Source organism: Heterodontus francisci, chromosome 39, assembly GCF_036365525.1.
Source record: "Heterodontus francisci isolate sHetFra1 chromosome 39, sHetFra1.hap1, whole genome shotgun sequence".
Lineage (NCBI taxonomy): Eukaryota > Metazoa > Chordata > Chondrichthyes > Heterodontiformes > Heterodontidae > Heterodontus > Heterodontus francisci.
In genome coordinates this window covers 24503886-24575974 of record NC_090409.1, presented here as the reverse complement: position 1 = coordinate 24575974, position 72089 = coordinate 24503886, and positions in this window count along the sequence as shown.

The following is a 72089-nucleotide window of genomic DNA, read 5'->3' as shown; positions in this document are numbered from 1 at the left end:
TGAGCTCATCAAAACCTGGCTCACTGTATCAGAACCAGCGCCACGTCCCTTTCATACTTGCGGTCACTGAACGACATTTGCACCCGGTCTGACAACATTAGCAGGATGTAGAAATATTTTTCTGAGCTTTGCCGATTATTAAATGGATAAGCAAAATGTTTCTAGATTCTATCTGAACAATGTAAAGATGAACTGTCATGTCATTCTTCATTTATCCTTCCTCGTTAGTGTAGGTTACCATCACATGAGATGACTCAGCGATGCTCTCTCAGTAAAACAAATCAGGAAGCTTTCACACCAACCATTTATACATGTAAATTATGGTGGTCAAACAATTTCTTAGGGATTGCAAAGTATCAGTAAATCATGCAAAATCCAGTTTTCTCACCGAAAGCCTTTAATCTTTTTTGCCAAACGCTGATATCTGGAAAGCAAAAAAAACAAGACAATCGTTCAGTACTTATATCAAACGGGGGAACTAGTCTATCTATTATTTCTAGAGCTTCCCCATAATCAAAATTAAACTCACTGGTCATTAATTGTTGTGCTTACCTTTACAGTATTTATTGAACAAGGCTGTGGAATTTTCAATCCTACAGTCCTGGGGCACCACTCCTTTATGAAATCGGGTCCTGGTGACTTATCAACGGACAACCAGCCTTTCTAATGCATTTTGATCATCAAACTTTAGCTTATCTACTGACTTTTTTCACTTGCATCTTATTCCTTGGTAAAGATGATGCAAAGTATTCATTGAATATATAAGCCATGCCCTCTGCTTCTATGTGTAAATCTCCTTTTTGGTGCCTAATCATTTATGATGGCTGCCAGCCTCTTAACATACCATCTCTTTTGTTTCTCTTCCATTTTTGACTTTCCCATCTGAACTTGCCATATTTAGATACCTTCTCACTTGCTTTATCAACACGAGATCTGTCATATGCGATCAATTTCAGTTTAATCTTTATCTTCATCTCTTTCGTTCTCCATATACTTCCGGATTTCTTTGTCCGACCATTCAGCCTCGTTGGAATATACCTCTTCAAATGCATAAAAGGAGTGGTGTCACAACCGATTCCCCTCATTATTGAAGTCTATTTCCATCAACTGGAATAACATAACAGGACATGCTTTACTCAGTTTAGGAGAAGGATTGTACAACGTTATGATGCATTAGTTATATTGTATCAATAATCATGTTACCTTATATGAATTGCAGTGCATTATACAATATTATATGTTTTATATGAAATGAGCTGGCCATTATATCACATCCTCTGTTACTTCACTGAAAAATGTAATCGCATTATTTAAACACGATTTACACTTAACAGTCCACGCTGAGTTTCCTTTATTAATAATAATTTGTCTCTTGGACTCTTACTCTGCTATAGATGATCATATCTAAGACTTTTCCAACCAAAGACGTTAAACTAACTGGCCTGTATTGCTTCGTTTATCCTACACACCTTTTACAATAATGGTGCAATATTTAAAATTCTGCAGTCATGTGGCAGCACCTGTGTATCTAGCCAGGATGGGAAGAGACTACTCAGACCCTTAGCAATTTCTACCCTTACTTCCTTCAGTAAAGGCAGACTATCTGATCCCAAATATCTGCTGACGTATCAACTTTAGGTGCAGCAAGGCTTTCTAATACCTTCGCTTCACCATATTTCTTAGCCAATCCAGTGACTCTTTCAGACAGTACCTCACTGCATCTGCAATCCATGCCATGCTTCAACGTGCCGTCCTCCTCGAAAGCCTCCCCACTATTATTCTGGCTGGCTACAACTGCACATGCCTGGTTCCATTCCAATCTCTCTAAATCTTAGCCAGAGTATCACTTGCAATGTCTTCCTTTCCCGCTCATGCATCGTTATCTCTACTTTGCCTAAGGATCCTCAATGACATCATCTCAAAGCATAGCTTGAAGGCATATATTGAAGGCCGTCGGCTTTCCCTCGCCACAAGTTCACTCGACACCCCCACCATTCTTACATTTTCAGACTGCTTATTCTTCATCACGCGCGAGATAAGAATCCATTACTTCCAATTAAATATTGACAGGACGGAAAACATTTTCTTTCTCGCCTCTCCAAATTCTGTCCCCTAGCTCATGACTCTTTCCCCTGGCAACAAGTTGCTAATATCAGACAGTTCGCATACTTGGTGTAATATCTGACCACGAGACAAGATTCTGATCGTATACTTGTGCCCTCATTCGACCTACCTATTTCCACCTATGTAACATCGTCCACATTTGTCACTGTCTCAGCTCATCTGCTGAGGAAACACTTGTCCATGTCTTTTGGACGAGATTTAACTACTTCAACGCATTACAAGCTGCCTCACACATTCTATCCACGTTAAGCTTGAACTTATCCAAAATCTCTATTGTCTATGTCCTTGCTGGCATTGCCATGCTTACCTAGCACCCCGGACTTGCTGACCTGCATTGACTCGCAGGTAAATAATTTCTTGATAGTAAAAATCTCACTGTTATTTTCAAATCCCTCCATGGATTCGCCCATTCCTGTGTCTTTAATTCCCTCCAGCCCCTCAGTACTCCGAAGTATATGTGCTTATATCACTCTGGCCTTTTGAACACAACTGATATTAATTGCGCTAGCACTGCAACCATCACTTTAACCGTCAAAGTCCGATACTGCATCATCACCTCTCTAAAACTTTCGCCTCTCTTTCTATCTGTCTTACCTTAACACTTTCATGAAAACCTAACTCTGCATTAAGACTGCCGTTTGTGGCTTTCTCTCCAGGTTTGCAATTTATACTCCCGTGAAAGCTTTGTGAAATTTCATTAGGGGAATGGCGCTAAAAAACCCAAAACAAAAATACTTTTCTGTTGTTTTTTTCTTGTGGTGAAGTAATCACTTTCAATTTTCATTAGGCTTGCACCTTCCCACTGGCATTTAATGGACATCAATTCGGAGCTTAAGTTTATCAGAAAGCCATTGAAGTGCATCACGCGCTACGGGACCTGTGTGGACATGGAAGCAGTTTCAACACCCCTGATTGTGAGCTGCGCAGTTTAAACTGGGACGTACAAGTTAGAGTATTTAATTCCAGGTCTAATAATGCACAGATTTTAAAATAAATAGAAGTGAGGGAAATGGGATGCGAGAGAGAGAGAGAGACAATGAGAGCAGAAAAACGGTAAAATAAAACAACTTGTTTATCATTCTTCACCATTCTGCAAAGCAGCTGGTCTTTCACTGTCTTTCACTCAACTTTGCAATATTCGAAAATACTACAAGAGGTGCTGAACAATATAGCAGCAATCTTCTTCTTCTTTGGCCTCCTTATCTCGAGAGACAATGGGTAAGCGCCTGGAGGTGGTCAGTGGTGTGTGGAGCAGCACCTGGAGTGGCGATAAAGGCCAATTCTAGAGTGACAGGCTCTTCCACAGGTGCTGCAGAAAAATATGTTTGTCGGGGCTGTTACACAGTTGGCTCTCCCCTTGCGCCTCTGTCTTTTTTCCTGCCAACTGCTAAGTCTCTTCGACTCTCCACACTTTAGCCCCGCCTTTATGGCTGCCCGTCAGCTCTGGCGAACGCTGGCAACTGACTCCCACGACTTGTGACCAATGTCGTAGGACTTCATGTCTCATTTGCAGACGTCTTTAAAGCGGAGACATGGACGGCCGGTGGGTCTGATACCAGTTTCGAGCTCGCTGTACAAAGTGTCTTTGGGGATCCTACCATCTTCCATGCAGCTCACATGACCAAGCCATCTCAAGTGCGGCTGGCTCAGTAGTGTATATAAGCTGGGGATGTTGGCCGCCTCGAGGACTTCTGTGTTGGAGAAATGGTCCTGCCATCTGATGCCAAGTATTCTCCGGAGGCGGCGAAGATTAAATGAATTGAGACGTCACTCTTGGCTGACATACGTTGTCCAGGCCTCGCTGCCATAGAGCAAGGACACAGGCTTGATACACTCTGACTTTTGTGCTCCGTGTCAGTGCGCCATTTTCCCACACTCTCTTGGCCAGTCTGGACATAGCAGTAGAAGACTTTCCCATGCGCTTGTTGATTGCTGCATCTGGAAGCAGGTTACTGGTGATAGTTGAGCCTAGGTAGGTGGACTCTTGAACCACTTCCAGAGCGTGGTCGCCAATATTGATGGATGGAGCATTTCTGACGTCCTGCCCCATGATGTTCGTTTTCTTGAGGCTGATGGTTAGGCCAAATTCATTGCAGGCAGCCGCAAACCTGTCGATGAGACTCTGCAGGCACTCTTCAGTGTGAGATGTTAAAGCAGCATCTTCAGCAAAGAGGAGTTCGCTGATGAGGAATTTCCATACTTTGGACTTCACTCTTAGACGGGCAAGGTTGAACAACCTGCCCCCTGATCTTGTGTGGAGGAAAATTCCTTCTTCAGAGGACTTGAACACATGTGAAAGCAGCAGGGAGAATAAAATCCCAAAACATGTGGGTGTGAGAACACAGCCCTGTTTCACGCCACTCAGGATAGGAAAAGAGTCTGATGAGGAGCCATCATGTTGAATTATGCCTTTCATATTGTGCTGTACTCTCACCACTCCATGAACTGATATGCCTATGCTGGAACGAGGGAGCAGTACCTCGGGACCTGCGCGATGCCAATATCATCACCCTCTATAAAAGCAAAGGTGACCGCGGCGACTGCAACAACTACCATGGAATCTCCCTGCTCAGCATAGTGGGGAAAGTATTTACTCCAGTCGCTCGAAACAGGCTCCAGAATCTGGCCGAGCGCGTCTACCCTGAGGCACAGTGTGGCTTTCGTGCAGAGAGACCGACCGTTAATATGCTGTTCTCCCTTCGTCAGATACAGGAGAAATGCCGCAAACAACAGATGCGCCTCTACATTGCTTTCATTGATCTCACCAAAGCCTTTGACCTCGTCAGCAGATGTAGTCTCTTCAGACTACTCAAAAAGATTGGATGTCCACCAAAGCTACTAAGTATCATAACAGCAATATTCTCAAGATAATCTAGTGGTCCTTTACGGTTACATAACAACCGTTCTATAACAGCACTTAAATAAACACTTGAGTCAAAAATCTGTTCAGTTGTTCGTTTACTGCTGGATTTGTCCTCCTCAAGTATAAATGCTTGCATAGCATCAGGACTCCATAAGTGTTAAGGACTTGTTCAGGGTATCTCCAGAAGGGTAAATATGCTTTCTCTAGCATTTGTATCAAATTTCTGCTCATCCTATAGTCCTCGATTATTTCATTATTTAATTTGCCTTGCTGGTTTGATTCTTCAGATGCAACAGGCAGTTAAGAAGGCAAATGGTATGTTGGCCTTCATAGCAAGAGGATCAGAGTACAGGAACAAGGATGTCTTGCTGAGACCACATCTAGAGTATTGTGTGCAGTTTGGGTCTCTCTATCTGAGGAGGAATGTTCTTTCCATGGACGGAGTGCAGCAAAGGTTCTCCAGACTGATTCCTGGGATGGCAGGACTGACATATAAAGAGAGGTTGGGTCGATAATGCTTGTATTCCCCAGTGTTTAGATAAATGACAGGGGATCTCATAGAAACCTACAAAATTCTAACAGGACTGGATAGACTTTATGCAGGAAGGATGTTTCCAATGGCGGGGGAGTCCAGGACTAGGGGTCACAATCTAATGATAAGGGGTAAGCCATTTCGGACTGAGATAAGGAAGGGTTTCTTCAAGCAGAAAGTGGTGAACCTGTGGACTTCTCCACCACAGAATGCAGTTGAGACCAAATCAATAAATATAATCAAGAACGAATCAGATATAGTTCTTAGGGCTAAAGGAATCAAGGGATACTGGGAGAAAGCAGGAACAGCATACTGAGTTTGAATGATCAGCCGTGATCATATTGATTGGTGGTGTTGGCCCGAAGGGCCGAGTGGCCTACGCCTGCTCCTATTTTCCATGTTTATATGTTTCTATGTTCAGGTTTCTATTTTGTTTTAGTCTCATCATTTGTTTTCCATACTTTGGGCCACCACAGACACTTTTGCAACAAGCTGTAAGGCCATCTGAGTTAGTCTGACCACTGCTCCTTCACCATGGTGCTAAATCTTTGCACATTCAATTGCTTATACTTTTTTCCCCAACATCATGATTTACGTAGTTTACAGCAACGATGCATTCCTTTAAGGCACCTCAACACCAAAGGTAAAGGCAGTTAAACGTGTATTAACAAATGATTGTGTATGATTAAAAATAAAGGCCCACAAAGATGCCAGAAATAGTAGTAAACCTGAGGATTGGGTGGATTTTAGTATACAACAAAGAAGAACGAAGAAACCGATAAAGAAAAGGAGAAAAGAATATGAACGTCAGCCAGCAAAATTATAATACTGGACTGTATAAACTTCTACAGGTACGTTTAATGAAACGTTTTCCTAAGACAAATGTGGGTCCATTACAGGCAGAGTCAGGAGAATTGAAAATTGGGAATAGAGAAATGGCAGAGAAGCGAAATGATTACTTTATGTCTGCCTTCACTGAGGAGGATGCAAGCAATCTCGCAGAGATTGAGATCGAATGGATCCGGAATAATGAGGAATTGAAGGAAATTAGCATTAGTAAGAAGGCTGTATTGGCGAAATTAATCGGGACGTCGGTTGCGAAGACCCCAGGACGTGATATTCTACATCAAAGAGGGTTGAAAGAGGTAGTGATGGCGATGTGGATGCTTTGGTGGCCATGCTACAAAGTTCTATAGACTTTGGAGAGGTTCCTGCCGACTGAAAGGCCGTAAATATCACCCCACTATTTTAGAAAAGAGGAAGAGAGAAAACAGGAATTTCAAACTTGCTAGCCTTACATCAGTCATTGGGAAAGGGCTGGAATCTATTCCAAAGGATGTGATAAATTAGCACTTGGAGAATAATGACCTGATTTGGAATAGTCAAGATGGATTTATGAATCGGAAATCATGTTTGTCAAACCAGTTGGAGTTTTATTATTTGAAAACGTTACTAACAAAATTGATAACGGGGCGTCGGTGGGCGTGTTAAACATGGATTTTCAAAAAGCCTTTGATGAAGTCCCCCACAAGAGATTGGTTGGCAAAATTAAAGCACATGGGACAGGAGGTAATATACTTGCATATTAGAAAGGATTGGTTATAAGGTAGAAAGCAGTGAGTTGGAATAAACGGTTCAATCTTGCATTGGCAGGCAGTGGCCAGTGGGTACTGCAGAGATCAGTGCTTGGGACCCAGCCGTTCACAATACATATCAATGATTTGGATGTGGGGACCAAATGTAGTATTTCCAAGTTCGTAGATGCAACAAAACTAGGTGGGAATGTTTGTTATGAGGAAGATGCAAAGAGGCTTCAGGGGAATTTGGACAGACTTATTGAGTGGGCAAGAACGTGGCAGTTGGAATATAATGTGGCAATATGTGAGGATATCCACTTTGGTTGGAGGAATAGATGTGCAGAGTATTTCATAAATGATAAAAGATTAGATAGTGTATTCGTACAAAGGGACCTGGGTATCCTTGTTAATAAGTCACTGAAAGCTAATATGCAGGTGCAGCAAACATTTAGGATAGCTAATGTCATGTCAGCCTTTATCACAAGAGGATTTGAATACAGGAGTAGTGAAGACAGGCTTTAATTTTATAGAACCTTGGATAAACCACACTTGGAGGACTTTGTGCAGTTTTGGTCCCCTTACCTCAGGAAGGAAGTTATTACCATAGAGGGAGTGCAATGAAGATTAATGAGACTTGTTCCTGGGATGGCGCGAATGTCCTATGATGAGTGACTGATGAGAAACCGAGCCTTTATTCCCTAGAGTTGCGAAGAATGAGAGATGATCTCATTGAAACCTACAAAATACTTAAAGGGATAGACAGAGTAGATGCATCTAAGATGTTTCCCCTGGCTGTGGAGTCGAGAACCAGGTGAAACCATTTCAAAATAAGGGGGAAGCCACTTAGGACAGAGATGAGAAGTCATTTCCTTACTCAGTGAGTTGTGAATCTTTGGAATTAGCTACCCCAGTGGGCTGTGGAACCTCAGTGTTTGAGTATATTTTTATGCACAGATTAACACATTTCTAAATACAAATGACATGGGAGGAATGGTGATAGTGTGGGGAAAAAAGGCATTGAAGTGGATGATCAGCCATGATCATATTGAATGGCGGGGCAGGCTCGATGGGCTGAATTGTTTATCCATGTTTCTATGTTCCCAATCACAATAGATCACGGTGCTGTGTGGCAATCTTAATTGCATTTCTGGAGAATTTTTAAATTACCTTGAATCGTGTTATGGCTTTCAAATAAAATTGTTAGTGGGAGCAGTTCTACCTGCTCAAAATTCCACACAAGTCTTTATGCCTCTCTGAAGTCGTCCTTTAAATGTGCCTTCTCCGAGGAGATTAATTGCAACCCATTTAGTCACTCATGTAACTGAAATATAGCAACTTTGGCACAGTCGAGTAAACCTTCTCTGCACAATCTCACAGGACTTCATGAAATCAGTTCCTAGATACATTATACTATGCCCATAACTTGACATGGTACTGTTTCATCTGGATTTAAACAAGAAAAATGGGATAGTATATGGACACAATGTGAGGGTGAAGGTGCCATGATTGCATGATGTATAGCATCGCTGCAACAGGCCATTCAGCACAAGATGCATGTTTGCTTTAAGCTCACGTATAAATCCCATCTGGTGAGCTACGTCATGGAACCTTTCGCCACAAAAGACAGAACAGTTGGCGCATCGTTCGTGAACTGGTTATCTAAGTAAGCATTAAGTCCGATACAGCGGACCCTGTGCGTAGAATTACAATTCATTACTTTTTACGTCTTAATCTAATGTCTATTTTCATTGGTACATTGCGTTTTCAGGCAGCGGAGTTCAGACCACAACACGCAATTTATTTCGGTCACGACATCAAAGCTTCTTTCAATCACATGGCTAATTGTTTTGCAGTGTTACAGAGACTTTTGCTTGGATTTAAAACTCATATAGTACAACCTGCAGCCTCAGAATCCTAAGGAATGTGCTATAATTGCATCTTCGGAATGTACTGTTCTATATCTTCAGAAAATATTTGTGCAGTTTATGGTTTCCTTCAGCGATGGCATATTCAAAGCTAAATACACACACTGAGTTCAAGCCCGAGGGGTTTCACTGCATTTCATATCCTCAAAAAGCCTCTGTTTTTAATAAAGTACTTGCCCCATTTTCGTTGATAAATGCCTGAAATGCATTCAAAACGATATGGCCACTGAGATAGACTATTGCACGAACTGGACTCAGACTGTTCCTATTTAAACAACCATATGATCTCTTAGATACATGACCATATGTTTTATTCGTCCATCTGAGAGTGCACTTTGATGACTTAGTTTACTGTATCATCATTTAGACAGTGCATTGGCAGTCCAGAATTCAGTAAGTAATGTAATAAAGCGGCAGCCTAGATTAGGTGCGCATGTAACTGGAATGGGTGTTGTCAACAAACTGAGGAATGGGGGTTCGGGCGGTTATCTAACATGCGAAATGGGGTCTGTGTGGGGGTATAGTGGAGATGTCACAGGTCTTGCATTCCAGAGGCTGGGACCAATGCTGCAGAGACAATAATTCAAAATCGAAAAGGGAATTTGAATTAAGTTAATTTGAATAAAGCTGGAATTCAATAAAAAATTCTGTAATTGTAAACACGAAGCTTCCAATTGTCCCTAAGATGATCAGATCCGCTAATCTTCTTCAGATAAGGAACTCTGCAATCCTTAACCAGTGTGGGATGCAGGCAAATCCAGTCCAAGCAATATAGTTGAAAGATTAACTTTCTTCTAAAATGCCCAGTAGTCAATTTTCTTTTTATTCATCCATGGGATGTGGGCGTCGCCGGCCAGGCCAGCATTTATTGCCCATCCATAATTGCCCTTGAAAAGGTGGTGGTGAGATGCCTTCTTGAACCGCTGCAGCCCATGTGGGGTAGGTACACCCACAGTGCTGTTCGGAAGGAAGTTCCAGGATTTTGACCCAGCGACAGTGAAGGAACGGCGATATAGTTCCATGTCAGGAGGTGGTGTGTGACTTGGAAGGGAACTTTCAGCTGTTGGTATTGCCATGCATTTGCTGCCCTGGTCCTTCCATTTGGTAGAGGGTGCGGGTTTGGAAGGTGTTGTCTAAGGAGCCTTGGTGCATTGCTGCAGTGTATCTTGTAGATGATACACACTGCTGCTAGTGTGCGTCGGTGGTGCAGGGAGTGAATGTTTGTAGATGGGGTGCCAATAAAGCGGGCTGCTTTGTCCTGGATGGTGTCGAGCTTTTTGAGTGTTGCTGGAGCTGTACCCATCCAGGCAAGTGGAGAGTATTCCATCACACTCCTGACTTGTGCCTTGTAGATGGTAGACAGGATTTGGGGGGTCAGGAGGTGAGTTACTCGCTCCAGGATTCCGAGCCTCTGACCTGGTCTTGTAACCACTGCATTGATATGGCTACTCCGGTTCTGTTTCTGGTCAACGGTAGCCCCTAGAATGTTGATAGTGTGGAATCCAGCGAAGGTAATACCATTGAATGTCAAGGGAAGATGGTTAGATTCTCTCTTGTTGGACACGGTCATTGCCTGGCACTTGTGTGGCGCAAATGTCACTTGCCACCTTTCAGCCCAAGCCTGGATTATGTTCAGGTCTTGCTGCATTTCATCACGGACTGCTTCAGTATCTCAGGAGACACGAATTATGCTGAACATTGTGCAATCATCAGCGAACTTCCCCTCTTCTGATCTGATGATTGACGGAAGGTCATTGATGAAGCAGCTGAGAATTGTTGGGCCGAGGACACTACCCTGAAGAACTTCTGCAGTGATGTCCAGGAGCTCATATAATTGACCTCCAACAACCACAACCATAATCTTTTGCGCTAGGTATGACTCCAATCAGCGGAAGGTTTTCCCCCTGATTCACATTGAGATTAGTTTTGCTACGACTCCTTGATGCCATACTCGGTCAAATGCTCCCTTGATGTCAAGGGGCAGTCACTCTCACCTCACCTCTTGAGTTAAGCTCTTTTGTCCATATTTGAACCAAGTCTGTTAAGATGTCAGGAGCTGAGTGGCCCTGGCGGAACCCAAACTGAGCGTCACTGAGCAGGTTATAGCTAAGCAAGTGCTGCTTGATGGCAATGTTGATGACACCTTCCATCACTTCACTGATGATTGAGAGTAGGCTGATGGGAGGTGATTGGCCGGGTTGGACTTGTCCTGCTTTTTGTGTACATGACATACCTGGACAATTTTCCACATTGCAGGGTAGATTCCAGTGTTGTCGCTGGACTGGAACAGCTTGGTTAGGGGCGCGACATGCTCTGGAGCACAGTTCTTCAGTACTATTGCCTGAATATTGTCAGGGCCCATAGCCTTTGCAGTATCCAGTGCCTTCAGCCGGTTTTTGCTATCATGCGGAATGAATCGAATTGGCTGCCGTCCGGCATCTGCGATTATGGGGTCTTCAGGAAGAGGCCAAGATGAATCATCAACTCGGCACTTCTGGCTGAAGTTTGTTGCAAATGCTTCAGTCTTATCTTTCACACTGATGTGCTGGGTTCCCCCATCATCGAGGATGGGGATATTTGTGGAGTCACCGCCTCCAGTTGTTTGTTTAATTGTCCACCACCATTCATGGTTGAATGTGGCAGGTCTCCAGAGGTTAGATCTGATCCTTTGGTTGTGGGATCGCTTAGCTCTGCCTATCGCATGCCGCTCACAGTTTGGCACGCAGATAGTCGTGTGTTGTAGCTTCACCAGGTTGACATTTCATTTTGAGGTATGCCTGGTGCTGCTCCTGGCATGCCATCCTGTGCTCTTCATTGAACCAGTGTTGGTCTCCCAGCTTGATGGTAATGGTAGAGTGGGGGATATTCTGGGCCATGTGGTTACAAATTGTGGCTGAGTACAAATCTGCTGATGATGATTGCCCACAGCACCTCATGGATGCCCAGTTTTGAATTGCTAGTTCTGTTCGAAATCTATCCAATTTAGAAAGGTGGTAGTGCCACACAACACGATGGAGGGAATCCTCAATGTGAAGGCGGGACTTCGTCACCACAAGGACTGTGCTGTGGTCACTCCTACCAATACTGTCATGGACAGATGCATCTGGGGCAGGAAGATTGGTGAGGAGGAGGTCAAGTATGTTTTCCCATCTTGTTGGTTCCCTCACCACCTGCCGCATACCCAGTCCAGCAGAAATATCCTTTCGGACCCGGCCAGCTCGGTCAGTTGTGATACTACTGAGCCACTCTTGGTGATGGACATTGAAGTCCCCCACCCAGAGTACATTCTGTGCCCTCGCCACCGTCAGTGCTTCCTCCAAGTGCTGTTCAACATGGAGGAGTACTGACTCAACAGCTGAGGGAGGGCGGTTGGTGGTAATCAGCGGGAGGTTTCCATGTCCATGTTTGATCTGATGACATGAGACTTCATGGGTTCCAGAGTCGATGTTGAGGACTCCCAGGGCAACTCCTACTGTACCTACTGTATCCCACTGTGCCGCCACCTCTGATGGGTCTGTCCTGCCGGTGGGACAGGACATACCCTGGGATCGTAATGTCAGTGTCTAGGACATTGTCTGTCAGGTATGATTCCGAGAGTACGAATATGTCAGGCTGTTGCTTGACTAGTATGTTGGACAGCTCTCCAACTTTGGCACAAGCCCCCAGATGTTAGTAAGGAGGACTTTGCAGGGTGGAAAGGGCTGGGTTTGCCGTTGTCGTTTCCGGTACCTGGGTCAAGGCCGGGTGGTCCGTCCAGTTTCATTCTTTTTTATTAACTTCGTAGTGGTTAGATGCAACTGAGTGGCTTGCTCGGCCATTGCAGAAGGCATGTTAGAGTCAACAGCATTGCTGTGGGTCTGAAGTCGCATGTAGGCCAGACCAGCTAAGAACTGCAGATTTCCTTCCCTCAAGGACATTAGTGAACCAGATGGGTTTTTACAACAATCGACAATGGTTTCATGGCCATCATTAGACTAGCTTTTCAATTACAGATTTATTCATTGAATTCAAATTCCACATTCTGTTGTGGTGGGATTTGAACTCATGCCCCCAGAGCAATATCCTGGGTCTCTAGGTTACTGGTCCAGTGACAACAACACTGCGCCAGAGACTCCCAATAAAACGTTCTAGAAAAGTTAAATAACAATAATATAGGGTGGACCAGTTGACTTGGACCGAGGCATCAACGAGGAGAAATATATTCACAGCACAATTGACCCTAAAGTTTTTTCATCACTAACATATCGGGGCATGTCTCAAAACGAGGAGAGCTATCTCACTGATTGAACAAGCAAAATTATCTCATACTTGTGCTCACAGAATCAAACGTTGTACCCAAAGGCCCAGACGCCTACAGCCTCACCCTGGATATGTTCTGCCGCATTAGCAGTGATGTGGTTGACAGTCAGAAGGAAGTGTCCCTCGGTGTCCTGAGTATTGACTCTGGCAGCAAAGACACAGCATTTAGTCTGTATTAGGGATATCAATGATTAACACCAAGAATGGCTCGGTAACGCCACTATTGGCAGAGCTACCCAAGGCCTGAGGGATATATATGTACCAGAATGAGCCTGTAGCAAGTGATAAGAGAACCCCTATTTGACCTCGCTTCAGCAGTATACCAGCGCAAATGGATATGTTCATTCAGGCATTGTAGGAGAGAGCACCACATAACTCATGTGGAACCCAATTGCCGTCTTCACACTGAGAAAATTCTCCATCATTCTGCATGGTACTACCATCGACAAAAATGGGAGAGATTCAGCACAGATCTAGCAGTTCAGACCTGGGAATCCATACGACTCTATTGGCCACAAGTGGCAGCAGAATCGTACCGCACCACAATTTGCTTCCAGCAGAGCCTGCATATTTCTCACTCTAGAATTACCATCAAGTGAAGGGATGACCCTGCCTGATTTATCAGTGTACGGCACATGACCGGATTAGCACCAGATATACCTGAAACTGAGTTCCAATCCTGGTGAAGCTACAACAGAGGTCAGCAAAATGCGAAACAGCAGAAGCAACAGGCTGCAGTGACAGCTAAATGACCCGGCAGTCAGTGGATAACATCAAAGCGTTGTAGTCCAACCATATTCAGTCTTGAATGCTGGTGGAGAATTCAACATCTAATGGCAGGAGGAAGCTGCACGAATATCCACATCCTCAATTATGAGGGAGTCCAGCACGTCAGTGCAGAACAAAAGGCGGACTCATTTGCAACCATATTAAGCCTAAAGTGAAGAGTTGATGATTTATCGCGGCCTCCCCTGAGCTCCCCTGCATAACTGACATCAGTCCTCAGCTAATTTGAGTCATTCCATGTCACATCACTACACGGCTAAGTACGATAGATACTGCAAGGAATATGAGCCCCGGCAAAATCCTCACTGTCTTGTGCTTTAAAAAAGAAAGTAACAATGTGCATCCCGGTTTCAAAACCCCTCCACATCCATTTGGCTCCCCATCTCTGTAATCTCCGCATGCATGACTGCCTGGCATGATATCTGCAGTGCTTATATTGCTGCTTATTGCGCATCATCCAATTTTCTTTACTGCATCGTTGGCAACAGAGCATTCAGCTGCTTGGTTCCTGAACTTTCTAATAAACACCCTACATCTCTCCTCCTCTCAATTTTCTTACCCCCCCCCCTCCCCCTCCCGAAGTACATTCCTTTGGACTTCACTCGTTCACGCAGCATCTGGTTCGCTGACCTGATGTCACATGTTTTGGCTCGGTGACCATTTTAGTTTCAATTTGCTCCTGTCAAGCCAGTTCGGAATTTTCATTGAATTAATGACCTATTATAAATATAAATTCAGGTCCCTTTTTATTTACATAAAAATCAGTAGGCCTGTGGATAATTGAGCCAAGTGGCCGAAAGGAAACGGAGCAGTGATTGACTTAAGTAGAAGAAATTCACCTACAGAAAAAAACTAATGTCATTAAGACAATTCATGAATTACAACAGTGAATCAACTTCAAGATACCACGTTGGATTTAAAGCATATTGTTTCGTGTGAAGGTGCGGAACAGGTCTAGAGAAACACAAGACATCATTTGTTTTAATGGAATGTGGAAGTTTTAAGTTAATTATAAGCTAATTTGATTCATCATTTCTATGCCGTGATTATTTCTAAACAGTGCACAACTAATATTACTGCACCACTTGCTTCATATCTCTTCTGAAGCTCATTGATATTTCCCTAAGATGCTCAATGGCATCAGAATTAAACCATTTTGGATTTCGATAGACTGGCGTTTTTGGAATTACTGCTAATTGTGAGACCGATGAAAGCTGTTTTGATGTTGCAAAAATGTGCTATGAGAGAAAATAAAAAGTTGGTAATGAGAGGGAAAGATTCAAAGAACAAAGAACAATGAACAGTACACACAGGAACAGGACATTCGGCCCTCCAAGCCTGCGCTGATCTTGATGCCTGCCGAAGCTAAAACCTTCTGCACTTCCGGGGACCGTAATCCTCTATTCCCATCCGACTCATGTATTTGTCAAGATGCCTCTTAAACGTCATTAGCGTACCTGCTTCCACCATCTCCGCCGGCAGCAAGTTCCAGGCTCTCACCACCCTCTGTGTAAAGAACTTGCCTCGCACATCCCCTCTAAACTTTGCCTCACTCACCTTAAACCTATGTCCCCTAGTAACTGACTCTTCCACACTGGTAAAAAGCTTCTGACTATCCACTCTGTCCATGCCGCTCATAACTTTGTAAACCTCTATCATGTCACCCCTGCACCTCCGTCGTTCCAGTGAAAACAATCCGAGTTTATCCAACCTCTCCTCATAGCTAATGCCCTCCAAACCAGGTAACATCCTAGTAAACCTCTTCTGTACCCTTTCCAAAGCCTCCACGTCCTTCTGGTAGTGTGGAGACCAGAATTGCACGCAATATTCTAAGTGTGGCCTAACTAAAGTTCTATACAGCTGCAGCATGACTTGGCAATTTTTATACTCTATGTCCCTACCGATGAAGGCAAGCATGCTGTATGCCTTCTTGACTACCTTATCCACCTGCGTTGCCACTTTCAGTGATCTGTGGACCTGTACGCCCAGATCTCTCTGCCTGTCAATTTTCCTAAGGGTTCTGCCATTTACTGTATACTTCCCACCTGCATTAGACCTTCCAAAATACATTACCTTACATTTGTCTGGATTGAACTCCATCTGTCATTTCTCTGCCCAAGTCTCCAACCGATCTATATCCTGCTGTATACTCTGACAATTCTCATCACTATCCGCAACTCCACCAACCTTTGTGTCATCCACAAACTTACAAATCAGACCAGCTACATTTTCCTCCATATCATTTATTTGTACTCCAAAGAGCAAAGGTCCCAGCACTGATCGTTGTGGAACACCACTAGTCACATCCCTCCATTCACAAAAGCACCCTTCCACTGCTACCCTCTGTCTTCTCTGACTGAGCCAGTTCTGTATCCATCTTGCCAGCTCACCTCTGATATCGTGTGACTTCACCTTTTGTACCAGTCTGCCATAAGAGACCTTGTCAATGGCTTTACTGAAGTCCATATAGATAACATTCATTGCCCTTCCTTCATTAATCAAAATTGTCCATTCCTCAAAAAACTGAATCAAATTAGCGAGACTCAATCAAATTAGTGAGACTCAATCAAATCCAGTTTTCAAGTGTTTTTGGCAGGACAGGCTCAAAGGTTCCTAGCAAACAAAATAATTTTTTAAAAAAACAGTAAAGCACATAATACTACGATATAGGAACATTTAGGGATAGTGTAGTGGAATCCAAATATATGCAAGAGGATGCCACTTTAGTGAGTAATTAGTCTTCAATAAATCTGACATCTGCATTTTCTAACATTCAAGGCGAAAGCAATGATCAGGCTGCTGTAGAGCCATATTACGTTGATATTTAAATTGCAGAAAACAGACCCGTGCGAAAATGTCGCAAAGAAACTTCAGAAGTTACCGTCAGAAATGTCTGTAGGTGACTGCACAAGTAGCCAGGGCTTTTAAAATGCATACAGCGTCCTTGGCTGAATGATCATATTCCCGATTCTATGATTCCATTATTCTGTAGAATGGAAGTTGATGCCTTTCATATGGAATGGTGAGATTATTCCAGTACTTTAATTACGCCTTGTGCCATTACGTCTTTGTGGGCGACAGCATATAATCGACATAAAGTGCATTGGCCACCTGTTGCATGGTCTCACCTATATTTCGTAGTATTGAACTTAAAGCAACTGAGTATAGAGCGGGATGTAAATTGACAGCAGTTACAATACGACAGTCTTGTGTCCTGGTCTAGAAGAATTCCCATCCCCGAATAATTCACGGCACCAGCATTATTCTCTATTCCTTTAGTCCTTTTTCTCTCTATTTTCGTCACTCCAATCAATGCCTGCACTACCCATATCCACAGCAAAATAAATTTTGTTACTACACTTACCGCCTCTGCACTTCTTGAGTTCTGTAAGGCACAATAGAAAATCATTAAACATTCTGGCCAAACTGCCTATCATCTGAACAATTAATGTAGCTCAACGAAACGAAACAAAATCTCTGGACTTTGACGAGAGATCAGGCCATCTTATCTCAAGTGAAGCATGCACAAATTAAGCCTCAAATTACACGGTGCACAAGTACCAGCCATGTAAAACCATGGAAGTGTCATGGGGAAAATTTAAGCTTTGGGACATCAGGACATCATTCGCGCCACACAAGTGCCAGGCAATGACCATCTCCAACAAGAGAGAATCTAACCATCTCCATTTGACATTCAACAGCATTACCATCGCTGAATCCCCCACTATCAATATCCTAGGGGTTACCATTGACCAGAAATTGAACTGGAGTAGACATATAAATACCGTGGCTACAAGAGCAGGTCAGAGGCTAGGAGGCCTGAGGCAAATAACTCACCTCCTGACTCCCCAAAGCCTGTCCACCATCTACAAGGCACAAGTCAGGAGTGTGATGGAATACTCTCCACTTGCCTGGATGGGTGCAGCTCCAGCAACACTCAAGAAGCTCGACACCATCCAGGACAAAGCAGCCCGCTTGATTGGCACCCCATCTACAAACATTTACTCCCTCCACCACGGACGCACACTGGCAGAAGTGTGTACCATCTGCAAGATGCATTGCAGCAATGCATCAAGGCTCCTTAGACAGCACCTTCTAAACCCGCGACCTCTACCAAGTAGAAGGACAAGGGCAGCAAATACATGGGAACACCACCACCTGCAAGTTCCCCTCCAAGTCACACACCATCCTGACTTGGAACTATATTGCCTTTCCTCCACTGTCCCTGGGTCAAAATCCTGGAACTCCCTTCCTAACAGCACTGTGGGTATACCTACCTCAAATGGACTGCAGCGGTTCAAGAAGGCAGCTCACTACCACCTTCTCAAGGGCAATTATGGATGGGCAATAAATGCTTGCCTAGCCAGCGTCGACCACATCCCATGAATGAATTAAAAAAAGAAGCAGAGATGGAATAGAAGAGTAAAATTTTACAGAATTATTGTCATTATATGCACTGTCCTAAATCAGAGAAGTATTGCATCTTAAAGGGATAGATAGGGAAAACGAAGCTAAGATGTTTCCCCTGTCTGGGGCGTCCAGTACCAGGGGAAGCCATTTCAAAATAAGGGGGAAGCCACTTAGGACCAGAGATGAGGAGACATTTCTTTACTCAGAGGGTTGTGAGTCTTTGGAATTCACTACTCCAGAGAGTTGTGCAGACTTAGATATTGAGTATAATTAAAACAAAGATTAACGGATTTCCAAATATAATTGATATTATGGAATATTGGGATACTGTGGCAAAAAAGCATTGAAGTGGATGATCAGCCATGATCAGATTTAATGGCGGGACAGGCTCAATGGGCTGAATGGCCTACTCCTGTTCCTATTTTCTTCTGTTCCAATGTAGCAGTCCGTGACTCACCAGAAAAGTAAATGGGACCTCAGGGTGATAGTTGGAGATTGTGCCTTTGAGGCAAGTGTCAAATGCCACTGGAGGCTTTGCAGTTGAGGTAGATGTGAAATGTGGACTTGTGGAGAGTGAATGTCCATCCTACATTTGTAGTTGCACTTGAAAACATGATGACTTTCCATTTCTTAAGCGCCTTTTTCCACCAGAGGATGTCACACAAATGTTAAAGACATCATTCCTGCTCTTGTGACATGGAGACGATTCCAACTATCCCAATGTGATCTTGGGTTGTCTCCCGCTCTGAGCATCAATAACTTGAAATCAGGCAACTATCTGCGCCAATATCCAGTCACCAACTACCCCGTACTCCCACAGCTATCTTAGATCTTCACCCAGCAAAAACTTCCTGCTTAATTGCTCGTTCTTGCTTCCAAATTGTCAATTGGGCATTGCCATCCTACGTAGGTGTATAACTCCAAAGGTTCATAAAATTTGGGGACAAAACGTCGCTGCATTTCGGTGAAGCATGTTCGACCACCTATCCTCCAAAATGTGCCCCTGTGTTCTATATTCCACAGTCAAGAGATGCAACGTCTCAGAACCTTGTACCGTTCAATTAGACAGCCTTTAATTCTTCTACACTTTAGTGTGTGCAGGCCCAATTTACAGAGCCTCTAATCATAGGACAAGCCGCGCATCCCAGGGACCACTCTAGTGAAGATACTGTACCAGGTCCAATGCATTTTTGTCATGCCTTAAATATGAAGGCCAATATCGTGCACAGACCTCTGGCTGTAGTCTCCACAAAGACCAATGCAATTTTATCAAGACTTACTTATTCCTGTACACTGATCCCTTTGTAATAAATGCCAAAGTGATTGTTTTCCTTCTGAATGACGGGATCTTGAAGACCATTTCTGCCAGGATAGATATGTGGCAAGGGAAAGAGCACAACAAGAAGAGAAACCAAAACAATCTACCTGTCACAGATGCATCCTTCCATGGTAGTATTTGCAGGAGTGACAACCGCACAGTGTTTGTGGAGGCATCCCCTCTTAACACCGAGATAAACCCCATTATGGTGTGCAGCACTGCAACTGTGTTACATGAGATAGATTCAGAAAAGATCTAGCTGCTGAAAACTGGGCATCTATAAGGCTTTCTGGACTAAGCAACGTATTCAAACGCAATCTCTAACGTCATGACCCAGTATATCACTCACTCTGGCATGACCATCAAAAACGAAGATAAATTCCAGTTCAATGATAAATGCTGAAGAGCATGCCAAGACAAGCCACAGGTATACATAACGTAAGGTACCAGCCAAAGATCAGAGAGCCTAACACTTGAATGCAAAATACAAGTCGCACGAATTGGCAAACATACTCAATTAGAAGTGGCAATAGATGATCGATCGATCGATCACGGCCTCGTACTTAGGTCCGATCATCGCAGTAGCCAGTCTTCAGCCAATTAAGTTCACTCCAATAAATATCAAGAACAGTCGAAGGCATTGGATAAAGCAAGGGTTATGGGGCCTGGCAGCCTCCTGGCAGCCTCCAGCGCTCTTCCCAACTACTGGTATCCCTAACTCCGCGTTTCCAGACAACTACAACACACTGACATTATCCAACAATGTGGAAGACTACTCATGTGTGCCCTGTCCACAAAAGGGAGGGTACATCCAATCAGGCCAATTACCGTCTGATCTGTCTGTTCTCAATCATCTGCAAAGTCATGGGAATTGCCACTGGCAGTGCTATAAAATGGCAATTACTCCGCAATAACCTTCTGAAAAATATGCAGCTTGGGTTCTGCCAGGTGCAGTCAGATACAATCCTCATTACAACGTTGGTCCAAGTATGGACAAAATAGTTGAATTCCAGAGGTGAGGTGAACGTGGCTGTCCTTAACATCAAGGCGGTATTTGACTGAATGTGGAATCAAGAAGATTTATCAGAACTGATGTGAATGGAATTGGGGGGTGGGGAATACTCCACTGTTTAGACCATATATAGCATACAGGAAGAAGACTGGGGTTGCTGGAATGGTTGAAGTTTTGGAGGCCCGGGAAATCGCCTTGGGTCTTCCTCAGGATAGTGCCCCAACATCTTCAGCTGCTTCATCAATGACGTCTCTTCTATCATCAGATCAGAAAAGTGATAGGTCACTGCTGATTAAACTGTTTACAGTGCCATTCACGATTGCTCAGATATTTAAACTGTCCGTGCCCACATGCAGGAAGACCTGGACAAGGTTCAGTCTCAGACAAGTAACTTCTACGCCATGCAAATGCCAGGTAATTATCATCTCCAACAAGAGAGAATCTAACAATCTCCACTTGACATTCAATGGCATTACTGAATCCCTCATTATCAACATCCTTGGGTTTACCCGTGACCAGAAAATTAACTGGACACAGCTGCATGCAAGAGCATTTCAGAGGCTGGGAGTTACCTGCTTTGTAACTCACATCCTGATTCCCCAATGTCGCTCCACCATCTGTAACGCACACATCAGCGTTCTACCGAAATACTCCCCAGTTACCTGGATGTGAGCAGTTCCAATAACACTCAAGAAGTTCTGCAACATCCAGAACGAAGAAGCCAACTTGATCAGCACGGCATTCGCCACCTTAAACATTAACTCTCTCCAACACTGGGGTGCAGTGGCAGCAGTTTCATCATCTACAAGATGTACTGTAGCAATTAAGCAAGGCTCCTTTGACAGACATTACAAACACACGACCTCTACCACATAGAATGACAAGGAGAACAGAGGCATGGGGACACAAATAGAATGACAAGGGCAGCAGAGTCATGGTAACAGCACCAACTGCAAATTCCCGTCAAAGCCAAACATCATCCCAACTTGGAACTAGATCACCCTCTTTTCAATATTTCCGGTTCAAAAGCCTGAAACGTCCTTCCGAACAGCACTGTGAATGTACCTACACGGCGTGGACTGCATCCGTTCAAGAAAGCGCCTTTCCACCTGCTGAAGGGCAATTGGTGATTGTCAATCACGCTCATAATCCTTGAAACATTAAATAAAGAATTGATTGAGGTACGTGCATACTGATGTTCAGTATTAATCGCTCCTTGTAAAGCACACTCATTCATGTTTACTACCTCAGTATAGGCTAAAGACGCTACAAAAATGCACTTATCAGCTCGGATATTTCCACTGATCTTGTGCATGGGCAGCAGTGCAGATCAAACAGCCTTTAGAAATCCAGAGCTCCATTGCAAAAAACAGATGGTGAGAATTGTACACACATACCGTCCTCTTTCATTTTCAAAAGCAGGATCGTTACATGAAAATACAAACAAAATATCGTTCAATGCCTGTGGAATACCCAAACAATTCAAAGAGGCTTTTGCATGTGGAAGAATTGCTTGAGTCAGATAACAGTAAGCTTAACCATGGGTTATCATATTCTCGAAAATGTGCCTGATTTCCATTCAGATATAAGCGTTAACCAGAGCTGAAGTAAGGTTTCACATCTGTAGAAGCTATAGCATATTACGTGAACTATCTGATATGGTCCTGTTCCATATGTTTGTGCATCCTAGCAATAACTTTCTGTGAATGATTGTGCACTGTAACTGCCGTTAAAAATGTAAATTGTGTCAGTTTAGTGGCAGATGACCTTCCCTATTTTGCAACTTTCTTTATTGTCGGAGAGATTCCTCTGTGTGCTGGAAAATATTTCTGTCGGTGTCGGATTCTAGATCCAGCATCCAAAGCAGCACAGAAACTGCTCTTTCGATGGGATTGAATGTTTGTACATGTTTGAAAAGTCTCCCCATTCCACCTTTTCTCAAAATACCCAATGGGGCAAGACATGGATAGTGGTGTTTTATGTTTTGCATCATAAACGTGCTTGCGCATTGCAAATTGAATGTATTTCATGACATGCATTAAAGTATTCTTGTGTTTTTCACGTTATAAGTTACTTGAGTCCCTCAATAAGTTATGTGCCGCTGTCCCTTTTTTTGTCTCTGTCCGCTTTACTGGTTTCCCTCGAAATTCTCTCGCTGTAAAATGTTATCTAAATAACCTATACTGGGTTATATTTGGAGCACATGAAACAAGTTGGTTCATTCTTTGTGGGCGATCTCCATTATGAAATAGAATTGAATTTATGAATGTCATAAATAGTATAAATATTTCAAACAAACAAGGATTAAATTCTCAACTTTATATTTAGATGTTTCTGACATGCAACAGGTTCTTTGTTGCAATAACAATCGTGAAACATGAGCGCACTTTACTTTCAAATGCGTTCTTGTGTAGGAAACGTTTTTTGCCTAAAATGCATTACATCATTCTACATTTTTTTCTCATTCACAATGACCGTTGGTGCAAGACATGGATGGTGGTGTCCATGGTTTGAAAATGCAAACGTGCTTGTGCATTGCAGGTGTCTGTTTTTCGTAATTTGTATGTCACTCTGTGTTTAGTGTCCTTGCATTTTAAAATTTGTGAGTTATTTGAGTCTTTTAATAAATTCTTTGCTGCTGTCCCTTAGTTTGGTACCTATGCTTTACTGATTTCCCTGTGAGTTCGCTCTTTTGTACACTGTTATTCAAATAACAAGTACTGGGCTGCAGTTATAGCACATGAATCGAATTACTTTAGTCTTTCAGGGTTATCTCCACTACGAACGAGAAATAAATTTATAGACACCAAGGATCATATAAATAACTGCTGCATTATATAAATACCTGTTGAGTATTTCCAGCACTTCTTGTTTTTAACTCAAACGATCGTGGTTATGTTGCTCTCACCTTTTGTCTGTAGGCGTTTCTCACATGCAGCAAGTTCTGTATTGTAACATGAATACTAAGTGTGAAACATTGTAACACTTTATCATCTCCATTCTTGTGTGGGAAATTAAATGAATTATGTTTTATTATAATTGTGTTTGCATGGCTTCGTTATGGTCAGATTCCATATCTGATTGCATGGCATATTATTTTTCAAACAAGATATACTCTCAATAGTATATATATATATAAAAACAACTGCAGCACTCCAAAGGTTATTGACCAACAGAGTAAAATATTCTTTTCGCCAAATAAGTTGAATATAAGATGGTTCTTCAATTAAATTCTATTAATTGTTATGCAATGGTAGATCAGACGCTCCACAAAACTGACCACGGATCAAATACCACTGATTTTGTGTGAAAGCTGAAGCCGAGTTTCTACCTCCATCCTGCCTGCATTGAATTCACAACGAACTGGACTATCATCACCTCTTTGCAAAAGTGCGATTTATTGCCATCAAGCCGGCAGAGCACGTCTGGTTCAGTAAAGAATGCAGGAGGAAATGCGAGGACCAGTCCTAGGCATAACTCAAAATGCTGTCTCAACCTGGTGAATCTACAACCCAGGGCAACTTGCGTGCCAAGCAGCATATGCAGCATGTGATAGGCAGACCTAATCGATCCAACAAGCGAGGGATCAGATCTAAACTCTGTAGTCCTGTCACATCCAGTCGTGAATGGTGGTCGATATTTTAAAAAAATAATAACTGGGCGATGGCTCCACAAATCTCCCCATTCTCAAAGATGGGAGAGCCCGGAACATCAGTGCAAAAATAAGGCTGAATCTTCAGCCAGAATTACCGAGTGATCCATTTCAGAATTGCGCAGCGTCACAGATGCCAGTCTTCAGCCACCTCCATATACTCCACGCAATACCGAGAGACGACTGAAGGCACTAGATAATGCAAAGGCTACGGTCTCTGACAACATTCCGGCAAGGATATTGAAGACTTGTGCTCCAGAACTTTCTGCACACCGAGACAATCTATTCTAGTAAAGCTACAACACTGGCATCAACCTGACAACGTGGAAAATTGTTCAGGTATGTCCTTTGCACAAATGGCAGGACAATTGCAACCTGGCCAATTACTGCCCCTTCAATCGACTCTCGATCATCAGTAAAGTGATGGAAGATGTCACTGTCAATGTTAGCATGCGTCACTTGCTTAGCAATAACCTGCTCAATAACGCTCAATTTGAGTTCCGCCAGGCCCACTCAACTCCTGACCTTATTACAGTCTTGGTTGAAAGAGGGAGAAAAGAGTTGGACTCCAGAGGTGAGTTGAGAGTGACTGCACCTGACATCAATGCATCATTTGACAGTGTATGGCTTCAAGGAGCCCGAGCATAACTGGAGTCAATGGGAATTAGGGGGAAACTCTCAGCTGGTTGGACACATACCTATCGCAAAGTAATGTGGCTGTGGTTGCTGGAGGTCAGCCATCTGAGCTCCAGGGCATCACTGCAGGAGTTCCTCCGGGTAATGCACGAGGCCAACCACCATCAACTGCTTCATCAATGACCTTTTTTTCAGTCAGGTGAGAAGTGGGGATGTTCGCTGATGATTGCACAATGTTTAGCACCATTCAGAACTCCTCAGCTACTGAAGCAATCCGTTTGGAAATGCAGCAAGACGAGGACAATATCCAGGCTTGGGCTGATAAGAGGCAAGTGGCATTCGCGCCATGCAAGGGCCAGGAAATGAATATCGTGAACAAGAGAGAACTATCTCCCCTTAATATTCTAGATCCATAGAAACAAAGAACTATAGAAATGACAATTATGATCGCTCAATCCCCCACTATCAATATCCTGGGAGTTACCATTGACTGCAAACTGACCTGGAGTAGCCACAGAAATACACGTGCATGTCATAGGCTAGGAATACTGCGGCGAGTAACTTACTTCCTTCTTCACCAAAGCCTAATCTCCATCTACAGGGCACAGATCAGGTGTGTGATGCAATTCCCTCCACTTGCCTGGTTCTGTACAGCTGAAATGACACTCAAGAAGCTCGACACCATCCAGCACAAAACACCCCACTTCATTTTCACACCATTCACAAACGTTCACTCCCTGCACCGCCGACGCACTGTGGCAGCAGTGTGAACCATTTCCAAAGTGTACTGCAGCAACACACCAAGGCTATTTAGTCAGCACCATCCATACCTAAGAGCTCTACCATCTAGAAGGACATGGGCAGCAGATGCATGGGAACACGGCCACCTGCAGATTTCCCTCCAACCCACACACCATGTTGACTTGGAAATATATAGTCATCACTTAAGTTCACTGTATTCAAATTCTGGAAATTCCCTTCCTAATGGCATGGTGGATGTACCTATCCCACGTGGACTCCATCGCTGCAAGAAGACAGTTCCCCATCACCTTCTCAAGGACATTTAGGAATTGTCAATAAATGCTGGCTTAGCCAGCCACGCCCACAACCTATGAACCAATAATAATAATAAAAAATTGGCATCCCGTCTGCAGCATTTTATGGAATAGAAGCTCAGATTGCTGATATTGCTGTTTTGTCTTGAAAATTGAGCACCGGGTGCACCTGAGTTCCCTCAGGAATCGCCCCGCTGTAATAGTAAAATTAAACGACGTGATTCCGGCTTGCTCAGCAAAGAAAATAGTTTCACTGTATCTGCCCTATTGACCGATGTTAACAGATTACAACACCTGCATGAAAGTTTCTGTCAAACTTTGAAAACCCACAGTAAACACGCCAACATTATGCAACTTTGCCTTTTAACGTATATAGCTAATGTGAGGCCAATTATACATTGTCTATTTTCTCAGTTGCATGAAGATTAATTTCACCATATTAGCCACAAAACTACAATTAAGGTAATTTGCATAGAATTGCATCGAATACACAACGGGGAAGCAAGCAATTGAGCCCCACTATTGCATGCTGATGTTTATGCTCCGCAGAATCACTCTCCCGCCGCTCATCATCGAAACTTCTATAGCACAACTATGTTTTCCTTTCTCCACCGTGTTTTTATTCAGAATCCTTTCTTAATGCATTTAACGTCCACCTCAAATACTCCTTACGGTAGCGAGTTCACGTGATAAACTTTCCCTGTTTAAAGAAAATGCTCCTATTTTTTTCTGTTGAATGTATTAGCAATTGTCTAATATCCATGTCCACTTAAGCATTTCCACAATAACAATAGCCACCACCAGACACCTCGATTCTTTTTCTCGAGAGAAGTACAACAGTCTGCTCAACCCACCCTGACTGATGTAACCAATCAGCATTGAAATACTTAGGAATCTGCATTGCAAATGCTGCAGTGCTTCTTTATCTTGTTGCTTTTTGTTTATATATGAAGGGTGTAACTATACATTCTTTCCCGGTGCCCACTAAGCAGCCAGTAATTTTACTCTAAGTGTATAACTGCTGGGGTAAACATCACCTTTCTGTTAAAAATATATTGCAGAGAATACGACCCGACATCAGTGGAGTTTAAAATACTGTCACAACCTGAGTAAATGTATTCAGTTTCGTCAACGGGGTTCCCACTGACCGTTTCCCAAGTAACAATGAATTGAGTGGAAAATCACGGAGTAATATTCCCGCATGGTTCTGCCTCAGCAGGAGCATTGTGCCTAATTTATGGGTACCACCATTTTGAAAGGATGCCAAGGTCTCGGACGTCCTGAAAAGCTTGGATAGTACGCTTTGGAACAGAAAAGTGTTAATGCGAAGCCAGTAATCGAAAGCAATTTTGGTGCCTATGGAAAAAGAACAGAGGACATTAGGAATTTTTGGATTGCTCTTTCACAGATGTGACATAGGCCGTATTGTATACCTCTATGCTTTAATGTTGTATGATTGTCCCTCAATGAGAGCAGTGCAGAACAAACAGCCAGTTCACACGGAGCAGCCTTGAGGGATCAAGTGCAAAATTGATAATGTGAATTATAAATACATACCAGCCTCTGTATGATTACAGCAGCAAGAACATAACACGGAAACAAAAAAAGAACATGTTTTACTTCCTGCTGTTTATAAAACTAACGGAAACAAACCCACCAACATTTAAGGATTAACTGAATAATATGGGTGGTGGTGCCATCTCTTGTAAACTCATCAGACACGCAGTTGGCCATGAATTCAGTGAGAACAGTATTAACATTTCACACTCTTACAAGCAGCGCATTGTTACACTTACGTATTCGATAATTTTGCATTCCCACATGGATTTGTACACGAAGTAGTTCTTCATTATCAATTATGTGTGACTGGAACTACTTTCTCAGATAGCATAATGAAGTTAATTGCATAATCTATTTTAGTCTTTATTGGTTTTATCAACAGTGAATGTTTAACTACTACCCATTGCCAACGAGATTATACATATAACAAGCAAACAGGGATTATCTTGTCCTTATCTTTTGTCTTCAGATGTTTTGCACACGTGCCTGCTGCTGTAATGTTACAGCAATGAGAATAATCATAGGGGAATTGTAACATAGCCTCTTAGCCGTGCATCTCTATTTAAAGATTTACATCCCTTCATCACTTGCAGTATTTGCATTATGCACGGTTCCATGTTGCACCTTTTTGCAATGTATTATGCGCAGAATATCCACTACGGTCCAATTCTCACAACAAACACACCACCACCAAAGTTGAATTGTGCATCATACTTTCCTATATTTATCCTAACCATGATTCTATATACTGCGCCATTAAATCACATCCATTTCTTCTGAATGTTGACCGGGGTATATTAAATGGTGCACGTCATGCCACCAAATGTGAACTACAGTTTGAATACCTGGTGTCTATAAATCTAAAATTAGTTGCTATTAGTACAGACCTGAGTATTGCTTTTAAAAGGCATGCTGTCGATTTTTTTTGTCTTGCCCTTATCCAGACAGACGCAAGAATGTCAATTTGTACAAGTAATACAACATGCCAAAAAATGCGCCGATGCCAAGTACGTTGGTCGAATGTCGCAACGACTAGCGGGTCATACCCCTTCGGCGGTCCATAATCAAGCAGTCTATACTTTCAGAACGCAGAACAAAGTGTTTATCATTAGATATGATTCTTCAGTTGGACATGACTTACTGAACAACCTCTACAGTGCTAGAAATTACGCTTACAAGCAATTTGCCATTATAGAAGCTACATGCATTCATGTGCGGGGACCTGTCCTCTGCAGGCAATAGGAACAACTGCAGGAGTTGCCCCTTTTCTGAATTTAACAAAGCTTGGGGAGCAATCAATCCAGAGTCCATTTTGCATGGCAACGCCTGGAACAATCAGACTTGATTTGCGAACAAATCAACACCCTTTCCTCATGCTTAATAAATTATTGCTCCTTTGAAATGTTGCATTATTGCATCTGCCCGACTGAGGGCAAGATCAAAAAGCTTCGTCAGCATGTCTCTTTTTTCATTAATCTGGATGCACTTCGTTTTTGACCGAGTTGATCCATGTTTTCAAAAGGATCATTTATCAAACGCAGGCTTAGTATTCAACCCAGGGGTCAGCAACGTGTCCCTAGACGGGCACCAGTGTTCCTGGAAAGAAAATCGGGGCCCATGATTGGTAATTTCGGGGATGAGAAATTTCCCATTGGATTTTACTTCCAGAGCAGTCCGAATTAAGAAAAAATCATAGCCATCAGATTCACGGCTGACAGGTGCTCAGAATAGACACAGCACTTCTAAACCTAGGCCAAGTTCGATTTTTTCGGGCGGGTTGCAAATTTCTTTCAAAGTTCTCTGGAAGACCCACTCCCACTTCAGCACGTATCAGCTGGGAAGCTGACGGCTGCGAATATTTAACGAATATGAACCAACCACGAAGCTGCTCAGCCGATCTTCAACTCTTAGAGAGGGATATGGGGAGAGAGAGGGCAAGAGAGGGAGAGAGAGAGCGAAGAGTGCATCGAGAGAGAAGGGACAGGAAGGGAGTGGGCAGAGGTAGAGCGAGGAGACAGAGAGAAGGAGAGCAGATCGAGAAGAAGACAGAGAGCGAGGACATAGAGAAAGGGGGAAGAGATAGAGAGAGAGTAGAAAAAGAGCCAAAGGGAGAAAGGGTAAAGAGTGATGGGTTTAGAGAAAGATAAAAAGGGCAGACAGGGGTTGGGGCAGAGAGTGTGGGCAGAGAGAGATATAATGGGCAGATGGAAAGAGGGGACGGTGTGAGAGGGGGCAGAGCGAGATGGGCAGAGCGAGAGGAGCCTACAACTTTGCCTGCTCGCTTGCTAATACAGTTCTGCTGCTCGCCATTATTTTTCGCATGCTGAAATACTTTATTTATAGAGTGAAATATGTTTTAAATGGATATATGCTATGATCGAATTAGATTGGCTGTACACGTTGTATGCAGATTAATCGCTACCATGTCCGTGGCTTAGTGAATAATTTTGTCAAATGTCCGTGGTGTAACATGTCACTGCCTATCTCTGCTTCAAACCTGAGGGGACATGACGAATAAAACTTCTGTTATTTTTGGCACTAGAATACACCAGACTGGCAAACACATATGGGATCCTTTTGAGAAAGCCCACCCATCAGAAGTCCAAGAATTGTGGGAGTCAAATTTTAAGGTCCGCCAACTTTTATTGCATTGTTTCTAATTTAAAGTAAAATCAATGGCATTTGTCCCACCAGCGCAGGTTAGATTGAAATTAACCATATACAATGTTATGTCCATGCTCTCAAATCAAGATGTTCCTAACAGGTTTCTCGTACCTTGGTCATTCTGATTCTCTTTACATTCCTTAAGTTCTGCAATATAAGCAGGGAGACTTCATTCTAGGGTGTGTACTGGTGAAACCTAATTCTTAATTTGTACCCTGTCTTGTGTAAGTATATTGTTGCACAGTGCTCAGTAGCCCAAAGGTAATGAAAAGAATAAAAAAAGTATTTTAAGACAGAATTGTAACAGTTATTAAAGGAAGCTGGCAAAACAGAATGTATATGTATGAATTAGACTTATATGTAGGGGAGCATGATTAATAATTTGCAGATAATTTTAAAAAATGTCTGTGGGTTCAGAGTGAGGAAGAAAGCTCCAAACTGCAGGAACCTATCAGTTTAATTATTAGTAATGCAAAAAAGTGGCAAATGGAATTCTATCAGGAGAAGTGTGACTTTACACATTTCAGAAAGCAAAAGAAGGCAAGGGAATGAACAATAAACGGGAGAGGAATAAATGAATCGTAGAGGAACATAGGATCATTTTTCAGGATGTCCAGAGTTCGTTGAGGGTAGATAAGACATGTATAAATCGTCCGAACTTCACTTGCCCTATTGTCGACATTATGGAAATTGAATTGATTCTACATTAGCTCGGGAGAATCTCTCCACCATTACTAGAACATAGAACATAGAACATACAGCACAGAACAGGCCCTTCGGCCCACAATGTTGTGCCGATCCTTTGTCCTCTGTCAAGGACAATTTAATCTATACCCCATCATTCTCCTTTATCCATATACCTATCCAAAAGCCTTTTGAAAGTCCCTAAAGTTTCTGACTCAACAACTGTTCGAGATATAATATTTAAGCCCATGGTGCCACAAGAGAATGGATGCAGTTCACATGGTGCACTCAAGCTATGAATGCAGTTAGTGTTTACAGCAAGTGAAAGGTAATTAAAATCAAGTTAAACTGATGATTTCTTTTCATTACTCTTTAAAGCGTCCTCCAGTTCTTGTTCTAAAAACAAAAAGCAGCTGTTACAGAACGGCATATAAGCAAGTATCAAGATTAACACGACGAAATAGGTTTCTGAATTTGCGTAGCAACAATAATAATGATGGCAATAAAAAATCAACAATAAACAGTACATCCCTTTTAAATGTCTAATAGATCTGAGTATATTTTGAAGTATGAAAATCTACTAAAATTAGTGGTTCAATGAGTTAAGACCATAACAATATAAGAATCATAGTACGAGTAGACCATTCCATCTTTCGATCCTGCTGTGTGTTTCCATAAGGTGATGTGTGGTATTTACTTCAACGTTCTGCACGTTTGCCATATCCTTTGATTCCCTGAGAGATCAAAAAATCTATCACTCTCAGTATTGAATGTACACAATGATGAGGCGTTCATAACCTTCTGGGCGAAACAATTTCAAAGATTCACCACTTTCTGAGTGAAGAATTTTATCCTCATTTCCTTTGTAATTTATATATTCCCTATGCCCTTATGAACGCTCTGTGTTTCTTGTACATGCGCAGCGAACTTTCTCTGAATATCAGCATTCCGAAGTTTCATACCATTATAAAATAATGTGTTTCTTTATTCTTATTAACAAAGTAAATAAGATCACACTTCCCACGTTATAATCGATCTGCCACCATATTGCAGATTCACTGAACTACTCTATATGTCTTTGCAGCATCCTTGTGTCCTCCACACAGCTTACATTCCCACCTAACTTTGCAGCATCGGCAACATTAGATGTATTGATCTCGGTCTCTTCATCCTGGTCATCAATACACATTGTAAATAGCTGAGGCTCCAACACTGATCATTGTGGCACACAACGAGTTAGAGCCTGCCAACTTGAAAATGACCATTTGGTTCCATAAAATCTGCTGCCTGTCTGTTGACTAATTATCCATCAGTGTTAATGTATTTTGCCCAAATCCATGTGCCTATATCTTGCATGCTGACATTTTATGTAGCGCCCTATCGAATGCATTTTGCAAACCCATGTAGATTATACCTACAGGTACCCATTTTCATCTATGCTACTCGTTAAATCCTCCAAAGAGAAACATTGCCAAACACGATTTCCCGTTCATAAAGCCATGCTGCCTTTGTCTAATCACACTGATTTTCAAATAGCATTGTTTATATTTTCTTGATAATAAATTACAGCAATTTCACGTTGACTGATATCAGGCTCACTGGCCTGCTGTTCCCTGTTTTCTCTCGCCCTCCATTCTTGAACAGTAGTGCTGCATAGCTAAGTTCCAATCCGTTGGGACCGTTCTCGAAACGATGGAATTTTAGAGTATCATGGAAGACTTTCTCCTCAGCCACCTCTTTTAGACCCCTTAGATGTAAGTCACAAGGTCCGGGAAATTGCCGGCCTTCATTTCCTTTCATCTCCCCAATATTCATCTCACTGAAATAAGTTAACTGAAATTCCCCACTCTTATTAGCCCCTTCGTTACCCTCGATTTCTGGTATGTTATTTGTGTTTTCTGCTGCGAGGGCAGGTGCAGCATGTCTGTTCGAACTCTCTTCAAATTTCTCATTCGCCATGATAACTTATTCAGTCACTGTCTCTAAGGGACCAACGTTTACACTGCTCCTTTTATACACTTGGGAGAAGAGGAGATATCGGAAAGACTGGCTATACCTGGATAGATAAGTCACCTGGTCCAGATGGATTGAATCCCAAGTTACTCATGGTGGTTGTGGTGGAGTTAGCGGAAGGGCTCACCATAATCTTCCAAATTTTCTTATAAATGGCGAGGTTGCCAAGAAGATTGGAGAGTGGCAAATGTGACACGCTTATTCAAGAAAAGGGTGTAAGGAAACTCCTCGCAACTGCTGACCAGTTAGAATAACATCAGTGTTGGATACTGTTTTAGAATCAATAATAAGAGGGAACCATTCAACATGCATTTGGTATGCTTTGAGTTAAGGATAGCCAGCAAGCATTTGAAAGAAAGCAGATCATGTTCGAGTAATCAAATGGATTTTTTTTTTGCTGAAGTAACAAATAAGGTTTATGCAGGGGACAGCATGGGTGTTGTCTATATGGATTATATGAAATAACCTAATAAAGTAGCACATACAAGGCGATTTAGCAAAATCGAGGCTCGTGAAAAAGGAGGGTCAGGGTTCAATTGGGTAAAACGAATTGGCACAAGGACAGAAAAAAGCAAATCGTGGCAAATGGTTGATTTTCTTTCAGACTGTAAGATAGTAGCCAGTGGTGTTCTCGATTAGGTAGGAACTTACACAGTTTCCTGTATAAAAGAATCAAGTTTCCAAATATCCAACTATCTGGAACCTTCCCTGTATCTAGGGAAGTTCTTAATATTATGGCAAACCCTTCTGATATCTATGCACCTGACTACACCTCCATTAGTAACCTGGCATACAATTTATCTGGACCAGGTGACCTATCATACCAATGCATATCCAGACTTTCCCGTATATTAAGCCTCTTATTATTCACCCCATCCATTATATTTACTGTCTCTACTTCGACCAATATTCTGTCAGCATCCTCTTCATTAGCAAACACTGACAAAAATGGTCATTATGTACTCTATCATGGTCGTGTGCCTCTAAACACATATCACCTTCGTTGTTCATAATTGGTTGTACCCCGTTTCTTAATTACTGTTTAATATATGCATTCAGGACGATGATTTGTGTGTTCCTTTTATGTTAAATATAATCCTATTCTCATAGTATCTGCTTTCCATTCTTATTTTCATGTTAACCTCTTCTCTCAACACATTGCATTTGCCCTGTTTTTCGCTTGAAGATGTTACCTGGCCAATATTGTGGGCCCACTTTCTTTTATTACTTTCATCATATTTTCTATCTCAATTGTCATCCAATGAGCCCTTGATTTAGAACTCCTACATTCCACCATTATTGGAATGTACCCAGCCTATAGATGAAACGTCTCTTCCTTCTCGATCAACCATACTACTGTTACAAGTTTTCAACTCTGGGTTTTGTTATATTTTGCAATGTCTAGGTTCCCTCTCATCCCTTGAAGTTAGCATCGCTGCCATTTTAGAAGTTGTGCTTTACATTTTATTCTTGATCTTCTCCATTACTAATCTAAACATAATGGAAGAATGATCACTACCACTCACGTATTCCCAAACTGGCGCTCAGTCAACTTAGACCACCTCATTCCTCAGCATCATATCCAGCTTTGCTTTCTGCCTAGTTGGATCGAGAACAGACTGGTGAAGGAAGTTCTCCTGAAATCATTTAAGAATTCCTTTCCCTCCGGTTCATTCATTCTAACATTACAAACAAATCGATATTTGTGGAACTAAGTAGCACTCTGGCAATAGTAGCACTCTATTGTTGTTGCAATTCCTTTTGACTTTTTTGAAGGCTGCTTTTCTATCCCTCGTTTTCAGTATTTGGAGGCCTGTGGAATATCCGCAGTATTGTGATCATACCTCTCTTGTTTCTCAATCTTAACCAAGTAGCGTCTGCCCGTGCCCCTCAGCTTGCCAACCCGAAATTTATCAATTTACATCTAGGGCTGCATTTTACAGGTCTTCCGACGTCAGGGTGGTGGGGGTGTGTGAAGAGGTGCTGAAAATGGTTGCCAACGGCAGCAGGGACTTGCGGTGCACACAACCATCACCGCTGTTCAGCGACGGAGCAGCATTTGCATAATGAAAAATTGCAAATTAATGAATTAAACACTTACCGGCTCCTGCCGTTCATTCTGATTCCCTATTGGTGAGAGCAGCTGGAACTCAATCACCTTCAGAGTTATTTTTGAAGATCCAATGCGGGATCCTGGTGTGGTGGAGGGAGGGGGTATTTATTTCAGTGCAGAATGGCGGAGTGGGGACATACTGATTTGATTGGTTTAGGTGAAGGTGCAAAAGGGTAAAGATTCGTGTTCGTGAAATTTGAGGGGGAGATGTCAGGTGCACAAGGTAAATACTTTTGGGGGAGAGGGCAAGGAATTGCATCTATGGTTTTTTGAGAAGTGAAGAGGGTCTAGATCAGTAATTTCATTTTGTCAAAAAATGTCCTTTTAAAACTTCAAATTGTAATGTAGGGTTCGAAGCTCTTTTTAAAAAGGTGTTGGCGTCTTAGCACAGGCGTCTGGCGCCGTTGGCATGGACATACCCCCTGACCCTTTCACGTCATCGGGCAGGCGGTTGCTACAGCTAGTTAAATGAACTACCCTGCTGAAGATTGCGGCTGCGAACTTTTAAAATCCAGCCTCTACTCTCTGCTTCCTGTTAGCTGGCCAATCCTCTAGCCATACTGATATGTTACCCCCTGCACCACGGGTTCTTATTTTGTGTGGTAACCCTTGAGGTACAACCTTACGAATGCATTTTTGGAAATCACAGTGCACCACATCTGAGGTTCATCTTTATCCAAATTGCTTGTTACTTTCCTAACTAACTCAGATATTTACTCAAACACGATTTCCCTTTCACAATACCACACTGACTTTGCTTGATAGTATCATCATGTTATAAATGCCCTTTTATTGTTCCAATAATGTAGTTTAGCATTTTCCATGCGAAATATGTTAGGCCATCTGATCTTTCGCTCCCTGTTTTCTGTTTCTTTCCTTTCATAAATTGAGCTGTTACATGTGCAAATTTAGAAGCCACATCATTTGTTTTAAAGGGCAATACAAATTCATTGCCTTCCAATTTAATTAAATAACGTTAATGCCAATAATGCCACATCAAATACACTGCCGAAAAGTTGACATTAAAATAGCTGATTAACATGATGTATATCAGACAGATTTTGTTTGGATGCTGAGAGTTACGTATGTTGAAAAGTAGCACACTTGCAATGTAACGTGCTTTAAAGGCCTTTAATTGTGCAAAATATTTATTTAGCACTTATCACTCTTCATCTGCAACGTTAATTGATTCTTACCTGAATTTAAGACTTTGGGTTGTGATTCACCCTTCTCCCCACCAAAACGAAGATTGAATGCAAAGCATTTTCTGGTTGTTGTTATTTAGTGTTTCCTTGTCGTTCGGTTGTCGTCTAATTCTGGCTCATAACCCAACACCAAATATACTGTTGCCTTCTGCTACTGTTTCCTGTATGTATTGTTGATGGACACAGGACCTGAATCGCATTGGTTAAATAAGTTACAATCAGCTGGCACTGCAGAGTGATATTCCACCGTACCTCAGCAAGACTGCGTGAAGTGAAAACTTGTGAAGACTGTTCAGCAAGTGTCAGCAATTCAAACATGAAATACGTTTCTCACCTAAATCGTTAACTTTTTCTTGGAAAACTTTTATTTCTGGAGAGCATAAAAGGTAAATTTTCACCATTGAGATCTGTTATTTTTCAGCTGCCTGCAAAGGTTGCCACATTTGATGCAATACAATATTGTTTAGTTTCTGCAAGCAGTGACTTCATACCAGGCCAATGCTGGCCGTATTGCTACTAAGCAGAACTCATCTCAGTGTCTTATAATCATAGAAGAAAAGTGATGGCCATGGAATAGAAATGTAACCTTCCTACTGCCAGAAAATGGGTGGTATTACTATTTCTATCTCCACCTATTTCAACAAAAGAGAACATTGTGCACTTACGATACTCAAGGTAGAAGAAATTTTAAATACTATTATATTACATTATTGCATATTATTAATAGTAAGAACATTACATTTTAACAATAGAAGTGAATTATATAACATTGTGTTCATTATTAAATAATAGTCTCTGATTTTGCAATTAGTGACGAAGGAATGATTCCCGCCATTCATTACACTTACGCCCGTCCAGAATCATTTGGTTTGCGTTTATGTGGCAACTGATACCTCGGATGATGTAGAGGAGGGGTGATAAGCTATGAAGAAACGTTTGATAGGTTTAGTTTGCATGCATTAGGATTTATAAAAAAGAGAGGTTATCTTATTGAAACATAATAATCCTGAGTGGACTTGACAGGGTGGATGCTGAAAGGATGTTTCCCCTTGTGGGGCAGACTATAACTCGTGGACAGAATTTATAACCAAAGAGCCGTCCATTTAAAACAGAGATGAGGAGAGTTAATTTTTCTTGAAGAGGGTTGTGGTTCACTTCCCCAGAGAGCGTTGGAAGCAGAGTTGTTCCTTATTTTTAAGGCAGATGTAGATAAATTGTTGACCAACACGTCAGATAAAGGGTAGTGGGGTTAGTGGAATTGAGGCCGCAATATATCAGCCATAATCTTATTATACGGTGGAGCAGGCTCGAAAGGGCGAATGTCCCACTCCTGCTCCGAATACATAAATTACGTGTTCACAAATAAGTACAGCTATTTCGTTGCTGCGCCCTCTACAGGAGATCTGGGACCTGTGAAAACATTGAAAGCACGAGTTTTGATCTTTTCAGCAGATCAGATTGAACATTTATTTTTTCGAGACAGGCAGAATCTTAACCTAGAAGTTACAGCTTGAATATATAAGTCACTGGCCGACCAGTTGCATAAAGCAAAATGAAGATGAAGCTCTGGTGACATTAAGAGGGAGAGATAAAATAGACAGAAAAAAAGATACAAATTTTTAAAAAAATCGAAAAATGGAGTGAGGGTCCACACTTGCAAATGTAACTTTACAGTGTAATGAAGGCTGTTTAGTACTAATCAAGACTTATCACATACCTCATCAAATTCACGTACACTGGAATGGTCAATTCCTCACTTTTCCTGGCGTGATCACTGTGTATTTAGTGTATCTGCACGCCCTCCATCCGTTCCGATGCCAAATCTCTGGCGAACTGCAATGAGCACTTTGATCATGGTGAAGCCCCCAAATTCGAGGAACATTGACCTGATTTCCTCCTTTGACTGGAACCATATAAACACTGGGGACTACTGGACGATTTACTCCATAATAACTGTAGCCGCTGCTAGACACAATTCTCTTCCTCCGACAAATCTGAATCATTATATCCATTAGGCAGTATTTAAAATTCTACTGACACATTAACTGACAAAGAACATAATTGATAAGTTGTTACATGAACACCAATTCATACAACTCCCAACAAATTGCTATCAATGCCTTGCTTTTCACTGTTTATATTTATGCAATTCTGTCACTATTTCACCTAGCGATCAGCAGAGCACTGTTCAGAACTGTCATAATGTTGGCTTAGAATGTACAACAATTTAGACAATAGATTTTTTTATATACGTAGTTGCAATGGATGGGCCTCTGGCAGCTCCCTGGACGAAAACATCCTTTCATATGGATCCTGTTTCCCATTTCTTGATGAACAGACCTGCCTTAAGCATTCGCAGTAATAAAGAAACTTAGACTTCATGATTTTATTGCATGAATAGACTTTTCCTATCCATTCATTATCTCTGTTAGAAAATGCATTGAAATGATAAACATCACATTGGTGCAGCCTCTTCCTGAGCTCACCGGCATCACTTCAGACTTCATGCCAAACTTCAGCCAATTCGATTCACTCCGCGTGATATCAAGAAACGACTGACGGTGTTGAATATGGTAAGACGATGGGCCCGAACAACATTCCGGCGATAGTACTGAAGCCATGTGCTCCAGAACTTTCCGAACCCCGAGCCAAGCTGTTCCAGTACAGCTACAACACTGGCATCTACCTGGCAATGTGGAAAATTGCCCACGTATGTCCTGTGTACAAAAAGCAGGACAAGTCCAACCAGACCAGTTACCGCCCCATCAGTCTACTCTCAATCATCAGTAAAGTGAGTGTTGTTGGAGCTGCACTCATCCAGGCAAATGGATAGTATTCCATCACACTCCTGACTTGTGCCTTGTAGATGGTGGATAGGCTTTGGAGAGTCAGGAGGTGAGATACTCGCCCGAGAATTCCTTGCCTCTGACCTGCTGTTGTAGCCACGGTATTTATATGGCTACTCCAGTTCAGTTTCTAGGCAATGGTAGTCCCTAGGATGATGATAGTGGGGGATTCAGCGATGGTAATGCCATTGAATTTCAAGGGGAGATGGTTAGACCCTCTCTTGTTGGAGATGATTATTGGCTGGCACTTGTGTGGCGCAAATGTTACTTGCCACTTATCGGCCCAAGCCTGGATATTGTCCAGGACTTGTTGCATTTCTACAAGGAATGCTTCAGTATCTGTGGAGTCATGAATGGTGCTGAACATAGTGTAATTATCAGAAAAAATCCCCAATTCTGACCTCATGAGTGAAGGAAGGTCATTGATGAAGCAGCTGAAAATGGTTGGGCCTGGGACACTACCCTGAAGAACTCCTGTAGTGATGTCCTCGAGCTCCGATGATTGTCCTCCAACAACCACAACCATCTTCCTTTGCGCGAAGGATGACTCCAACCAGTGGAGGGTTTTCCCCCTGTTTCGCATTGACCTCAGTTTTAATAGGGATCGTTGATGCCATAATCGGTTAAATGCTGCCTTGATGTCAAGGGCAGTCACTTATACCTCACCTCTTGAGTTCAGCTCTTTTGTCCATGTTTGAGCCAAGGCTGTAATGAGGTCAGGAGTTGAGTGGCCCTGGTGGAACCCAAACTGAGTGTCACTGAGCAGGTTATTGCTAAACAAGTGCTGATTGATGGCACTGTTTATGACACCTTCCATCACTTTATTGATGATTAAAAGTAGGCTGATGGGGTGGTGATTGGCCGGGTTGGACGTGTCCTGCTTTTTGTGTGCAGGACATACCTGGGCAATTTTCCACATTGCCAGGTAGATGCCAGTGTTGTAGCTGTACTGGAACAGCTTGGCTCGGGGTTCGGCAAGTTCTGGAGCACATGGCTTCAGTACTATTGCCGCAATATTGTCAGGGTGCATATCCTTTGCAGCATCCAGTGCCTTCAGTCATTTCTAGATATCATGTGGAGTGAATCGAATTGGCTGAAGTCTGGCATCTGTGATGCTGGGACTTCAGGTGGAGGCCGAGATGGATCTTCAACTCGGCATTTCTGGCTGAAGATTGTTGCAAATGGTTCAGCCTTATCTTTCACACGATGTGCTGGGCTCCCCCATCATTGAGGATGGGGATATTTGTGGAGCCACCTCCTCCAGTTAGTTGTCTAATTGTCCTCCAGCATTCACGGTTGTATGTGGCAGCACTGCTGAGCTTAGATCTGATCCGTTGATTATGGGATCGCTTAGCTCTATCAATCGCATGCTGCTTATGCAAGTGGGAACATAGGTAGTCCTGTGTTGTAGCTTCACCAGGTTGACACCTCATGTTGAGGTATGCCTGATGCTGCTCCTGGCATGCCCTCCCGCACTCTTTATTGAACCAAGGTCTGTCTCCCGGCTTGATAGTAATGTTAGAGTGGGGGATATGCCGGGCCATGAGGTTACAGAATGTGGTTGAGTACAATTCTGCTGCTGATGATCACCGACAGCGCCTCATGGATGCCCAGTTTTGCACTGGTAGATCTGTTCGAATTCTATCCCATTTAGCACGGTGGTAGTGCCACACAACACGAAAGATGGTATCCTCAATGTGAAGGCGGGACTTCGTCTCCACAAAGACTGTGCGCTGGTCATTCCTACCAATGCTATCATGGACGGATGCACTTGTGGTAGGCAGATTGGTGATGTCGTGGTCAAGTATTTTTCCCCTCTTGTTGGTTCCCGCACCACCTGCCGCATACCCAGTCTAGCAGATATGAACCTTAAGGACTCTGCCACCTCGGTCAGTAGTGGTGCTACCGAGCCACTCTTGGTGATGAACATTGAAGTCCCGCATCCAGAGTACATTCTGTGCCCTTGCCACTCTCAGTGCTTCCTCCGTTTGATGTTCCAAAGTGCTTGAAGCACGTAATGCTCCCAAATTCATTCCATTGTTTTCCTTAGATTACCTCCTTGACTCCCTACAGTCTGCTTATGACACCTGCTTTGTCTTCAAGACGCCTGCTTTCCAAGTCGCAAATGACTTTTACCTTACTGTGACAAAGTTAAACCTTCCTTCCAGGCTTGTCTGCAGGCTTTGACACTTTGGAGCTCACCATCCTCCTCCAAAGTCTAGCTGTCGTTATCCATCTAATTGAGACAACACGCACTTGGTTCCATTCTTATTTCTACAATTGTAGCCAATGTAATATCTGCAATGGCATGCCTTTCAGCCCCTTTTTCGCTGGGTGCTCGGAAGTATTTAAACTTGTTTGCTGATGATGCAGATGTTGTTGGAAGGTTAAGCTGTTGGGAGGACACAGAGAAGCTAAAGAATGATATAGGCAGGTTAAGTGAGTGGGCAACAAGCCCGCAGATAATGCAGCGAAGGATGAATGTATTCACTTTGAAGGTAAGAATCGAAAGACTACATATTTTAAACGTTTTGAAGTGGTAACATTTGGTGTTCAAAGAGACATGGCTGTGTTTGTACAAGGAAAGCAGAAAGTTAGTGTGCAAGTACAGCAAGCAATTTGCAAGGCAATTGGATGTTAGCTTTTATTGCAAGGAGATTGGACTACAGGAAAATTACAAAGAAGTGTCTGGCTTATATTTTGATCCATCAGAACATTGGTGGCGGTACAGTGACGTTTCAGTAAATTGGTCGCTATGATGAGCAGGTTATCCTTTGATGAGTGGCTGAGTAATGTGGGTTTATATTTTATTTATTTTTATATAGAGATACAGCACTGAACCAGGCCCTTCGGCCCACCGAGTCTGTGCCGACCAAGAACCACCCATTTATACTAACCCAACAGTAATCCCATATTTCCTACCATCTACCGACACGAGGGGCAATTTACAATGGCCAATTTACCTGGCGGTGGGAGGAAACTGGAGCACCCGGTTTCAGAGAGAACTTGCAAACTCCGCACAGCCAGTACCCAGAATTGAACCCCAGTCCCTGAAACTATGAGGCTGTGGTGCTAACCATTGCACCACTGTGCCGACCAAAATTCCAGATTTTTTTTTATTAATTGAATTCAAATTTCACCTTCTGCTGTGGTGGGATTCGAACCCAGGTCCCCAGAGCAATACCTGGGTATCTGGGTTACTACTTCAGTGATAATACCAGCATGCCACCGACTCCTTAAAGACCAATTAACTTTCTCACTTTGATCTTCAGCATGCATCTGTTATAATAGAACTGAACCATACTGCGTCTGTCTGCCCATCTGTCAGCATCCCCTATGTCTATCAATGTATAGAACTTACAATGTTTCAACAATTCCTATCTCACTGTCTATTCACAGAGATGTTACTAACTTTTTTTCTATCGATGCACGCGTGTCTCTGCCTCTCTGACTTACGCTGTTGCTGTTTACCTCTGTCTCTCAGTGCACGTTTGAGTCATTGTCTATTGACATTGACATCTGCCTCTTTCTCCTTTTCTCTCTCCCGCTGTATGTACGCTTTTCAGTTACTCAAAATCACTATCTCCTGTTTCAACAAAGCGTCTTTGTGCCCTTCCTCTCTGTTGGTTTGTCTCTCGCTTGGTCGGCGTACAGCTGCACATTTGTTTGCTTGTCTCTCTATCATCAGAATGTCTGCCTATCCCCCCCTCTCTCTCTCTCGTTCTCCACCTGAAGGCATATAATGATGTTTCTCTGGGTCAATTGTCTTGTCTGCTAAAGTCGCTCTGTCTTTCAATAGCTGTATCATTGTGCTTCTGTTCATCTGCATCTCTCTTTTGGTGTTCTTACTTTCCTGTCTCTCTGTCTTTTCGTCGATGTGCCCATCTGTTCCTAGTTCTATCGATACATTTCACTGTCCCAGATTCAAATACATATTCAGATTTAAGCATTTTCTTGCTGCTGCTGTTGCTAATTCACATTTGTAAGATTGGACTATTCCATTCCCCTGGCCATTCTTTAATCACACAAATGTTCAACATCTCCTTAATCCTTTGGTTGCTTTGACTCAGTTTTGTATCTGGCACACTATAAATTCTCCGCTTCAGTGTACCTGTGGTCAATGTCACCAGGTCATAACAGACCACCGTGATTCTCCTGCATCTTGATGTAAATGCATGCTGGTTCAAAAATACCATATGTTACCCCTGCTTATATTCAGTCAGTTCACGGTGGAGATGGATGGTTCTTTGTACTTCTGGGTCAGCGCACACTAAATGGAGAAAGGATTGGCCCACTCAAGGACAAAGGAGGAAAGTTATGCGTGGAGTCAGAGAAAATGGGTGAGATTCTAAACGAGTACTTTGCATCGGTATTCACCGAGGAGAGGGACATGACGGATGTTGAGGTTCGGGACAGATGTTTGATTACTCCAGGTCAAGTCGGCATAAGGACGTAGGAAGTGTTGGGTATTCTAAAAGGCATTAAGGTGGACAAGTCCCCAGGTCCGGATGGGATCCATCCCAGGTTACTGAGGGAAGCGAGAGAGGTAATAGCTGGGGCCTAAACAGATATTTTTGCAGCATCCTTAAACACGGGTGAGGTCCCGGAGGACTGGAGAATTGCTAATGTTGTCCCTTGTTTAAGAAGGGTAGCAGGTATAATCCAGGTAATTATAGATCGGTGAGCCTGACGTCAGTGGTAGGGAAGCTGCTGGAGAAGATACTGAGGGATCGGATCTGTTCCCATTTGAAACAAAATGGGCTTATCAGTGATAGGCAACATGGTTTTGTGCAGGGAAGGTCATGTCTTACCAACTTAACAGAATTCTTTGAGAAAGGGCTACAGATGTCATAGACATGGACTTCAGTAAGGCGTTTGATAAGGTTCCCCATGGTAGGTTGATGTAGAAAGTGAAGTCGCATGGGGTCCAGGGTGTAGATTAGATTATATTAGATTAGAGATACAGCACTGAAACAGGCTCTTCGGCCCACCGAGTCTGTGCCGAACATCAACCACCCATTTATACTAATCCTACACGAATCCCATATTCCTACCGCAATCCCCACCTGTCCCTATATTTCCCTACCACCTACCTATACTAGTGACAATTTATAATGGCCAATTTACCTATCAACCTGCAAGTTTTTTGGCTTGTGTGAGGAAACCGGAGTGCCCGGAGAAAACCCATGCAGACACAGGGAGAACTTGCAAATTCCACACAGGCAGTACCCGGAATCGAACCCGGGTCCCTGGAGCTGTGAGGCTGCGGTGCTAACCACTGCACCACTGTGCCGCCCTATCCAGATGGATCAAGAACTGGCTGGGCAACAGGAGACAGAGTGTAAGGGAAATTCTCAAAATGGAGACGTGTGACCAGTGGTGTTCCACAGGGATCCGTGCTGGGACCACTGTTGTTTGTGCTATACATAAATGATTTGGAGGAAAGTATAGGTGGGCTGATTAGCAAGTTTGCAGACGACACTAAGATTGGTGGAGTAGCAAATAGTGAAGGGGACTGTCAGAGAATACAGCAGAATATAGATAGATTGCAGAGTTGGGCAGAGAAATGGCAGATGGCGTTCAATCAGGGCAAATGTGAGGTGATGCATTTTGGAAGATCTAATTCAAGAGTGAACTATACAGTAAATGGAAAAGTCCTGGGGAAAATTGATGTACAGAGAGATTTGGGTGTTCAGGTCCATTGTTCCCTGAAGGTGGCAACGCAGGTCAATAGAATGGTCAGGAAAGCATACGGCATGCTTTCCTTCATCGGAAGGAGTATTGAGTACAAGAGTTGGCAGGCCATGTTACAGTTGTATAAGACTTTGGTTCGGCCACATTTGGAATACTGCGTACAGTTCTGGTCGCCACATTACCAAAAGGATGTAGATGCTTTGGAGAGGGTGCAGAGGAGGTTCACCAGGATGTTGCCTGGTATGAAGGGCGCTAGCTATGAAGAGAGGTTGAGTAGATTAGGATTATTTTCATTAGAAAGACGAAGGTTGAGGGGGGACCTGATTGAGGTGTACAAAATCATGAGAGGTATAGACAGGGTGGATAGCAAGAAGCTTTATCCCAGAGTGGGGGATTCAATTGCTAGGGGTCACGAGTTCAAAGTGAGAGGGGAAAAGTTTAGGGGGGATATGCGTGGAAAGTTCTTTATGCAGAGGGTGGTGGGTGCCTGGAATGCTTGGCCAGCGGAGGTGGTAGACGCGGGCATGATAGCGTCTTTTAAGATGTATCTGGACACATACATCAATGGGCAGGAAGCAAAGAGATACAGACCCTCAGAAAATAGGCGACAGGTTTAGATAGGGGATCTGGATCGGCGCAGGCTTGGAGGGCCGAAGAGCCTGTTCCTGTGCTGTAATTTTCTTTGTTCTTTGTTCTTTGGTTTGAGTCTCTCTCTCTCCCTCTCCAGAGCCATTAGGTATTACATTATTGGAAATCATTCCCAGGCACCTCCAATCAACTCCAATTTTACCCGTGACTGTAGTGACACTTGCTTTAATTTTGACAGTTTACGCTTTGCTGGCCCGAACCATCTCCTCTTCAATATGGACGCCAAAGCTCTCTGCACCTCCATCCCACACCAAGGCGGTCTGAGTGCTCTCCCCTTTTCCCTTGAGCAGCGGCCCAACCGATCACCATCCACCATCCTCCGTCTGGCTGAGGTTGTTTCCACATTGAACAACATCTCCCTCAACTCCACCCACTTCTTTCAAATGAAAGATTTTGCTATGGGTACCTGCATGGGTCTGAGTTATGCCTGTATTTTTGTGGGATATGTTGAACATTCCTCTTTTCAGTCCTACTCAGTCCCCGCCCCCAACTCTTTTCCGATACATTAATGGCTGTATTGGTGTTGGTTCCTGCTCCCGCACCGAACTGGATAACCTGATCAACTTCGTTTCCAATTTTCACCTTTCTCTCACCTTTATATCGTCGATCTCTGACGCATCCCTTTCGTTCTTCAACTCCTCTGTCTTCATGTCTGCGTATAGACTATCCAATAATATTCATTATAAGCCCAGCGACTCCCACAGATACCTGGCATAAACGTCCTCACACCTTGCCTCATCTATGGATTCCATTCCATTCTCCCAATTTCTCGCTCTCTGACGCATCTGCTCTGATGACATAACGTTCCACAACTGTGTTTCTGATATGTCTTCCTTTTTCCCACAACCGAGGAGTCCCCTACATTGTGGATTACAGAGCCCTCATCCGTGTCTGACCCATTTCCAGCACTTCTTCCCTCACCCCTTCACCTCCCTCTCAGAACGTAACAGGGTTCCCCTTGTCCTCAATTTCCTCCCACAAGTTTCCACATTCAGAGGATCATCCTCCACCATTTCTACCACCTGCAGCATGATGCTAGCACCAAATGTATCTTCCCCTGCCCACCCCTGTGAGCATTCCAAAGGGAAAGTCCCCTCTCTGACACTCTGCTCCACATTTCCACTAGCCCTGACACCTTGTCCCTTCCCACGGTACCTTCCCATGCAATTGCAGAAAGTGTAATGCCTGCCTTTTGCCCACCTCTCTTCTCTTCTTACAAAGACCCACCCATGCTTTCCCGTCTCTATACTCATCATATAAGGCCCCGAACAGGCCTTTCAGTTCATGCAGCAATTTACTTGTACTTCTCTCAATTTAGTATCCTGTAGTCAATGCGAACAATTCAGTCTCCTCCATTGCAGAGACCAAACAGAGATTGTGTGACCCCTTTGTGGAACACCTTCCCTCTGTCTGGAAGCATGACCCCTAACTTCCGGTACATCCTCCCCCGCCCCTCCCCCACCCCTCAACGTTCCACTGCCGACATCTCTGTAATTGGGCTTGCTGCACTGTTCCAGTGAACATCAGCATAAGTTGTATGCAGAGCATCTCATTTCCTGAATAGGGATGCTGCAGCCTAGTACAGTTCAATAAGTTCAGAGCATGACTTGTCCTGTCTAATTTTTATTTTATGTATTTTCATCATATTTTTAACCATATGCCTGCATATTGTTTTTTCATATTTATGTTTTGGCTAGGGCTATTCATTATTCTGTCATCGACACTCTCTCTACACTAATGCTTTGTCTTTCACCTCCTTGTCAGTTACTCTCTCCAGCCCATTGCCATGTCAACACCTGGCCGTTTGTTCTCTTGTCCCGCTTTTTACTACTTTCCCCCACCACCGTTTTACATGTTGAAAGCCGATTACATTTTTAATCTTTGCCAGTTCTGATGAAATGTCTCTGACATGAACCATTAACATCACTTTGCACTCCTCGGATGCTGCCAGATCTGCGGTGCAATTCCAACACTTCCTGATTTTATTCTAGTTTTATCCAGTTCAAGGCAAATAAAAATCATCCAAATGGGCGCAGAAGATTCATTTTTTCCACGTGGGTTTGACCTGCAGTTCGAGTTGTATTTACAAGCTCATAGAATCTTAGAGTCGTTATGGTGCTCAAGGATGTCATAAGACCTATCGAGTCCATGCTTCCTTTCTGTAGAGTGATTCTTTCAGTTGCATTCACCAGCTCTGTCATCTAGCCCTACTTGTATTTTTCCCTTAAGTGCCAATCCAATTTTCCAATGGAATTATTGATCGTGTCCTCTTCCACCACACTTTATGGCAACGAGTTCCAGGTCATCACCACTCTGCGTGAACAGTTCTTCCACACGTGTACCTTTCAGCTCTTGTGCAAAGCCTTAATCTGCGCTCGCCTTATCTCAAACTTTCACAACCTTGACACATCTGTCAAATCACCCATTGATCTCCTTCCCAAAAAAGGACAAACCCAACTTCTATACCCTAACCTTGTTCTCAGACTCTCTCATCCCTGGAATGATTCTGGTTAATCTACTCTGCACCATCTCAAGGAACCTCTAAAACATCATAAAATGCGGTGACCGGAATTCGATGCAAAGCTCTTTTTTTGCCTCAAGTGATCATTATAAATGTGCAGCTTAACATAAATGCTTTTGTATTCAATACAATTATCTATGAAGGCCAGATGTTCATACACTTTGCTAAGATCGTTCTCAATGTAATTTGCCACCTTCAAAGATCACGTCAAATTTTTCTGTGTTAACGTCCATCAGGCGCTTCTTTGCCCATTCATCTGTCTTATCTATATTATGTTGCACACGATTTGTATCTTCCTCGCTGCTGGCAACACAAGTAATTTCCTTTCAGCAGCATATGTCGAAGTTAACTCCGTTCCAAAAGTCACAGATATCCGGCATGGGCTCAATAGGCTAGGAACTCCATGTATGCCTATAGTGACTGAATGATTTTATAGATTTATATGATATCCCTTCTCGTTCTTCTAAACTCTAGTGAATATGGGCCTTGTCGACCGAACCTCTTCCTATACCTCAATCCTGCCAACGCAGGAATTAGCCTAGTAAATCTTCTTTGCACTCCCTCCGTGCCACGGACATCCTTCCTCAGAAAAGGAGCCATAAAGTTCACACAATACTCCAGATGTAATCTCGTCAAGGTCCTGTATAATTGCAGTAAGGCATTCTTGTTCCTGTACTCAAATCCTCTTGCCATGAAGGTCAGCATGCCATTTATGGCTGGCTTTCCGAAGACATTAAATGCACTATACACAAATTACCCATACCTTCTTGAAATATTTTGGACATTAACTTGGAACCTTGATCCGAATGAATTTCGATTGGCAATCTATATCTGGTGAATAGTTGGGTTAACCTCTCTACACTACCTGAGTAGTAATTGTTCTCTAGGCTCCTGAGAATTGAGTACCCATATCCAAGACAGTAAGTTTATATTTTTGTCCTGCTATTGTTTTCGGTACGAGTTCTACACAGTTTACCAACACGCTAGCAAATAGTTCTCCAATAATTGGTAAAGAAGTTAGTGGTGCCTGGTTTATGGCAGGTTGTGGGATCCCAAAATGTGACACATATGGCATGTTTTGCAAACTTGCACCACATCCTTGGAAAAACACGACCAGTAATAATGTTGACTGATACTTAGTTTGGTCTTCCGAATCCCCACATATACTGCTATAGGTATTTTTTGTGGTGACCTGAATAATTCGTGGCAATACATAAGCAACATCACTATCTGTTGAACTTCTGTCCGCAGGTTTCTGATGTGGACTGCACTTTCTCATCAGCACCCCATCTGTAATATTATGGCTTTCTGGAACTCCATTTACATCAGCCTATGTTAGAGCAGGCTGCGCCAATTTATTTAACTCAGGATCAGCTTGCCGAGGTGAGATCAGGTAAGGTTTCTTAAATATTGCTTTTGGATGATCTAAATCCCCAAATAAAGTTTCAGATATTAGACTATTTGGCTGCAGTGCCAATTTTACTTCCAACAATGGAACTTGATCAGCCATTGCTCGGGTTACTACACACAAAGGAAACAATCCTGGAAACATTGTCCGCAACTGTTCTGTCAATTTAACTTCACTTGATTTCTCTGAAGCTCTGGGAGGAACTATTACCTTTCCACCGACCAAATCATTGTCCAAAAGCTATGGACAACTACCACAGGTACTGTCCTAGGCATTAGGTCACACTGTATGTGCTCTCTATACAAAGGCACATGTCCCCAACAATACCATTCACAGAAAGACTACCATTTAGTGCGCTCTCTGGTGGAAATATTATACCTTTCCCAAGCAAAAGAGTTTGGGTGGTTCCAGTAGCCCTGAGTATAACTATCGGTTTTCTTGCCTCATTGAGGGATAAGGAATTACCTTTCCTTTCGACAAGATGTCCCTAGAAGTTTCAGGTCTCTTCAGTTCGCCGCCTACACTCATTTTTCTTTCTTATATTTGGCTTTATAGCTCCTTGCAGAGCTAATTTCTGATCTGCTGTACTGTCAGTCAGAGCACCTTTCTCTAAATTATCTTTGTGTAAAAAAACATAGATTTTCAACTTCGAGCATTCTGCACGCAGATATCCTCCTTTGTGACAATGATATCACTTTGGCTTGCAGATCTCACTTACACCCTCAGCAACTTCCTTCCAGCCGAAGGGAATCCTGAGGCTTTCCCAGCTGCCCCTACTTGTCCGCAGCTACTTGCCTTCCTTTCACTGTCCCAGCTTCTATTCTCCTCAGGCATGCCTGAGTGATGGACAGATAATGTGGGCTTATACATAAGCTCGCAATCATGAGCAATTTCCACTGCCTGTCTAGCCCTTGAAGCATTCTGATTCTCCACATGGATTCTGAACAATGAAGGGAGGGATTGTTTTTTTTAACTCTTCCAGGAAAATTAGTTCTCTAAGATTCTCATACGTGTCTTACACCTTTACTTCCCGTAGCCAACAATCAACATCAATTTGCCTAATTTTTCCCTCAAATTCTATTTATGTCTGCCCAGCAGATTTCTGGAGGTTCTGACACTTCTTCCGGTAAGCTTCAGGTAGTAACTCATACGTAGTAAGAATAGCATTTCTTTTGTCATCTCATAATCTGCAGAAGCCTCCGCAGCAAGCATGCCATAAACTTCATGAGGTATGCCCATCATTTTGCTTTGAATAAGAAATGTCTACCTTCCCTTTGGCCTTTTCATTTGTTTGGCTGTCGTTTCAAAAGAAATGAAAATGGCATCTATGTCCCTTTCCTCAAACTCAGAGAGAGCTTGCACAAATTTAAACAGCTTTTCGCTTGGTCCTTGTTTGGACTTAGATTCTTTCTCAATTCCTCACTGACATTAAGGGGACTGTTTTGTCTTAGTTCCATCTCCTTTAATTTGAATTGATTTCCTTCTCTTTTTCTTACTCTTCCTGCTACTTTTCCTCAAACTCAAGTCTTTTGATTATCACTTCCATTTTTCAACTCAAATTTAAGTTTTTTTTCCTCTCTATTTCCTTTTCCTGCTCAGGCTTTCCTAATGTTTTTTCTGTTCATTTTTTCTTACTTATTTTTACTGTTCAACTTTTCGGAGTTCTTGTTTCCTGTTGCTTCAACTGTAACTGAAGTTTTGCTAATTCTACTTCACTACTCTCTAATTTAGTTCTTCTTCTATTTTCAAATGCTGGGCTATTGCAGCTGTTACAACGAAATAGAAAGAGAGAAAATAAAAGCTCTTAGGCTAAAAAGCAAACATGGTAGGAAATCATTTATCTTGACGAGATGTCCCAAAGGCGAATAAGTGGCTGTCAATAGAATTTTCCTGGGACAGTTGTTTACAAGAAATGCCGATGATCATTCTGGGTAGGCTTCCAAAAATCTCCAGTCAGGCTTTTCAGCAGGAAGCAGCAACAAGGATCGTCTTAGGTCTTATAGCAGCAATATAGCAATAATTGTTTCTTCAAATACAGGAGGAAATAGCAAAGTTTGAAGCAAAAATTCTTTATTAAGATCATGGCACATCTGATTGTGGTCTTATCCCCAATTCCTGCCTGATCCCATAACCCTTGACTCCATTATAGATCAGAAAGATTTCTAACTCTGTTTTGGGTCCATTCAATGATCCAGACCCAGTTGTTCTCCGGGGAGGAGAACTCCAAAGATTAACCAACCTCTTAGAGAACAAATCCCTCCTCAGATCCACCTTAAAAGGGAAACCCCTTATTTTCAAACTGCATCCCCGAGCTCTAATTCCACCACACTTATAGTAGCCTAGTGAACCTTCTTGAACTTCTTTTACAGCAAGTGTATCTCTCATTAAGGAGATAAATACTGTATGTAGTACTCCAGGTGCTGTATTAGCAATGCTCTGTACAGCTGCTGCAAGACATCCCTACTTTTTATATCCAGTTCCGATGAAGGGTCACTGACCCGAAACGTTAACTCTGCTTCTCTTTCCATAGATGCTGCCAGACCTGCTGAGTGATTCCAGCATTTCTTGTTTTTATTATCTACTTTTTATATCCCAGCCCCTTGAAAAAAATGCCAGCTTAATATTTGCATCCTTAAGTATCTTTTGTACCTGCATGCCAACATGTTTGTGATTCCAGGACATCCAGATCCTGCTGTACCACAGCATTCTGCAGACTTTCCCCATGTAAATAATATTCTTTTTTTAAAAATATTTTTCACGTCAAAGTAGACAACCTCACATTTCCCACATTGTACTGCACGTGCCATTTCTTTTCTCCACTCACTGTCCCTGTCTATAAGTCGCTGCAGACACTTTGCAGCCTTTTCATACCTTAAGTTCCTACCCATTTTCGTGTCATTTTCAAATTTGGCTAAAGTTCATTTGGTCCATTATTATAATTTGTACGTATCGGATCGTAATTTACTGGGGCCCCAGCAATGATCCCTCTGGCATTCTACACATTTTTCAACGGCCATGAACTACAGCTCTACGTCAAATTCTGGAATAATGTTTTGCCGATTTTAAAAGGTTTGCTAATGTGAGATAAAGGCAAAATACTGCAGATGACGGAAATAAGAAATAAAAACAAAACGTACTGGAAAAACTGAGCAGGTCTGACTGCATCTGTGGAGAGGAAAGCAAAGTTAACGTGTCAGGTCTGTGACCTTTCTTCAGAGCTGGAAAAGGATAGAAAATAATTAGGTTTTAATCAAGTGAAGGCAAGGAGGTGGGGCAGAGAACAAAGGGGAAGGTCTTTGATAGGGCAGGAGGGACTAAATATAAAAGTTGTCCTGGAACAAAAGCAAAGAGTTTCTTAATGCTTGTGGTGAAAGATAATGCATTAATCCAGAGAGAGCTTTAATAACAGAATAATGACCAGCTCTAACTTCATAAAAATGTAGATAATAAAAAATTAAAATAAAGACCGGTGACCTCTGAAGTTCTTGAATTCAATGTGCAGTCCACAATGCTGTGGAGTGCCTAATCTAAAGATCAGGAAACGTAAGATGTTGGTTTCCTGACCCTCTATCTTGCCTGAATTCAGGCTGAAAGCATTTTTTTTCTGACTGACACTCAGCAACTCTGTTCAATTGTGATTAGAATGTGTCCTTCTGGATCTCAATAATCTGGTGGTTTCTCGCTGTTGCATAAATAATATTGCTGGACGAGTTGTTTGAAATTTGCTCCACTGGGCGTGGTGTCCGTCTATCTTTTGGCGTCTCCAGTGGACAAATCGATCCTACTCCTGACCCAGAAAACATATGCTCTTGCATTATCCGAGCTTGCTTTTCTCCGGGCAACTAAAACTCTCCAAGTTTATTTGATTGAATAAAATGCTCAAGACAAAATAAAACCTCACATTGCATCCCTTAACATGTTTAAACCGTTCATCAACAATATTCTGTTGCCTTCAGAGGTCTACGACAACTCCATTTGAAAATGACGTCATGATTCCGCACATTTCATCTACATCGTTATCTTTCTTAAATAAGTCATCAACTTGCTCTTAAGCTTGAGCCTAATTAAGGTATAATAGCCTTGCACAATTGGATCAACTCTCTCACAGTCATTTGCTTAACCTAACAGTAATTTAATGACACTGTGCTCATCTGTTAGCTCTCCATTTTTCGCCATGATTTTCAATGTCTACAAAATACAGTTGGTCAATATATCTTACTAATGTTACGTTGGATTTATTTTTTCTATTGAAGGACGTGGGTTTTAAAACTGAATGGTATTCAACTGATGCTGGAAGTTTGTGTTTTTTTATTAAAGTCATCAGAAGGTGTCTTGTTCCAAGCCTGTGAATAGCAGTTACTGGAAGACTCAAGGAGACCTGCCTTCATATAATTACCCAGCAGGGATTTTTTCTTTTGCCTTAAGGAATGATGTTTGTCAAGAGGGAATATTGACCGATTTGTAGGGGTCATGAGTCTTCACGCCTGTGACATTGAGTTTTGGTTTTGCTTTGAACAACCAATTGGGGGTGAGGGGTTGTGGGGCGGGTTGGGGACGCGTTGACACTGTTAAAAAGGCAGTTGGAGAAAAATTGACAATGCAGAAAACAGTAACTCAGTCTCCTTCAGCTCTTTGAAAAGGTTACCAGTTTTTCCATCTCTTTGAGAGGCTCTGAGAAGCAGATGTGAGTTACAAACTGAAACTATTGCTGCACTTGTCCTGGAAAACTTGTGCAAACAGATATGCAAAGTCGCCAGGCAAGAACTACCTAGGAAGATCCCAGTGGCTGCCATCCATGCGTAGTTGGAACGCCAACCCAGAACAACGGACATCAGACATCTTTCCACATCTTCAAGGATTAGCAGTTATTTGGACAAAGTATTGTTTTTGTCTGTTTTATTTTGTGATCGAGCTCAGAAGATTAAATCTATTTTTGTCGTTAATCGCTGTGTCTGTGCGTGTGTCTGAGCGAGAGAGGAGCTCAGGGAAAAAGGGAACTTCTGTTTTTCGATCTGTGTGTGAATGGTTTCCTCGATTACTGGTTATGTCTTGTCTTACACTAAACTGCAACTGTTGTTGTTTGTTAAATAAACATGATTGGTGAAGTCTATTCTCTTTTAAACAGTACAGTCTATGATTAACCGTATTGGTAACTGTGGAAAAGAAGAAAAACACATATATGTCGTGACCTGTGGAGAAGTGGAACTAGAACAGTAGTGCACTCATCCTGCCTCAATCGTAGCATATAATTCGGAGCATTTTGCGTCATAACCCAACGCCGACGAAGTTTAATTCTAAGAGGGGTAATCATGCTAAACAGGAAAAGTGAAAAAAATGTAGATTAAATTGTCCTCGACCAGAATGTAGTTATCATTTGCTGTCGTGTTCCTGTGGAAAATGAATGTATTCCTGAATGATTTGAGAAACTTACGCAAGGTTAAACTAAAGGATTTGGCTAAACTTTTGGTGTTATAGTTAAAACTGGAGCTAAGAAATCGGACATAATTAGAGTAATAGCACAACAGTTCAACTTGGAAGCAGATGAAGGCAAACCCGAGGGTAATGCAATTAATTAAGCTGAAATTTAGTTACAAATGATGCAGCTTGAGCCGGGAAGAGGAAATGGAAAAATGTCTGATTCAACTTTCTTTCTTTTGGGCCTCCTTATCTCGAAAGACAATGGATATGCGCCTGGAGGTGGTCAGTGGTTTGTGAAGCAGCGCCTGGAGTGGCTATAAAGGCCAATTCTGGAGTGACAGGCTCTTCCACAGGTGCTGCAGAGAAATTTGTTTGTTGGGGCTGTTGCACAGTTGGCTCTCCCCTTGCGCCTCTGTCTTTTTTCCTGCCAACTACTAAGTCTCTTCGACTCGCCACAATTTAGCCCTGTCTTTATGGCTGCCCGCCAGCTCTTGCGAATGCTGGCAACTGACTCCCACGACTTGTGATCAATGTCACACGATTTCATGTCGCGTTTGCAGACGTCTTTATAACGGAGACATGGACGGCCGGTGGGTCTGATACCAGTGGCGAGCTCGCTGTACAATGTGTCTTTGGGGATCCTGCCATCTTCCATGCGGCTCACATGGCCAAGCCATCTCAAGCGCCGCTGACTCAGTAGTGTGTATAAGCTGGGGGTGTTGGCCGCTTCAAGGACTTCTGTGTTGGAGATATAGTCCTGCCACCTGATGCCAAGTATTCTCCGAAGGCAGCGAAGATGGAATGAATTGAGACGTCGCTCTTGGCTGGCATACGTTGTCCAGGCCTCGCTGCCGTAGAGCAAGGTACTGAGGACACAGGCCTGATACACTCGGACTTTTGTGTTCCGTGTCAGTGCGCCATTTTCCCACACTCTCTTGGCCAGTCTGGACATAGCAGTGGAAGCCTTACCCATGCGCTTGTTGATTTCTGCATCTAGAGACAGGTTACTGGTGATAGTTGAGCCTAGGTAGGTGAACTCTTGAACCACTTCCAGAGCGTGGTCGCCAATATTGATGGATGGAGCATTTCTGACATCCTGCCCCATGATGTTCGTTTTCTTGAGGCTGATGGTTAGGCCAAATTCATTGCAGGCAGACGCAAACCTGTCGATGAGACTCTGCAGGCATTCTTCAGTGTGAGATGTTAAAGCAGCATCGTCAGCAAAGAGGAGTTCTCTGATGAGGACTTTCCGTACTTTGGACTTCGCTCTTAGACGGGCAAGGTTGAACAACCTGCGTCCTGATCTTGTGTGGAGGAAAATTCCTTCTTCAGAGGATTTGAACGCATGTGAAAGCAGCAGGGAGAAGAAAATCCCAAAAAGTGTGGGTGCGAGAACACAGCCCTGTTTCACACCACTCAGGATAGGAAAGGGCTCTGATGAGGAGCCACCATGTTGAATTGTGCCTTTCATATTGTCATGGAATGAGGTGATGATACTTAGTAGCTTTGGTGGACATCCGATCTTTTCTAGTAGTCTGAAGAGACCACGTCTGCTGACGAGGTCAAAGGCTTTGGTGAGATCAATGAAAGCAATGTAGAGGGCATCTGTTGTTCACGGCATTTCTCCTGTATCTGACGAAGGGAGAACAGCATGTCAATAGTCGATCTCTCTGCAGGAAAGCCACACTGTGCCTCAGGGTAGACGCGCTCGGCCAGCTTCTGGAGCCTGTTCAGAGCGACTCGAGCAAAGACTTTCCCCACTATGCTGAGCAGGGAGATTCCACGGTAGTTGTTGCAGTCACCGCGGTCACCTTTGTTTTTATAGAGGGTGATGATGTTGGCTTCGCGCATGTCCTGGGGTACTGCTCCCTCGTCCCAGCACAGGCATAGCAGTTCATGTAGTGCTGAGAGTATAGCAGGCTTGGCACTCTTGATTATTTCAGGGGTAATGCTGTCCTTCCCAGGGGCTTTTCCGCTGGCTAGGGAATCAATGGCATCACTGAGTTCCGATTTGGCTGGCTGTATGTCCAGCTCATCCATGACTGGTAGAGGCTGGGCTGCATTGAGGGCAGTCTCAGTGACAGCATTCTCCCTGGAGTACAGTTCTAGGTAGTGCTCAACCCAGCTGTCCATCTGTTTGCGTTGGTCAGTGATTATGTCCCCCGATTTAGATTTGAGGAGGGTGATCTTCTTGATGGTTGGCCCAAGAGCTCTCTTCATGCCATCATACATTCCTCTGATGTTTCCGGTGTCTGAGGCCCGCTGAATATGGCTGCATAGGTGTTGCCAGTAGTCGTTTGCGCAACGCCTAGCTGTTCTTTGTGCAGTACTTCTGGCTGCTTTAAGTGCTGCGGATGTTAAATCGCTGGGGGCTTTCTTGTAGTTCAAAAGTGCAATGCGCTTAGCGGCTATGACAGGTTCCAGCTCTTCATTATGAGATTGAAACCAGTCTGCATTTCTCTTCGCACTTTTGCCGTAGGTGGTCAAAGCTGACTCATAGATGGCGTCTCTGATGTGGGCCCACTTGGTCTCAGCATCCCCTGTGGGAGTGTTTTGAAGGGCTGTTACAAGTGAATTTAGAAATTTTTGTAACAGCTGTGGGTTAGAAATTCTGCTCGTGTTGATGCGCGGGTGGCCCTTCTGCTTGGAATGATGCAACTTCTTTGGTCTGAGTCTAACCTTGCTGCACACCAGGGAGTGGTCGGTGTCGCAGTCCGCACTGTGGAAGCTGCGTGTGATTTGAACACTGTTTAAGGCGGCTCGCCTTGTGACAATGAGGTCTAGCTGGTGCCAACGACGTGATCTTGGGTGCCTCCATGAAACCTGGTGACAGGGTTTAGTGTGAAAGAACGAGTTGGTGATGCAGAGGTTATGATAGGTACACAACTCAAGCAGTCTTTGCCCGTTCTCATTCATCCTTCCAACGCCATAGCGCCCAAGGCAGGAGGGCCATGAGTCATGGTCGGCCCCAACCCTGGCATTAAAGTCCCCCAGCAGGAATAGGTGTTCGGTGTTGGGGATGCTGCTAATGATGTTATGTAGTTGTTCATAGAACTGGTCTTTAGCTTCAGGTGCGGAGCAGAGTGTTGGAGCATAGATGCTGAGTAGGTGTACTGGACCAGAGGTGGTGAGCAGTCGGATGGACAGTATGCGTTCCGAGCCATTTGAGGGAGGCTCTATCATGCTAAGCAAGGAGTTTCTGATGGCGAAGCCCACTCCATGCTGTCTTGGTTCTTCAGGATCCCTGCCCTGCCAGAAGAAGGTGTAGTCTTGCTCTGCTAGAGAGCCACTCGCGGCGAGGCGAGTCTCCTGAAGTGCTGCAATGTCCACATTGAATCTACTGAGCTCGTTGTTAATGATGGCGGTCTTCCGAGAATCGTTGATTTGTGTAAGGTCTTCCGACAGGCCAGGACACATAGTTCTGACGTTCCAGCTTGCAAAGCGAAGGGCTGGTACCTTCTTTCCTTTTTTCATGTTGTTTGGTGCGGTGTATCAGTCCACCTTTCGGGCAATGACCCTGAGCTCCAAGCACCCATTGAAGCAGGCAGACTGTGGCGGGACAGAACCTTATTGACCGGGGGCTGCCCGGTTTGAGGCGGGCGGTAGCTGTCCAGTGAGATGCAATGACCTCTCCCACCGACAAAGGCAACCCGTGGCGCCCAGTTTCTACGCCAATTTATCTGGATTTATAACCCGTAACTGCTGCCTTCCGTGTTGTTTCAGTCGCTGTGAGGCAACTATGGAGTGACCTCTCCATGGCGCATGCCTGGGCAAATTTATGGAGGTTGAGAGTTGCCCAGTCGTCAAAACCCCCCTCTCGGCCTTTCTGGTGGGGTCCAAAGGAGTGCAGGACACGACGTTTGGCACCAGTATGGCTGCAGGAACTGCCGGAAACATGCCGAAGGTGACACATGACCGCCTACGGGGTTCCGCTCCGGATTTTCTGTTAGGGTTTACTCCGTTAGCCTTGGTCTCTCCCGAGACGCCCACAAGGCAGTGGGGTTGTTGGGGCCCCTACACAGGTGTAGGATGGTGCCGGTGGGAGGAGGGGATGCAAGGGGGAGGGGTAGAGGGAGGGGGTGGGGGTGGGGTGCAGGGGAAGGGGGTGCGGGGTGAAGATGGTGCGAGGGGGGGCGGGCTGGGACGGGGTTGTGAGGGGGTGAGCTGAGAGGGTGGAGCAGGGAAGGGGACGCGGGTGGGGGAGGGGTGGAAGGGGGGTAAAGGGGGGGAGGGGGGGTGGAATCTGGTGCAGGTAATAAGCCATTTCCTCAGTGCCCACCATCGACGTCCGGAAAGCTCATCCACGTCCTTCGGGAGGTGAAGCATCATTTGGCAGACTTAGAGGTGATTACATTTGCTAAGGGTTTTTTTTTGCAGTGGTTTAAATAAAGGCATGCAGCATTGCCGACAGTGCGCTGCAGATGCTCTCCGAGCCATCTCCCGCGGGCGCTTTGAATTTGCGGCCGGGGGGGCCGTTCGTGGATGTTTTGGGTGTTCGGGGCACCTTTTCACAGGACTTCTCTCGGGTCCCGCAGCTCCTTCTTCACCTCAATGGACTTACCGCATGCCGTGGCTGCAGACACTCTGGACTGTGAAGACAGCAGGATCGGAGATTGAAGTATCGGCAGCTGTGCTCGTCAGTTTCATCCGGATCAATTTCATTGAGAAAACAAAGAGCAGGTGTGGCTGGGGGAGGGCAGTGGGCCCAGGTAAAATACACTAAACTAACTGTTAACTTTTAGATAGGGCTAAAATGAACTGATTTAAAGAGCCAGGGGAATTTAAACAGTTTAAGAGGGCAGATTGGGGGAGAAAACGTTAGGGATGGGAGCAGATGGCCATGGATAGAGTTGAACAGCAAGGGAGCTTCCTAGGGAGCTTCCAGCCCAGGAGCCATCTTGAACAGTCAACAGGTAAAGGAAAAAGCAATGGAAATGGAAAAAAAATTAAAAAAAAATATTACACTTGAAAGAGAATTGGAAACGAAGAAACTTGAATTGGAAGAAGAGGAAAGGGTAAATAGAGATGGAATTTCAAAGAGAAAGAGAATAGATACAAATGCAATTCGAAGTTAAAAGATGACACTAAGACGAAGGGGTTGTCTTGACTGCAGTGAATATTCTGGTGAGGAAAGATCTGGCTCCAGCCCAGGATCCAGTGGAGAGCCGTTTAAATGTGACCAAGCCATGCCTAAGTTTGAGGAATGGGACACAGAGACATTGTTTCATTTCTTTTGAAATGATAACAAGGCAGATGAAGTGGTTAAAGGAAATTTGGACAATGCTTTGGCAAATCAGGTTGATGGGCAGAGCTCATGAAGTTTATGCCATGCTTTTTGAGGAGACAACTGCAGATTGCGAGATGGCAAAAAAGGCTAATCTCGCTGCTGATCAGTTAGTCCCTGAAGCTTCATACAACAGAAATTTCTGAACCTCCAGTGACAGTCTGGGTAGATTTATATAGAATTTGAGATGGTAATGCAAATTACTTTTGATCATTGGATATGGGCACTAAAGGTAGAGGCAATGTATGATAAGCCTATTCTCCAAGAAGAACATAAAAATGCACTCTCCCAATTCGTAAGAACTCCTATACAGAACCAAAAGGTTTCAACAGACAGACAGGCAGCGGATATCGCTGATGATTCTCAGATTCTTTCTAAGCCCAATTCCTATGCCCGTCACACCCACAAACCCGAGAATTATAGAAGGTGGTAGGCTGAAAGGAAGGCAGGTAGCTGACGACAAGAAGGTACAACTGTAGATTTACTTAAGCATACAGTAGCCACCCAAACTCTTTTGCTTGGGAGAGGCATATTTTCCCCATCAGTGTGCACAGTGAAAGTCAAGGTTTTAGGGAATGGTATTTACAGGGATTAAATACCCACACATTTGTATTGGGTTAATCTGGAGTGTGACCCAATGTCAGTAACGGTAACTATAGGAGTTTTCCATACCTTCCCTGCAGTTGGAGTTGATACAATCCTGGAGAATGATTTGGCTGGAAAGAAGGGAGTGGCCTTTCCAGTAGTCACGGGAAAAAAAAATCTAGTGACGGTAAACAGTCAGACAAGTTGCAGGACACGGTTCCTGGAATTCGTATTTCATGTATAGTGACCCCAGAAATGCCCAAAAAAGTTCCATTGTCGGAGGTAAATTTTGCATCACAGTTAGATATTCGAATACCTGAAAATTTCTTTGGGGATTTGGATGTTCCAAAGGAAGTCTTTATTAAGTCTTCTCCGATCCCGGCTCAGCAGGCCAATCCAGTGTTAAATAACGTGGGACAATTAGCTCTAAACTGAAGCAGAAGCAAAGGAAGTTCTGAAAGGCGAATACTTTAAAATGGGACTCTAATGAGAACGTACAGACCTCCTCACAGACCTACGGATAAAGAACGGATGGTTGTTCACTAGATAGTAGTGCCATGTGAGCATCCATGGCAACTATTCAGGATTTTAACTTGCTTTTATTTCATTTAGAGATACAGCACTGAAACATGCCCTTCGGCCCACAGAGTCTGTGCCGACCAACAACCACCCATTTATACTAATCCTACATTAACTCCATATACTCTACCACATCCCCACCATTCTCCTACCACCTACCTACACTCGGGGCAACTTACAATGGCCCATTTACCGATCAACCTGCAAGTCTTTGGCTGTGGGAGGAAACCGGAGCACCCAGCAGAAACCCATGCGGTTACAGGGAGAACTTGCAAACTTCGCACAGGCAGTACCCAGAACTGAACGCGGGTCGCTGGAGCTGTGAGGCTGCAGTGCTAACCGCCGCATCACAGTGCCACCCATAAAGGAGGTGGAGGATGGGCCATGAAATTCCTATAGCGGGACATGTGGGGATATGGAAGAACCAATCACGTACAGGTCAACATCTCTAATGACCAGGTATTTACAAGGCGGTGTTGCATTTTTATAAAACCAGGCTTTAGTAAGTGCCAGGCTTTGGGAAAACCACAACCTGCCATAAAACCGGCACCTCTAATTCCAAAAGCAGTTTTTTTTCATTTATTAAGCATTCATCAGAATGTTGTTACATGTGTAAGACATTTACCGAAAACAAAATTGCGACACCAATGTATACACACTATTATGGATATGGTTACTCAGTTCCCAGAGACAATTCCCTGGAGACTGATTTATGCGGAGGTAGGGGCAGAGAAGTTATTTACGAGATATGGATTAGCGTTGAAGATTTAGCTGGATCAACGTTCCAATTTTATGCCTAAAAAAATTCAGGAGGTTGGGGTAATTTGATATAACGCAGTTAGCATCTTCATCCCACAAATCAAAGGCACAAGCGACTTAGGAAGATACCATCAAACTCTCAAAACGATGATCATGGCATACTGTCATGATTATCCCCGAATTGGGACAAAGGACTCGAATTTCTTTTGTTCACTATTAGGGATTCACCTAATGTGTCTACCATTTTTAGTCCTTTTGAAATAGTATATGGACATGAGATAACAGGTACTCTACAACTAATTGAAGAAAAGTTTTTTTTTAGAACAGAGGAACGCATCTTCATGTTTGATTACGTATCTGTGTTCTGGGAACGGCTCATAAGAGCTTGTAAAATGGCTCAAGAGCACATTAATGCCCGCCGACAACCAAAAATAAATGGGCGGAGAGGCATGCCATGGCTCTAACATTTCAACCGGTGGATGAGGTGCTAGTAATGCTGCCGTACAGGGTGAACCGATGTAAGCACGGTTAAGTTATCCATATGAAGTGGTCGAGAAAACTGGTCAAGTAAATTATTTGATTGACACTATGTGGAAGCAATACCATTTCTGGGGGAAGGATAATCAAGCACAGGTATGCCAAGAAGTAGGGACAGTGAAGAATGAAATGGCTAGTGAGGATGAGGCAGAAGGAGACCTAGGCACTGCTCAAATTGAAGCTCCTACTGTTGGTTTAGCTAATACTGAACTGTCGTGGAGATTGGTCACTATGCTTTCACATTTATATGCAGAACAACGAGGGGGGCCGAACAAGGCTACTCACGGCATTTAAAAGAGTCTGTACGAGCAAGCGACAATGTACAATGCTAGCCATTCATGTTGTGGATGTAGGGGAATCTTTTCCGATAAAACAGTACCCTTATTGCTTAAGTCCAGACAAATAGGCCCAGGTAAAACAAAATCCAAGGCATGCTGGAAAGACAAACAAATGAACCCAGTCAAAGCAGCTGGAGTTCTGCTGTGGTATTATTGTCTAAACATGTTGGTTCACCCAGACTCTGTATCGACTACAGAAAAGTTAATGCATTAACAAAGACTTACTCCACCTAATTTCTTGTTTGGAAGACTGCATTGGCAGAGTGGCAGTTTAATAAGGAAAATAGATTGCTGAAGGGATGCTTTAACACACTGAGCTCAAGCAATATCGCCATTTGTCACACCAGGCTGCCTTTTCCAATGTCAAGTGATGCCATTTGGGTTAAGAATGCCCCAGTAAGTTTGCAAAGAATTATTAAACAAGTGGTAGCCAGTGTTCCTAACTGCATGGTTTATCTCGATGATATGCTGGTTTACAGTGACACTTGGGAGTGACCGTTTGCAAATACTAGAAGCTCGGTTGAAGAAATTACAATTGGCTGATTTCGTGAAAAACCTTGCGAAAATTGAACTTGCAAAATCCAGTGTGACCTACCTCGGGCACATATTAGGGCCAGGAATAGTGTTGCCAAGAACAGTGAAGGTATAAGCATTCGTGGAGTTCTGTATCCCTAAGATTAAGGAATATATCATGCGGTTTTGGGATGTGTGGTTCCTACTGCAAGTTTGCACCAAATTTCAGTACCAGAGCAGCTCCACTGACAGATTTTCTACAGCAAATGGAAACTAATGCAGTGTGGTTCTGGGAGTGTCAAACATCTTTTCAGAGGGTTGAAAGCCATTTTCATGGATTAACCAATGTTGGTTGCTTCAAATTTCACTAAGCCCGTCAACATGATGCTCATAACCTGGCGGTTCAAAGTTGTTACAAGACGATGAATCAGGAACATAAATGCCAGTGGGGTACTTTTCCATAAAGCTAAATCGACACCAAAAACGATCCAACAGTGGAAATCGAAACTCTCAGTTTATTATTGGCTGTTCAGTATTTTGAAGTCTATGTTGAAGACTATGACCACCACGACGGCGAGAGACACTGGTATATAGTGATAATAAACCCCTAGCCTTTGTGTGAAAATAAAAAATTTAATCCAGAATGCCAGACTAGTCCGATGAAGTTTTCTATTGCAACCCTATCACTTAAAGATTATCAACATTGCGGGCGGAATTGATGTAGTTGAAGATACTTTATAGAATCTAACTTTTCGTTAAGTTATCTGAGTGCAAATATGGTAAAAGCAGAACTCAGTTAACTGTGTGTCAAGAGTGAATGAGAATAAATGTGTTACTTTTTTCATCAATTGGTTTTCCATATTTCGTAATGAAGCACATTTAAAATGGGGGTTCGTTCCTCCAAGGATAAAGGTGACACGAGTGCTTCTCTTATTTACTTTTTTTGGGGTCTTGTATTTTAAAGTGAAGAGGATTCCATAGATGCTGGAACTTCGAGTTTTTAAATAGCTTATCAGAATGTCATTTGGACTGAGTTTCAGCAGTTCCTGGAATATTCAAAGTATTGGTAAAATCAAGCCCATAGTGGAAAGCACCTGTCTTCAGATGATTACCGAGCAGGGTTGTTTTGACTTGAGGTAAGATGTTCACAAAGAAGTGACAGGTCAACAGTTATAGGGGTCAGGAGACTTGACTCTTGTGATATTATTTTCGGTTCCGATTTGGACAGTGTGGAGCGGGGTGGACAGTGTTAAAAGGGCAGTTGAAGAAAGCTTTCAGGACAGAAAGCTTGCCAAGGGAGAAAATCCAAATTCAGCCTTTTCCAGCTCTTTGAAAAACCTACCAGTTTTGTTGCATTTCTTTCAGAATCACTCAGATGTAATGCAAGGAACAGACTGAAAATGTTGCTGCATTGTTTTCCTCTGGAAATTCTGCCAAACTGATCTTCAACTTCGCCAGACAAGAACTATTCTAAGAGGATCCCAGTGACAGCTGTCTACGTGCACCTGGGACGCCAAACCAAAGCAAAGGACACCTAACATCTTTTCAGATCTTCTCTTTTTCTCTTCACGGATTAGCAGCTATTTGCCCAAATGTTATTTCTGCCAGTTATTATGCTCTTTTAATAGAGCGCTAAACAGTAAATCCCTTTAGGTGAAGCGGTGTGTATGTGTGTGTGTCTGTGTGTATGTAGGAGGGAAGGTCAAAAGTGAGCTTTTACATTCTATCTGTGTGTTCATGCTTTGCTTCATACCAGTTAGTCTTGTTTTACAATAATCTGTTTCTTTGTGTTTTGTTTTTCATATGAAAGCAACCTGGCTGGTGTATTGCATTCTCAGGTAAAAGAAAGATTCTGTGATTGACCGTACTGGTAACTGGGAAAATAAATCCTTTTGATCTGTGGAGAAGTCGAACTAGAAAAAAAATGCACTCCTCCTGCCTCGGTTATAAAGCACTATTCATATATCACCATTCGTCTATGGACGTCGGCCTTGCCTCAGCAGTTCCGCTGCTGAAACCCTCATCCATGATATTGCGACTTCTAAACTTAATGATTCAAACACATGTTTAGCTGTTTCAGGTCTATTTACAGAAAGGTTTCTCTCTCCACATATGCTTCTGCACCTGATGAGTAACCCAGCATTTTATGTGTGCAAAGGGTGAATAAAAGATTGACGAAAGTGATTCTGAAGATGAGAGACTTCAGTTATGAGGATAGGCTGGTGAAGCTGAATCTGCTCTTTTTGGACAACAGCAGTTTCATCGGAGATTTGTTGGAGTTCATCACATTTTGAAAGGATATGAACAGCAAAGGGATAGAAAAACGGCTGACATTATCAGATTGGTAGAGAAGCAGAGGGTTCGACTTTAAGTTGATTGGCAACAGAAGAAACGGCGATCTGGGGAAAAACTTTCTTTACTCAGGAAATCGTAATGATCTGGAATGCACTTCCTGAGAGTTGAAGAGGCACAGTCAATAATGGCTTTCAGAACGTAATTAGACCGAGACATGAACAAAGAACAAAGAACAAAGAGCAGTACAGCACAGGAACAGGCCATTCGGCCCTCCAAGCCTGCGCCGATCTTGATGCCTGCCTAAACTAAAACCTTCTGCACTTCTGGGGTCCGTTTCCCTCTATTCCCATCCTATTCATGTATTTGTCAAGATGTCTCTTACACGTCTCGATGCTACTTGCTTCCACCACCTCTCCCGGCAACAAGTTCCAGGCACTCACCACCCTCTGGGTAAAGAACTTGCCTCGCACATCCCCTCTAAACTTTGCCCCTCTCACCTTAAACCTATGTCCCCTAGTAACTGACTCTTCCACCCTGGGAAAAAGCTTCTGACTATCCACTCTGTCCAAGCCGCTTATAACTTTGTAAACCTCTATCATGTCGTCCCTCCACGTCCGTCGTTCCAGTGAAATCAATCCGAGTTTATCCAACCTCTCCTCACAGCTAATGCCCTCCAGACGAGGCAACATCCTGGTAAACCTCTTCTGTACCCTCTCCAAGCCTCCAAGCATCTTGCCTTCTTGACTACCTTATCCACCTGCGTTGCCACTTTCAGTGACCTGTGGACCTGTACGCCCAGGTCTCTCTGCCTGTCAATACTCCTAAGGGTTCTGCCTATTACTGTATACTTCCCACCTGCATTAGACCTTACAAAATGCATTACCTCACATTTGTCTGAATTAAACTCTATCTGCCATTTCTCCGCCCAAGTCTCCAACCGATCTATATCCTGCTGTATCCTCTGACAATCCTCATCACTGTCCACAACTATTTGAATAGCTCTTCCAGGGAACTGGCACGGAGACGACAGGACAAACAGCCTCTTTCAGGGATGTAGACATTCTATAATTCCATGGTCATTGCGGACATTTCAGTGTGGATAGTTCCTGGCAATACGTCTATTATTAGAGTGTCTGCCAGTGTCAAAGTATAATGCACTTTTTCTTTAAGATTCTTACCATCCTGATCTTTCTTGCGATCTTTCAGGCACAATAGACCAGCATTAGATAATGTCCCCAAAATCTTTATGGAAGGATAATTAAGATCAACAAATGAGGTCAAACCGAAATTGAGGTCTCAGGTTTGATAGGCCAGGCCTTCTCATTGCAAATGGATCATTCACAGACACAGCTGCAAGGCACATGGTGCACAATTGCTGCTCATATAAAGACAACCACGGCAATAGTTCAGTGTTGAGTGTTCACTTGTCAGGAAAACGCAATAACGAAGAACAGCCACAGATTGTTCAAGATTGTGTTGCATCATTATCACAGCATTCATTTAGGAAAACAATATTTTAATCCTGCATGCAGAGCATGATACTTCTCAAATTTGGGAAGAGTTTGTCTCAGGTTTCATTCATGACTGCTCTTACAATTTCAAAAACAAAAGACTCCATCTATAACGCACTTTCAACTTGGTGAAACTACCCAAGGCAATTCGTAGAAGATTTTTCAGTGCAAGGTCCAGTGGATTGTCATCCTAGTCAATTTTTGAGAACATGGAATACTCCCACAGAACTGCTCCTACTTAATTTTGAAAGACACAGACCTCACAGGCACTTGAATGGAACGCAAGAACTGATCTACCTCGCCCAAAGGAAAGGATCAATCTGAGGATAGAGTTTTGGCCAGATTATAGCAAACCAGATATGATAAAGTAAAAGCAAAATACTGCGGATGCTGGAAATCTGAAATAAAAACAAGAAATGGTGGAATCACTCAGCAGGTCTGGCAGCATCCGTGGAAAGAGAAGCTGAGTTAACGTTTCAGGTCAGTGACCCTTCATCGGAACTGACAAATATTAGAAAAGTCACAGGTTATAAGCAAGTGCGATGGGGGTGGGGCAAGAGATAACAAAGGAGGTCTAGATTGGACCAGACGCCCAACCAGTCCCCATCCACCAAGAAGGGTCACTGACCCGAAACGTTAACTCTGCTTCTCTTTCCACAGATGCTGCCAGACCTGCTGAGTGAATCCAGCATTTCTTGTTTTTGTCCCATCCACCACCACCCTCCTTCGCCTGGCTGACCTTGTTCTCACATTGAACAACTTCTCCTTCAACTCCATGCACTTCCTTCAAGTAAAATGTGTCGCTATCGGTACCCGCATGGGTCCTAGTTATGCCTGTCTTTTTTTGGGATATGTCGAGCATTCTTTGTTCCAGTCCTACTCAGGCCCCATCCCCAAACTCTTTTTCCGGTACATTGTTGACTGTATCGGTGCCGTTTCCTGCTCCCGCCCCGAACTGGAAAACTTTATCAACTTTGCATCCAATTACCACCCTTCTCTCACCTTTACATGGTCCATCTCTGACACTTCCCTTCCCTTCCTCGACTTCTCTGTCTCCATCTCTGGGGATAGGTTGTTTACTAATATCCATTGTAAGCCCACCGACTCCCACAGCTATCTCGACTACACTTCTTCACACCCTACCTCCTGTAAGGACTCCATTCCATTCTCCCAGTTTCTCCATCTCTGACGCATCTGCTCTGATGATGCTACCTTCCAAGACGGTGCTTCTGATATGACCTCCATTTTCCTCAACCGAGGATTTCCCCTCACTGTGGTTGACAGGGCCCTCAACCGTGTCTGACCCATTCCCCGCATCTCTACCCTCACCCCTTCCCCTCCCTCCCAGAATAGTGACAGGGTTCCGCCAGCCCTCACTTTTCACCCCACCAGCCTCCATATCTAAAGGATCATCCTCCGCCATTTCCGCCACCTCCAGCGTGATGCCACTACCAGTCGCATCTTCCCCTCCCTTCCCCTGTCAGCATTCCGAAGGGATCATTCCCTCCGCGACACTCTGGTCCACACCTCCATTACCCCCACCACCTCGTCCCCGTCCCATGGCACCTTCCCCTGCAATCGCAGGAGGTGTAATACCTGCCCATTTACCTTCGCTCTCCTCACTATCCCAGGCCCCAAACATTCCTTTCAGGTGAAGCAGCGATTTACTTGTACTTCTTTCAATGTAGTATACTGTATTCGCTGCTCACAGTGTGGTCTCCTCCGCATTGGGGAGACTAAGCGCAGACTGGGTGACCGCTTTGCGGAACATCTCCGCTCAGTCCGCAAGCAGGACCCTGAGCTTTCGGTTGCTTGCCATTTCAACACTCCCCCCTGGTCTCATGCTCACATCTCTGTCCTGGGATTGCTGCAGTGTTCCAGTGAACATCAATGCAAGCTCGAGGAACAGCATCTCATTTACCGATTAGGCACACTGCAGCCTGCCGAACTGAACATTGAGTTCAATAATTTCAGAGCATGACAGCCACCCATTTTACTTTCATTTTTAGTTATTTTTTCTTCCTTTTTTTCAACATTCTTCTTTACATTTTTTACAACCTTTTTTTTTGCATTTATTTCATTTCATCTTTGTTTGTTCGGTTTTTTTACCCACTGTTTTTTTCAGGTTTGCACTTGCTGCTGTTCAATATTCAGTGTATTTACACCTAATCTCTACGAATGCTTTGTCTTTCAACACACCATTAACATATTCTTTGCCTTTGCTCCGTGACCTTTTGGTCAGCTGTGTGGCCTGGTCCAATCTAGACCTCCTTTGTTATCTCTTGCCCCACCCCCACCTCACCTGCTTATAACCTGTGACTTTTCTAATATTTGTCAGTTCCGATGAAGGGTCACTGACCCGAAACGTTAACTCTGCTTCTCTTTCCACGGATGATGCCAGACCTGCTGAGTCATTCCAGTATTTCTTATTTTTATTTCAGATATGATAAAGTTTCGGGCATCTCTCCGCAATAATGTACCTCCCCACTGAAGTGTTTACTGGAATGGGTTCTCGAGTTTGAGACGGAGAAGTCGATATGAGACTATATATTTTCTAAATTATGTAAGAGTTTGTCAAAGAATCGAACATGCATTTAACATGTGGTGTATAGCACAATGTGAACAGTAATAGTTCTAGAATCTATATATGTTGCAGTAAAATGGTCAAGCTATCCATCAACATTTAAGGTAGCATTCACCTTAAATCCCGAATAGAAAGGTTCAAAGTTTAGCGAGTTGCCTATGTCCTCATTATGGGGAGAACTATTGTCAGTGCACCTCAGCAGCTGTAAATTTGCCGTGAGAAAGACTGGATTTAATCCAACGATTCAAAGATCCAGTGTGCGTTTCGACTTTTTACACTGTTTCTAAGCTAGACTTCTAACTTTCTTTGATGTGGATCTGTTAGCTTCGTCCCATACTGTTTCACAAATAAGACTGCATCGGCTGTGAATGTCCAGTTGAAATTCAGATTATTTCATTTCAAAGAAAAGGCTGTGCCATCAGGAATCTGTATGTACAGATGCTGGGCAACATTACAAGAGCGAAGAAGATGATGAAAGTTGCAAACGATGGTACAGTTACTAACTACATGCTTGTATATTGAGATTATACATCAGTTTCCTGGATTCTTTTGACAGGCAATTTGATTCTATCCACACAGAATAATGTCCTTCATTGATAAACTATCGTAACACCAGAGTTATTTATGACACTTGCATTATCAGTGCGTTGCTGAGAGAGACCGAGTGATGCGAGTTCCTGTGTTCTTGAAACCTTTCATTGCATTCTTACGAAGCGGCAATAATGCTGTGTCCGTGACCACAGGAGCAGGTTACAAGCAGGCTATGGAACATATTTTAACCTTCTAGCCAGACTAACCCTGCTTTTATTTATTTATTTTTAAAATTGTAATCCCTAGTTTATGTGAAACAGCACTTATAAACGTATAACTATTTATTATGGACGTATTCTCTCAGAAATATATACCTGCAAGCAAATTGAGGACAGGAATAGGTCACTCAGCCCTTCGAACCTGCTCAGCCATTTGATAGCACTATGGCTGATCTGATTGTGCGTTCAACTTTACTTTTCTGTCTATCCCTAAAACACATTGTCTCCCTTGTCAAGCAAAAAACTATCTAACTTAGCTTTTATATATTCAATGACCCTGCCTCCATTGCTCTCTGGAGAAGGAGATTCCAGAAACTACCGACAATCTGAGAGAAAGAAAATCTCCTCATCTCGGTCTTAAATAGTAGGCACTTTTGTTTTAAACAGTGTCCCCTACTTCTACTCTCTATCACAGGGACAATATACTCTCAGTATCCACCGTGTCAAGTCCCCTCAGGCTCTTATATGCTTCAATAAAATTATCTCCCATTCTTTTCCTTTCGAATCACTTGCTGTACCTTTTATGACTCATGCACAAGGATACCCAGATCCCTTGTATTGCAGAGTTCTGTGATCTCTCGTCGTTTAAATAATATACTGTTTTTCTATTCTTCCTAGAAAAGTGGACAAGTTCACATTTTCCCACATTGTGCTCCATCTGATAAATTTGTCTCCACTCACTTAATCTATAATCTCCCTTTGCAGACTCCTTATGTGCGCTTCACAACCTACTTGCGACTTATCTTTGTGCCATCCTCAAATGCAGCAACAATACATTGTGACCCTTCTGCCAAGGCGCGACATAATTTGCTAATAATTGAGCTCCCAGCACTCATCAGTGTGACATTCCAGTAGTTACTACTTGTCAACTCACAAATGTCTTATTCATCCCTACTCGCTGCATCCTGTTAGATAACCAATCCTTTACCTATTCTAATATGTTGACTTCTTACAGGTTGAGCTCAAATGTTGCATAGTAACCTTTGATATGGTACTTCATAACATACCTTTTTGAAAATCCAAGTACACCAATTCCACAGATTCTTCTTTATCCATGTTGCATGTTACTTCCTCAAACAGCTCCACTAAATTAGACAGACATGATTTCTCTTTCACGAAGCTATGATGACTCTGCCTGATTGCAGTAAGACTTTCTAACAGACCCATTTCAACCTCCTTAATAATAGATTCTATCATATTCCCTGTGACAGTTGTTCGTCTAGCTGGCCTGCATTTTACAATATTCTGTCTCTCCCGTTTTAACAGAAGAGTTACATTTTCTATTTTCTAATCTGATATTACCTTCCAGAATGTAGGAATTTTGAAAACTTG